Raw genomic sequence first — 60,948 nt, 5'->3', positions numbered from 1 at the left:
ACATGTAAACTTCATATTGCACTATAATATAACTTGTTTTGAAGTTTTCAGCGATCGTCTCCACTCTTCAGTGAATATTAGGGTTTGAGAAAAAAAAAAGGGAAAATAAATATAGGTGCGAGGTGCCTCACGGGTTAACATATTGGATTTAATCTCCAAATAAAATTGGGTTAATTATGGAGTTGGTCATCAGAATATCATATTAATTAATATTTTTAAGATACTTACAAATTGGTCACCAAAATTGATTTAAGAAGATTGGGTTAAACATAAATGAATGAACATAAACGAACATAACCGAACATAACTGAACGAACATAAACGAACATAACCGAACAAACATAACCGAACGTTCACGAACGTAAATGAACGAACGAGACCTATGTTCATGTTCGTTCATTTAATTAAACGAACAAAAAATATTGTTCATGTTCGTTCATTTAATAAATAAACGCACATAAATGAACTTCCCGCCGCACGGTTCATGAACGGTTCGTTGAACGTTCAGCTCATTTACAGGCCTACATGTACCGATCTGAGTAATCTGATAAGAAAGCCTACTACTAGGTCTACTGATCACGATCAGCGGCAACACTAGTTCCTACGAATCATAAAATCTATATCGAAATCCAAATATGAATAATAATAACCTCTAATTAAACAATTTACATAAAACCTACGAGTAACTCTCGAAGAACGTGAATAGAGCGAATCTAACGTATGCAAAACATCGGATCTAATCGACCCTCGATCGGGAGAAACACGAACATCTTAATAAAAATATATACTCGTATCAATTCCATAATCAAATCTCAAATAAATGAGCAAAAATGCTAAAATTACTAAGCACTTTCAGACTAACGGGCTCGATTATGGGCTTTCGGGTCAAAATTTGGAAAAACAGATCGTAAAATCTGACTCAGAATGTTGAAAAACGTCAAGATGGAAGTTTTCGAAAAAAGTCAACTGTCAACAGTCAGCGGCTAACCTATTCAGTTCGAGTTGGACCGTGTCGAGTCGTGTCAGATTGGTCGGGCAGGCTGGTCGGGTTGGGTCGACCCACTTTCTAGAAACCAACTAGGAGGTGGGACTTCCCCACGCGCAGTGGCGGCGCGTGGGGTGCGTACAGGGCCATTTTAGTACCTAGCAGTTTAACGACCACTGTACTTTTATGGACAAATTACATTATTTATCTCTCAACTATCTTTTCACTCTTATTTTGACACGAAAGTTTAAAAAAATTAATTTGACTACTCAATTTTTAAATTTCTCCTATTTTAATCACTCTAATTTATTTTATTAATAATTTTTATTACATGTCATTTTTATTAATATTTTATTAATATATAATTAAAAATAAAAATTAAATTTAAAAATTAAAGTGATTAAATTATGAGCAATTTGAAAGTTAAGTAATTAAATTAAAAAAATTAAAATTAGAGATTGAAATAAGAGTGAAATATAGTTGAATGATGCATTATGCAATTTATCCATAAAAGAGATACTACGTGCAAATTACCCTGCTTAAATATATAAAAAGGTGTCCAACGTATGTCCGTTTTTTCAGTTTACTGCCTAACATTTTTTTTGTTCCAATTTGGTGTCTAATGTTTCATTCCGTTACTCAAAATGGGTCACCCGTGACGGGCCGTTAGTTTTCTTGGTCAAGTGACACGTGTCATAACTGGTAATTTTAAAAATTATTTAAATTAAAAAAAATAAAATTATATATTGTTAAAAAAGAAAACACAAAAATTTAGAAATAACCTCAAAACTTTGAAAATCTTCATTTTAACCCCTAAGCCGTTCGATCGCCCCTCTTCCAAGCTCGTCTGCTTGGCGACGGTGGCTTACCAAATCAGTTGGGTTTTGTTCGGACAGGATCAACGAGCTCAGCTTCGGTGGCGGTGAGGCTGAAAGGCGACGGTTTCGGTCGGAAATCGCAAAAATCGAACGGTGATTGAGCTTTTCGTCGGACTTTCAAACGCCACTCCACCACGAACGACGACAACTAGAGGCGAGTGGATGATTGGACTATGACCGATTCGAGACGACGCTTCCACTGGGCTAGGCAATGATGACTTCCGAAGAGCGATGGTCGAGGTTGGAGGTAGGCGACCGAATGGTTTCCTTGCGACTAAGCTCGATGGTGATCGATTCGGGTGATTTGAGGGTCAAGTTTAGGTCGCCGATTATTGCTGAGTTCGGTGGGAGTGGCAATGTACACCACCGACGGTCAGAGAAGGGTGGTTCGGTGACGGGTTAAAGGTTAATGGGTTGAAATAAAGGTTTTTAAAGTTGTGGTTATTTCAAAATTTGTGTTTTCTTTTTTTAAAAAATATATAATTTTATTTTTTTAATTTTAAATAAAAAATTTTGAATTGTCATATTGTGACACTTGTCATTTAAAGGATAAAACTAACGGTCTGTCACAGCGTGACCCATTTTGAGTAACGAAAACATTAAATACCAAACTGGAACGAAAAAAATTAGACACTAACCTAAAAAAACAAACACATTGAACACCTTTTGGATATTTAAACCTTAAAATTTTAACTGTGAGGTGTTAATAAAATAAAATAAAACTAAATATTAAGTAATAATTTTAAAAAATTAAAAATTTAAATACTAAAATGAAATAAATTAAAATAAAATACTTTATCATAAAATAAAATACGGTAGATCGAATCATTTTTCAGATTCGAATTAAATGCAGACTTTAAATATGTTCATACATAGGATGCACTTAGTCTTGGTAGTATCGAGTAATAAATGAAGAAAGTTGAAAGCATATGAAGAAAAGTCCCGACCGCCCTTGACCCGACCCAGTGAACCCATTCCGCCGCCGTGTCTCCCGCCGCCGGTCCCATTTTTGCAATGCAAACTGCTCCGTCGGTATCTGGTACAGACTCAGAACAACCGTGGAAATACACAAGCCAAGCCTAGCATTTAATTTTTCTGTTTCCTTTAAACACCTACCTTTTCTAGTCTCATTTAACATTCCCATCTACTCCTTACTTAATTCAACCATGGTCCATACCCTTGTACCTGCACATGGAGTATTAGGGTTCCTTAGGGGAGTTCTGAATGATAAGTTTTTTTGTGCTATTTGGCTTTGGAGGTTAGTATATATTGTCCCTTGTTGATTGAATTACTTTAATTCTCTGCCTTATGTGCATAGCCTTTTCAAAGCATCTTCATTTCTTTCTTCTTTCCATAACCCAGATTTTTTTGCTATGTATAACGTCTTTGATATTTTTTGTGCGTTTAATTGTGAGCAATTCGTTGAAGCTTGATTGGTAAGGGACCAATTTGATAGTTTTGATATTTTTGTTTTGCCTGTTACTAGGATTAAAGAGAGTTTTGTGATGGCGGTAAAGCTTGTGCGTCTGCAATTCGTTCTCTTAGTTGCTTCTTTTGCTGTCCTGCTTGTGGCTTCCGACACTGTAAGATTGTACAATCTTATCATTTGCAAAAATGAAAATATATGCGAGTTGTAGAGTTTATTACCTGTATTCGAATATGAAGGTTCCGTTTTGGTTATCATTTTGGTGTTTCAGGACAATGGATCGGTTGCAGCATTTAATTCTTCTTCCAAGCATGAAGGTAATGAAGGTGCTGGATTTGCACATTTGCTTGTCGAATTCATTAATCTTTGCCGGTAAACATTGTCGTTTTTGTAGATTAAGCTGTTTTATTTCGTTGGGTCATGTAGCAGCAGGATGCCCTTCTGGTTGGGTTATTTCTCCCATTAGAAGTGTGTGCTTTGGATACGATGCAAGTTTCCGGTCATGGGATGAATCAGAGATCCACTGTAAACAATATCATGGACACTTAGCGGCCCTAACATCGAATGAAGAACTAAGCTTTGCACAACATCTGTGTGGCCAAATTGTTGATGGTTGCTGGGTTGGAGGAAGAGTTAGCAATTCGACGGTTGGTTCTGGTTGGAAATGGTCTGATAATACATTGCTCTGGAATGAATCAGCTCTTAGATTACCTGCACAATCAGTTTGCAACAAATCTTCATGCGATGTCAACAACTCATTTGACTTGTGTACATTGGTGAAGAATGGATCGGAACCTCTTGTGAGTGAGAGATGCAATGCTTCTCATGCTTTTCTGTGCATGGTTGATATTGGTAAAGATATATGGTTATTTTAGATTTTCCTGAGTAGTTGCTCGACTACGGTCTGTTCACCGAATTAAGTTGTTATATCGATCTTTCCTTTCTACTATACATATGACCTTTATTTGCCGTTATTGAGATTATATTTTTCGGATTGCAGGGGGGAAATGTCACTACATTCATTGCCATAAGGAATATCTCATTATCCTAGCCATTGTTAGCGGGTTGGTTCTCTGCACAACATTTGCTGTTGTTGTTTGGTTGCTTGCATATAAGCGGAGTAAGAGGCGTAGACGATCTAAGAAACTATCTAATCCTGCCACTTCTGCATTAGTTCCCCCCTCATGGAAAATCTTCACCAGTGATGAATTGAGGTCGATCACGAAAAATTTCAGTGAAGGAAATAGGCTTCACGGGGATGCGAAGACGGGTGGCACATACAGCGGCCTTCTACCTGATGGATCAAAGGTAGCAGTTAAGAGGTTGAAGAGATCTAATTTTCAGAGGAAAAAGGAGTTCTACTCCGAAATTGGTAGGGTCGCTCGACTTCATCATCCAAATTTAGTTGCGGTGAAGGATGCTGCTATGATCATGGCAACCGCTACATTGTGTACGAGTATATGGTAAATGGACCATTGGATAGATGGCTATACCACATGCCAAGGGGTGGTAGGAGCTTGGATTGGACCATGAGGATCAAAATTGCTACAACTCTTGCCCAGGGAATTGCGTGAGTATAAACATTAGATCTTTCTTCGGTTAAGGACTGTAATCGATACTTTCGGCATCTTTATTGCTGCTTTTGCTTATTGATTATTCTATTTTTACCTGGTACTAAATGTCTAACATGTTATATTTTGAAACAGGTTACTGCATGACAAGGTAAAGCCACATGTGGTGCACCGGGATATACGTGCGAGTAACGTACTACTCGATGAAGAGTTTGGAGCTCATCTGATGGGGGTTGGTCTTTCAAAGATTGTTCCACTAGAGGTAATGCATGAGAGGACTGTGATGGCCGGTGGAACCTATGGATACCTTGCCCCTGAGTTTGTTTATAGGAATGAGTTCACAACAAAGAGTGATGTGTATAGCTTCGGAGTGTTACTGCTTGAAATTGTTAGTGGGCGTAGGCCGGCTCAGCAAGTTGATTCAGTCGGTTGGCAGAGCATATTCGAATGGGCAACACCTTTAGTGCAGGCACATCGATATCCAGAGCTCTTGGATCCTCTCATATCTTCATCAACTTCTGATATCCCAGAAGCTGGCGATATTCAGAAGGTGGTGGACCTCATGTATGCTTGCACGCAAAACGTCCCTTCTATGCGGCCAAGAATGTCTCATGTTGTTCATCAATTGCAGCAGTTGGCTCAGCCAGCCGTCGCAAAGTAACTTAATTTTATTTCCAGCTCCGGGGCTTTTTGCCGGAGCTTAATTTTCTTAGGAATAGTTTAGAGCTACCTTAAGTAAAACTAATTCCAAGAGAAGACATGTATTTTGTGCTGTTGAAAATGGTTAAAGAAGATGTCAATGTTACAAACGATAATTGTTTCTGTATGGCATCTAATCTACTAGTTATGTATCAATCAACATAAATAAGAATTCATGTGCAAAACCCCTGATGCCATTAGAAACACTCACAAATCCCTCTTGTTTACTTAGTTGCCCAACTAACCTTGCTATGAAGGGTAAATTAAATCACCAAGCTTATTTTGGGGCTATCGGTCACATATTCTCCTTTGCTCCAACATCTTTTCATAAAAGATGGATGTGTCTAGTACCAGCAGTCTGCGACATCGTTCAGTTGTTGTAACTGCGGCGTAGCACTCGGGGGTCCTGATGTTTTAGGATATCCTTGAACCGGTCTTTTCCCGGTTTTGCTATTTCAACTATATCCTGCCATCAAATACCTGAAACATAAACCCATTATTAAAATCTAACTAGAAATACTGCCTGCAGATCAAAGTTATATAACTTAGTGAAATAAGAGTTGTAAACAGTGGTAAAATTAACAGTAAAAGAACCTTTTCATAAGTAAAGGAACCTTTTCATCATGTAAAGAGAACAAAATCTCTGTAATTATGCTTCACTCTAAGGGATGAGAGAAGGCAGGTGTAATCTACAAATAGTACTCCATATGTCTACTTTTATGAAAGAAAGAAAGAAAGAAAGAAGACAACATAAAACCTGTTGATCCATGTTCTCTATGGCAATCATAGCCTCATCCTGAGAAGTGTATTGAATAAATGCATATCCTTTTGATCTATTTGTGAATTCATCCTTGACAAGTAATGTTATTGATAGAAGTGCAGTGCAGTTATTAGACTTCGAAGCTCACACAAGATCGAAGATGAAACATATTATCCATTAATTCCATTAAACTATGAGAAATGTCCCAATCACCTTCAGCTATTTCGCCAAAATTGGCAAATTCCTTCTGCAAACGGCTTTCTTTGGTAGAATATGGCAAATCTGCAGCAAATACACCCAAAAGATGCCAGGACAAAAGAATACAACTCAAAAATACAAGAGCAAAGAATATCTGATTGAACTAATCTGTTTATCTTCTTGTAATAGCATCAAATTAATCTGATTCAACTGAAACGAAGCTAGGAATTGATGATTTTGTTTCGATTTTTCCTCTTAATAATGGATTCCATCATCACAAACAAATCCATACTAAGCTCTTTCCAGTTTTGGTTACATACATAGTGAAAATAATAGTAAAATCACAATATTCCCAACCATCTTTCTATTGCAAACCTGCATTCTTTATTGGCAAACTACTCTTAATTTGCATATACTTATATGAAAAGTTTCATGCAAGGAAAAAGAAGGATCTCCACTAGGCCGTAAATGAGCCGAATTGAGCTCGAGTATTGCTAAGATTGACTCAAAAGCTGGCGAGCTTAAAATTATCAAGCTCAACTCGAACTCGAAAAAAAAACTGAAGCTTGAAGAAACTTAAACTCGAAAGATTCTCAAACCTAACTCGATTAAAGCTCAAACTTGAGCTCGAACATAAACCTTAAGTACATGAAAATCTTATATTGTAATTTTTTTAAAAAAATAACATATAAATGTTAACATTATTAATAATATTAAAAAATAAAAATATAATATATATAATATTTTTTTGAGTTGGTTGCTAACTTTTCTAGTCGGATATTAAGTAGTCTGCTCTGACTAGCTAAGAATTCGAGTTGAGTTCATATTCAATTAACCGAACTTACACCAAGTTAAACTCGAGTAACTTATAATCCTCTCCTCTCATTTAACCCTAATATCCTCATCGAAGCCAATTCTCTTGCTTATCAAGGATGTATTCGTTTCTCCACAAAAACCGATTTCCGATAGTGCGAAATCAGCCTGTAGAGCTATTCTTATTCCTAAATTTTTGCCTAGATTTTATCATCAGAGGAACAAAAACAATCAATATTCATGATAATAGTGAAAAAGGTATATCCTGATGGCATATAATTAAAAGGAAAAGCTATTTGACAGGAATTACTAAATATGGGGAAAAGAACGTGAAAATTACAAGTAACAAAACAGTAATTGTAAACAAAGTGAGGGGGTTTACTCGTAACGAAGATTCTGCTTGCAAGAGGATAGTCAAAGAGTGATGCTCTTAGGCCGAGGTTGAAGCTTCTATGTGTTCGACGATTTGCCGAAATGGGAGAAGGGAAAGAGAGGGTTGGGTGTACCGCCCACATCGAATTGCACTTCGTGTCTTCGTCCAATTCAGATACTCGCAGGGAAGGCAAACTGGGAACGACGCCTGATAATCTGTCGAGTATAAAACGTTGCGTTTTCACACAACTCAGAATCTATTCTCGTTTAATAAATTAAAGGGTAAACAACAATAGTAGTCATAATATAAGATAGGTTATATTATTTTGACCATCGAACTATAAAATTTATCAATCAAATCACTAACACTAACAGAAATTATGACGTAAGAGTTTAAAGAAATGGTCTAATTGTATATTTAATTCTTATAACTTATTCATTCTATTAATTTTAGGGTAAATTATTCCATTAACCACTCAATTATATAGCCCTTTTACTTTTACCACTGATCTTTTAATTTTATCAATCAGATCACCTAACTATTTAATTTGTTCAATCAGATCACTTGCCGTTAAAAATGACTAAATGTCGACGTGACAGTTAAAAATGGCACAATTAAACATTTCCTTAATATTTATATATTCTATCAATTTAGTCCTAATTTAAATTTAATTTAATAAATTAATCATTCAATAAGAAACGACATGTGTTAATGTATTGAAAGTTTTATATGAATTTTGATTTTATTAATTAATGATTTTTCTATCCAATCAGGTGATGACACATGTCACCACACAAGATTAAAGTGAAAATAAAGAGACAACTTTGCACTCCAGAAGAATCAATTCAACGTTAAGGGCAGCAAGGAACAACTAAGCACCTTAACCACTGAGCCAAGGTTTCCAATGGTTTAGAATATGCAACAAATAATATTTGTGCTTTAAAGCTTGTTAATGATAAACAAGTAGAAAAATATAGAATTAGAACCTACACAAATTATAAAATAAAATATCACATAACTAATTAAACAAATCTAATGTTTATTTTTATAATTATTTTCATTTTTAAATTAAAATTTAAATAAATGTCACGTAATAATTAATAAATATATATTTTAAATTGTAATTGATGAAATATCTATTATAAAAATAAATTAAAATTGTTTAAATTCAATTTAAAATATAAAAAAATAAAAAAATTAGATTTGTTTAGTTATTTATGTGATATTTTATTTTAATTTGTAGGTTCTAATTCTATTTCTTTTATTTCTACTTGTTTTATCATTAACCTTTTAAATCGCAAATACTATTTGTTGCATATTCTAAAACATTGGGAACCTTTGGTCGAGTGGTTTAGGTGATTGAATAATTAATTTATAAAATTAAATTTAAATTATGACCAAATTTATAGAATATATAATATTAAGGACTAAATATTGAAGCATGCTAATTTTTTAAATGTCAGGTCGGCATTTCCATCAATTGTTAACAATAAGAGGTTTGATTGAACATAATTAAATAATTAAGTGGTATGATTGATAAAATTAAAAGATCGGTAGTAAATGTAAAAGGGATACATAGTTGAGTGATGAATGCTATAGTATATAAATATTAAGGACTAAATATGAAGCATGCTAATTTTTTAAATGTCAGGTCGGCATTTCCATCAATTGTTAACAATAAGAGGTTTGATTGAACATAATTAAATAATTAAGTGGTATGATTGATAAAATTAAAAGATCGGTAGTAAGTAAAAGGGATACATAGTTGAGTGATGAATGCTATAGTTTTGTCATTAATATTAGACGTAGAATATGATGTGATAATCAGTAGAATGGGATGTGATAATCAATAAAAATTGTATAATTACATATTTAGCTCTCATTACTTATACATATCACCATTGATTAAAAAAGGACTATATAATTATATTAATTTTATTAACTATCGTTAACTATTCTCTCAAAGGTTAATGACATATGATTCGATTAATATTATTAATTATTTAAATAATGTAATTGATTGAATTAAAAAATTAATGATTAGATTGACCTTTTATCATATTTAAGTGGTCATAGATGTAGTTTACCCAAAAGTATAATAATTCGTTGAAGCCCTAAAACTAAAACCCCTAAGCGATGGAACACTTCGATTCCAAAACCCCAAAGTGCTTCTCATCTTCTCCATTCTGCACTCATCACCACCGCAAACGCCCAACAGGAAGCCGTATTTACAGAACAACACAAAATAAAAAAAATAAAAAAACAAGTAAATAGGAATCCGATGAATACAACGAAAGGGGCTTTGCGAGCTCTCACGTATCTTGCTTCTCTCCACACTCCCGTAGTCCACAGCATCCACCGCCACCATCAGCAGCACCGCCAGCATCTTCTATTTGTTCGTTTTCTTTCAGCCCAATCCCAGAACGCGAATATGATTGCGATGACTCCCACCTCAACAACAGCTCCGATTCTGTCTTCGACAGTGCCCAATTCTCTATCCCGACTCGCCAAAAAGTACTCCCGAACAACCGACATGGGATGTCCAACATAGAAAACGAATAGAGCGTGAATTATTCAAAAAAGATCTCCAAGACCGCTACTTTAAAGTAGAGGACGAGGAAGAGGAGAGGAGAAGAAGGGTACTCGCTAAGGCTTTGCTCGAGGCAGCTTTGGAGGGACCGGACGAGGACGCCGAACAAGACAAAGAGGTCAACGAAGAGACCAGAAATCTCTCTCCGTTGGGATTATTGGCGCCCCTAATGCCGGGAAGTCGGCCCTTACTAATTTTATGGTTTGTTCATTAGCCCCATTTGTTTTAGAGATAGCTCATTAATTCATATTGGAACTAATTAAACGTCTGATGTATTTCCAAAAGGTTGGGATTAAGGTTGCTGCTGTGTCACGGAAAACAAACACAACTACTCATGAAGTGTTGGGGTCATGACCAAAGGGGATACCCAAATTGTATGTTTCTTTTTCATTTATTTCTATTAGTATGCTTTAGCTACTTTTTGGGGTTGATAAACCTCTAATCTTTACTTTATTAATTCAGTTTCCCTTACAAGTGTTTTCACTTCTCTGATTACTCATTTGTGACATACAATACACACTTTTTACTATAAGACAGAATAATATTTGTACAATTTGTTTACGTTTAAGAATTTTACAGGTTTCATATCTTGTTATTGAGACTTACTGATACTAAGTTTGGAATTAGATTTCAAAACTTGGATTGTGAGAATTCCCTGTTTACTTTTCTGGCCTCCTGGGAGTTCATGTGTGGGGAACCCATTATTGTTGTAATGCTCTTTAGGAATATCATTCTACTAATTTCAAGCATGCATTATGCAGTGCTTTTTTGACACCCCCGGACTGATGTTAGATAGCAGTGGACATCTTCACAAAAATATGAAGTTTCGTGTCGAGAGTGCCTGGAGTTCAGTTAATCTCTATGATGTACTCATAGTTATTTTTGATGTCAATAGGCATCTTACAAGGTTAGTGGTCCGATACACAGCTGATATTTTTCATCTGTATCTACTTTTATATTAAATTTTTGTTGTACACCTTATTGTTGATGTGATTCTGAATTGGTTTATCATTGATTATCTCTTTTATCGTTCAACATATATTTTTGTCTATTTAGCTTGATTCCAAGATTTCTTAGCTTCCCTTCTTCCATTTATTCCTCCTGCTTACTATGCTTCATCTGGAGTGGTTGCTGATTCTATTAACTCTTTAGTCTTCGGTGTGTCCTTTGAAGTCCACTGTAGTTCATAGCTTTTCTGTTACCATTTTGTCATCATTAAGTATTTTTTTCCTTGGGTTGGTGGGTGGGTGGACTTCAACTAGATCTGTCATCAGCCATTTGTTATCTGTAGACTATACAGGTTCTTACTTTGTGTGATTACTTTACTTCCTTCATGGGAGAGATTTTTTTGCTATCTTGTAACAAAACAGTAATAGCTGGTGATCTAACCTATTCCTAAAAGGAACAAGGTCTTCAAGGATGATACATTTGATGTTCTGACTGGAACTTGAGGCACTTAGAATGGATGATGAATAGTTGTGAACTAAGAATGCAGGCAGTCTTCATCTTGTATTACTGTGAACTGCAAATAAGTTTTTCTTGGGCCCTCACCTTATAATTATGTAAATAAGAAAGTCTGTCCTCCTGATAATATCATAATTTATTATTGTTATTTTTAGCATGATATTGCAACGGTTTTTAGTATTTTCTTTGAGTAATGCTTGGTTTCCATTTAATAATTTTAGCAATGAATTTTTTAACTGCACTCATTTTTATTCCTATAAAAAAAAAACTGCAATCATTTTTACTAAACCAACACATATCCTCGTGAGTAATATACTTCAGATGGACTTCACCCTCTTACTCACAAATGTATAATTTCTCCCCAATTTTCTAGCTTGTCAATTTTAATATAATGATCTCTTCCTGTATGCCTTTTATCATAAAAATTTGGGCATTTCAGGTGGGTGCTGGGTTGATGGTATGACACTGTCTTTATATTTTCTAAATACTTTTATGTATTCTGATATCTTTTTAAATTTCTTGTCTAATGCCGAGGTTGTTTCCTTCATCTTGATTGCTGATCATATATGTAAACTCATCCATACAGACCTGATTCAAGGGTGATAAAATTAATCAAACGTATGGGAGCAGAAGCAAGTCCCAAACAAGCACGGGTTTTATGCATGAATAAGGTAGACTTGGTAGAAAAAAAGAAGGATTTGTTGAAGGTTGCTGAGCAGTTCAAAGATCTTCCTGGCTATGAAAGGTAGGTTTTCATGCTACAAGGAGTAGTATCTCCTTTTAGGATATAAACCAAGCATGCTTAAGTTAGCTTCTGATAACTTCTATTTTATCTATTCTCCAGGACTTTCATGATCTCAGGATTGAAGGTTCTGGTGTAGAAGATCTTTCTCGATATCTCATGGAACAGGTTTTTTTTAACTTCTATTGAAAGTAATTAGATTCTGTTAGTCCTTGAACATGCAATTTATACTAATTATGCAAAGTATCTGGATTCTCTATTGTTTTTTGACATGGTATCGTGCAATATATTTCTAGTTTAACTAAGTTGTTCATAAATGTCTTCTCCCAAGATCATTATAGCATGTTGGTAAAGAAATTCAAATTATATGTTGCCTTTGGGCTCTTCTGAAGGTTCGGTTTTATGTTTCTATTACCAACTTTGTTTGTCAAAAGTCTATAATCTATATCTTTGTCCTCTGCTATGATTTCCTTATTCAACCTATTGTTTTCAAAAGGATTTATATGCATTTTTTTTTACATTGATTTGCTTTACTTGATGAATGGGTAAAGAATAACATAGCTGGTGGTCATTAGGTACTAGGATCTGTGTCATTGCTTCATTCATGCATTTTCCCACTTTTGGATTCATTTTTTTTTACTTAAGTGACAAGTCTGAATGGTAAAACATTACATATTCCATTAGTAACTTCGCCGGCATGCTTCTGTGGAATGGTGGAGCTTGCTTAAGTTTCTTCCTTCCTTTTCATGTCCTCTTTTTTCTATAAAGTAACACAAATTCAGGGTCAATGGCATTTTTTTCCCGTAGGCAGTTAAAAGGCCTTGGGATGAAGATCCGTTGCAATGAGTGAAGAAGTCATGAAGAATATTTCATTGGAAGTTGTCCGGGAAAGGTTACTAGATCATGTGCATCAGGTAAAACTTGCGTGCTCACCTATGACTTGGCTTTTGGTTCATACTCTCTCTCTCTCTCTCTCTCTCTCTCTCTCTAGGTTCTTTTTTCTCCTTTTCCTTCGAGGGTGGCTGGAGAGTTCTGTAATGCTCATTGCTCACAGATCACAAGAAGGACTAAAACTTTTCTTGATCCAGGAAATCCCATACGGTATTGAACACCGTTTGTTAGACTGGAAGGAGTTACGAGATGGGTCTATGAGGATTGAGCAGCACTTCATTACTGGCAAAATAAGCCAGCGAAAGATTCTCGTGGGGAAGAATGGATCAAAAATAGGGTAAGCTAGTTCTGTATCCAACTAATTTCTTCTCAACGTTCTACTGGCATTTTGATCGCGGGCAACAGCGTCTCTCTGAAATCTGAATGCAATCTCACCATTCAACTATTATTTGATATAAAACTCAGGAGAATTGGGATTGAAGCAAATGAGGAGCTAAGGTCTATCTTCAAAAGGGATGTGCATCTCATTCTTCAGGTTAGAGTTAAAACATAAGCGGCCAAAATTTCAACGAATGTCCAGTACCGCACACATCTGCAATACCATCTGATGTGAATATAGAAAGGGTAGGCAATGCAATTGTGCCATCTTTTTCCCTAGGGTCTTAGGTACAATTGGGGACCTTAACGTAAATTATCAAAAGATCCCAGCTTTTCTGTCCTTGTGCCCACTTGTTCTAAAATTTGCGTGTAATCCAAAGTGTTGTATTCATGTCTTGTTGCATGAAAGCTATAAGGTGAGGGCTTATTTAGTTAATTCATTTCCAACTTGAACGATTGTTGTTATTTTATTGTTCTAAATAACCCTCTTAAATGAAAGGGTAAATTATTCAAATAGTCATCTAACTTTTGTTTAGTCATCGTTGTTAGAGGACACTTTAGTCATTTCATTTCATTTCATTTTGTACCGTTAAATTTCTAACGCTTGATTTAGCATATTATCTTCAGAAATTTTCATTTCAATTCTGACGGTTAAATTTAAACGTTTGGTTCAACATTAAAAGAAATTAATATATATTTGAAGGAATAAATATAAACGATTTGTCCTTATCCCATTACATATGGGAAAAAAGGGTAGCTAAAAATATAAACGATTTGTGATGTTTTAATTGTACATAATACGTGTTCAATCGTAAATGGATAACTTTTTGAAATAAGATAATAACTAAAATTTTATATAATAAAAACTCGATTTAAATTTAATAAATACTCAATTTGAAAAAATATAATTATTTAATTTAAATAAAAAAATTCAAAAATACGTTAAATTCATCTCAAATTCTATAAGTACAGTTAAAAGGAATAAAATTTGAATTATAAAATAGGGTAAACTACATTTAGTATCAAACTATCAATTTTAGTCTATTTTAATACTTAAACTTTCATTTTTTTTAAATCAAACTTAACATTTAGTTTTTTTTTTCATTTTAGTACCCACCATTAAAAATTTAACACGTTTAGTACCTAAACTATCAATTTAATACATAAATTTTAATTTTTTCAAAACTTAACGTTAAATTTCGAACATGAATACTAAATGAAACAAAAAACTAAATTTTAGGTATAATTTTGAAAATTTAAAAGTTTAAGTATTAAAACGGACCAAAACTATAATTTACGTATTAAACGCATAATTTACTCTATAAATATTATTCACAATTTGATTAATGCAATTTGTTTACTCTTCGATTGAAGTACTCGCCTTTGTATCTGGCGTATGTGTGTGTAAGTATATACCTTTGGATGGCGAGAAAGCAGGAAGAGAACGCTTGGCAACAGAAAGGACAGACAAATTGAGTCTCAGAGAGATGATCGTCTCTTGGACTAATTAATAATTCAGGGAGAATAAATTCATTCAAATTAGATTACATTATTGGCCACAGTGAAGGGAAAAGCAATAACAAAAGCTTCATACATCAAAGCATGTTCAATACTAAACGGTACAACAGATGCTAATTGAAAAGACTAAAACTAGCTTTAAGATGATGAAAAGCAGTGTGAATCAACTAAGTAGACTAATAACAGGCGTAGCAAGCCTAGGCTCATAAGCCAAACCACGCAATTCAACATCTTCTTCACCATTATTATCATCACGACCAAGGTAAGGGCATGCCGGAATCCACTGCCACCTCTTCCTACAGATATCAAACAGCAGCCCCTTGTCGGTTCCACGAATAATTATCATGATGAATTCTCCATGTCCGACAGAATCAAAGCCATTGCCACCTTCAAGTTGAGCAAATTGCATGTAAAGTTGCAGTGGCATTCTCTCGATTTCCACCCATGTTGTTCCACAGTCTTGCAACCCCCAAAGCCTCAAACTTTTGGGCACATTGAGCTTGCTTTTCTCCACGGCGGCGACCAGGACCAGCTTTTCATGACTCTCCACAAGGCACGGTGACCGGAGAAATCTTCGCATGGGTGCTTGAATCTTGGACCACTTGTTTGCTGCTATGTCGTAAGCTAGGACGCTGAAGGGGCTGTAATTCATGCAGTAGAATTTACCCTCGACGTGAACCATTCTACCTGATTCGAGGCTACATAGGCGTGGTAAAGAAGAAGTGTCTCCCCATATGGAGTAAAACCCACAGGCATCGATGTGAAAGGTTTCAGTTGATAGATTCTTGACTGCGTAAGGAGAAATCATGTCATCTCCGGCTACCGTAACGTCGATCGATGTGGGACTGACTGTTAAACCTATTGAAGGGAAAAGTCTGGGCCTTAGCGTGGGGGGCAACTGGCTTAAAGAACCGAGTAAAGGGTTGAATAGCATGATATTTTTCGTGCCGGCTTCATCAGAACCCAGCAAACCAACCCACAGGAAGAAGCCGGATAGAATCCAGAAGGAACCGAGTTGAACGAAATGCGGTACCATGAAATACCGTAGGGATCAAAGAGATAACCTTCACAGTTACTTCTGTTGTCGTCTTCTTCACTGGCGGTACTTTTGGTTCTGTAGATGTAGCTTCTCAATGGCTTATGCTTTAAGAACAGAAACCAATGGTGGCGTGGCGATATCTGCATACAATTCAAGGAAGCTGCTGCAATAAAGGAGGCCGTACCATCTCTTGCAAACGCAGCGTGCTCGGAAAAAGGCCGGCGGTGGAAGAAACGCGATGACTCGATCGAGCAGCGTTTCTGGTAACTTACTCCATATCCGAACGTCCATTCGAGGACTCGTGTGGTGCTGCTGGTGGTCGAACTGCTGCTCGTGATGGTGAAGGTGTAGGAGAAAGGTAAGGCGTTGATGTGTTGAAAGCGTCCATGAAAACATAGAGAACGCTTTCGAGCAATGTTTTTGCTGGTTGAGTACTGGTTTTCAGAAGAAGAAAAAGTTTAGGACTTGATGGAGAGAGCTAAAAGACGACAACTTTCAAGTGTTTTGATTTGGTTGGGAGAGGCATCAGGTGTTTTTAAACTGTTGACGTAGGTGATTAATGGAGAATTATTAGATAAATTCTGCTCATTAAATCATGTGTTGTTGGAATTAATAATATTTGTTCATATCAATTTTTTAAAGATAAATTTTCATAGATAGTTATTTAGAAGTTATTCTAAAATTCGTGGATTTCATTAGCTGGGATTATGGAAATGTGGTGAGCCGGGTACATCAAATAATTTCTCTGATTAAAGAGTCCAGCAGTTTGTGAGCAGTTTGAACTCGACTTGATTAAAATTCGGTAAAAGTTTGATTCAAGTTAACTTAACTCAAATTCGAACTTGAATTGAGACTTTAACAAGTTGAGTTGAACAAAGTCCAACTCGACTCATAAGTTGGCGAACAATTTATAAATTTTTTATATACTTTTTAATAGTTATTTTAAAAAATCATTTCATTTAAAAATATTAATTTATTAACAAATAATAAAAAATAATAAATAATTAACCTATTAATTTTCTAATAAATAAAAAATAAAAAATTATTAATTAATATTTTACTATACTCAAAAATCAAATCCTATTTATTGTTTTAATGTATTTGTTAATTGTTACTTTGTAGGTTAGACTTTGAAATTGATGTATACACTCTTTAGATAATTTTTTAGTTAAATTTATTAATTTATGTTTATATTAAACTCTATATAATATTAGTAGATGCTATTTATATTTAACGAAATAAAGTAAAATTTTTGGTGAATTTAACGAACAACGAGTTGAGAAACAATTTTGGGTAAAGTGTGCATTTAGTACCTAAACTATCAATTTTGATTCATTTTCATACCTAAATTTTCAGTTTTTTCAAAATCATACCTAATATTTAGTTTTTGTTTCATTTTAGAACCACACTGTTAAAAGCTTAATGCGTTTAGTACCCAAACTATCAGTTTTAGTCCGTTTTAGTACTTAAACTTTCAAATTTTTCAAAAATTAACTTTAAATTTTGAACATGGGTACTATATGAAACAAAAACTAAACTTTAGGTACGGTTTTGAAAAAATTGGAAGTTTAAGTACTAAAACAAACAAAAATTGATAGTTTAGGTACTAACCAAGTTTACGAGTCAAGACGAGCAACAAAATATTTTAACGAGTATGAGTCGAGCAATAAAATATTTTAATGAGCACTAATCGAGTTGTAACACCTTAAACCCGAATGTGCCTAAAGTGTCACATTGGGCCATCGAGTCAACCCCTGATCTTCAAAACCTATTTATTTTCTTTTAAAACATGCTATATGGTATCAATGATAAACATAAATATCAGTTATAAAACATTTTATAAACTGGAGGTCCATAACACATAGTTTAAATCAAATAATACAAACTCTTTCTCATAAATCTGAATACATGAGTAAGGTTATATGAATACATATGCCCACTAACTACGGTACAATACTCTGAAGGAGATGTTGAAAGTCCTGCTACGACAGCTCCATGAACTGCTTAAGCTAATGACCTGCCAACGGAAACATCCGAAGGTTGAGCTTACAAAGTCGAGCAATATAATCGCTAATCTAGAGCATTAAGAGTTTCATAAACACATACATGTTGAAGAGATAGTACTAAGCAGGAGGTACATACATGATCTAGAACAAGTACCTACTTAAGGCTTGACTGCTTTATCACTGAGGAAGGATGTCTCACGTTTCCTTTAATCCTATTCTAGGGGCTTTGCCCTGAGTACATCTCTAATAGGTCATTAACCCTAATGATTATCTTTACTGCGCATTTTTCTAAATGCAATATTGATGCTCATGTGCACTCTAAATGTAATACTGACTCCACTGTGCATTATCTGAATGCAACACTGAACCTGATATGCCATATACTAGCCGAGGTAGACATCATGATGTGGCTGAAGGGTTGCATCTCGAAGCATACATCCCTCTAGCCTACCGCTAACACTACTATATGACATATCACAACAAACACACAAGTTGTTGGCGGGCGTCATGGTGCGTGAGGGATCTTGCATCTCGGAGCTCACGCATCCTTCTAGGCTGCCTGAATACCCCGAAGGTACTTTAGGGTGAGATCCAGAATTCTGCATCGGAAACGTGCACTCGGTCAACTTACTCTGTCTAGTCTTGAGTGTCATGCAAAGGCTAGTTTTATGACCTCTTAACTATTACTATTTCTAACTGTTGTGAGTTATTACTGATTTCGTTTACTAGTTTCCTAGCTGTTATCTTACATCGTTTCTCATCTAGAATGTTATGCAAAGGTTTATTAGTCTATTATTACTAATAATCTTCTCTAATATGGTAGTTCTGCTTAAGGACATTTTAGCCACTTCTTCAACTTTAGACAAGTCTCTACGCATTTCTTGACTTCGCAGTGACTATTGTATTTGCTGTTTACTAGCTGCGATACTGGTTGTCCTGATACCTGATTTGGGTTTATTTCTGGGTAGCGATACTCTATCACTCTAAACTAAGCTTCCCTCAACTCGCTTTCGAATTAAGGGACAAATGTACGTCCACCACTCTCTGTCGTCTTGCGGTACACGCTCGATTGTTTCATAATCTGATTATTCTGTTATACGCTTGCCGGTACACCCTATGCAATGGTCATTCATCCTTAGATACTCACTACCTGTCCAGCTAAATATTTCTAGGACGTTTTATGCCTGCTATGGTACTCTGGTTGTAATCCACTCCCACAAGTGTTTCTGGCCCTTTTGGCATTACGTCCCCCACGGACTATGTTCTACCATTATGGATCATCTTTAGCTCTTACAAATCTTAATCAGGTCAAAACTGATCAACTCGTTAGTAGTATCGATACCCTAGAGTCAAGTATCGATAACCCTATGAGCATCGGTACCAAAAATGCATTATGCTGCTGAAGTTGAGCCGGGTCTCGAGACCATCACCTTTGGTATCAAGACTGAAGGGGCATTATCGATACTCTCACAGTAGTATCGATACTTCCTGCCTGAAATCTCTAATTTTTTCCCCAATTAATCCAATATCGATACTTTTCATCCTTGTATCGATACTCGAACCCAGAAATGGTTTACTTAAGCTCGAGAAAATATCTAAAATCACTCCTAAGGCCATAGTTTGGTTTTTAATAGTGTGATGAAGCTTTAGGGGGCTAATTAGGATCATTAAGTGTCTTAAAAACACATGATTTACATTAAATTCATCATCTATAGCTTAAATGAAGTTTGAAACCTTAAAAGCTCAAATACTCAAGTCTTAGCAGATCATCATGTTTATGAAGGCCTTAAACACTCCAAAGGATTAGAAATATACTACCAGATGTTTAAATCCCAAAATGAAGTTCTTGCTTAGCCACACTCCTTCCCTTGTGATTTAGATGAAAAGTCCCATTTTCTCTTGCAAACAAGGAACCCAAGCTTTGATTCATTAAAATGATGTTGTTGAAGGGATTTAGAACAAAAATGAAGTATGAAAGAGGCAAGAAATGGCTCAAAAGACTTACCCTTGATTTATGGAGCTTGTAGAGAAAATGGAAGAAATAGAAATGAAAGGAAGAAGAAGAAATGAGAGATATGAAAGCTCTCATCCTCTAAAATGGGGTATTTGTGCTTTTGGTCATTTCTCAACTTTTTATCATTCAAAAACCTCATCTTATGATTAATTGTGGTCAATTTCAACTCAATTAAGCCTAATGACTTGAATTATAAATTTTATGAGGTCCAGTTACCTCTTGGGTAAACCCAAAACTACTAACTCAGAATTTAGGGCATTACACTAACACTATCCAACTCGCGATCGACTCGCTCGATACACTTCCCTAAAATCATGAAAGTTTTAATTACAATGTAGGATAATTGCACACAAGACACTTAATTAGTTAATTATCAGTTTAACAATAAATAACATTTCTTTTAAAGAAATATTACATATGTAATTTATTTTTTAGCTTTTATAGTATGTGGTTATTATAAGAGTGGTATTATTCATAATATTAGAGGTGTTCAAAAGGTTAATTCGGTCACCGACCAAATCAAATTTCCATTAACGAATTAATCAAACTTTTTCTTTAAGTGTTAGCCGAACCAAACTTTTTTTTTGAAAATATAACCGAACCGAACAAAGTTCGGTTATTTCTGCCGGTTAACCGAATTAAGCGGAAACTTTTAATAATTTTTTAATTAGATTAATTTGAATATAAATTTTTTTATTTGGGTTAAAATTTTTAATTAGATATTGATAATTTAATGAATTTAGTGTGGTTAAAAAATAATTGAGTTTTAATTCTTAATGAGTTTGAGCTTAAAATACGTATTTAATATATATAACATTTCATATTTAATAATTTCAGTTAATTATTGATTTCGAACTGAATTAACCGTTAACTGAATATTGAAAAAAATGTTAATCGTACCCTGACCGAACTAATTCGGTGGCCGACGAATTAACCGAACTAATTCGGTGGCCGGCCGAATTAACCGAACTAATTCGGTTCTGTCGGTTAATTCGATTAAAACCGAAAAAATGAACACCCCTAATAATATTTTAAATAATTGAAACGAATACAATCTTTCAGAGACAATTGCTCGTATAAGATCTCCAGGGAGAATAACATCTCCTTCAACCATTGAGATCACTTGATGGCTTCATAATTTTTAAATATATAATATTAGTTATTAATTTTTTAGTTAATACAACGCGCGCAAACCATGTAAATGTAGTTTCTTTAATTCACTACAACAAAACTGTTCTGTAGCGACGTTATTGCTTGAATGTTTTTATCCCACTGGTTTTCTCCCTTATAATTTGTTTTTTCGTTTGAACTTTGGATTAAAGAAAGTGAAAGTCGCATCAGGATGCTTCCTTCTTTCTGATGGATAAGGAATTTCCTTTAACATACTTTGTGCACGTACATACCTATTCATTGTAATTTTTTGTTATCTCTTGAGTAATGTTCTTGAAAATTAGTTCAAGGCTAAAATAATAAAAAGGATCCTCACTTTATGACTTTACCTAGATAACCTCATATACTTTTGTTGTTTCTTGTGATTAATTTTTTGGAGCTAGTCACCCTCCGGAACCTGTTGACACATATCTTATGAAAATTGTTTCTGGAGCTAGTGATTAATTTGCTTTATTTCTACGGCATGTGTGGCATGGTGAAGGAGTTATTGCTTAAGATATACTTCAGCAAGTATTTTCTGCTTCAAAAACTTGTGTAGTTTACTTTTTTGTGTCTAGAACTGGATTAGTTGAGTGACGAGGTTGCAAATGACAATTGCAGGAAGTTCGTGGTAGTGTTGTAGTATCGAAATCTGATATAGTTCAGGCATGTAGAAGTTGATGAACCGGAGCTAGGGGATTTATTTGGTGAAATGGATGAAGAGCTTCTCCATATATAATTTACACAGAGGAAAAAACTTAACGATGCTTCATAAAACAGGAAAACTATTTTTTACTTCATTTCCCCACGAAGAGCAATGAATACTAAATTCTAGAGAATAATGTCAAACTACATTACATTTAATTTTAATGTTTATAAATTTTAATTTTATTTTGTTGTTAAGTATTTTTGCATATTCTGTCTTAAAATTATGGTTGTTGTTAAATAGATAAAGCTACATGATATTAAATTTAACTGATGTAGAGCATAAATGAAATATGCAAAATCAATTAATCTTAACTAATGAAAGGTAATTAGAGGCGTTTGTATCAAAAAAATGTCGCTATAGATCATACCTTTTGTGGGATTTGTTCGAAAAACACCGCTATAGATCTGACCTTTTGCGGTGTTTGTTCGAAAAACACTACTATAGATCTCGACTTTTTGTGGCGTTTGTTCCAAAAACGCCACTATAGATCTGATCTTTTACAGCTTTGTTCCAAAAACGCCGCTATAGATCTCGATCTTTTGCGGCGTTTGTTCCAAAAATACCGCTATAGATCTCAACCTTTTGCGGCGTTTGTTCTAAAGCGCCGCTATAGATCTCGACCTTTTGCGACGTTTGTTCTAAAAGCGCCGCTCTAGATCTCGACCTTTTGCGGCGTTTTTGTTCTCAAACGCCACTAACTTTAGCGGTGTTGGAATGACCGGCGCTTCTTGCGGTATTTTTTCTATCGTCGCAAGTACTTTTAACAGCGCTTCAAAACGCCACTAAAACTCTGTTTTGCTGTAGGGATTTTAGTCTTATAAGAAGAACATCATTCACTCTTACCACTAAGGTTACTTAATAAATTCTATAAATATGTGGGGTTGTTCATTCGGTTAATTCGATGGCCGACCGAACCGAATTACCATTAACTGAATTAACCGAACTTTGTTTTCTTTAACCGTTAATCGAACTGAAATTTTTTTCAAAAATATTAACCGAACCGAATAAATTTCGGTTAATTCGATTAATTTTTGAATTAACCGAAATTTTTTAAATTTTTATAATTTATATAAAAAGTAAATATTTTTTAATTCAAAAAATAGTTTCTAATTAATTTAAATAATATATAATTATAAAATAAAAATGTTATATAAAAATTTTAATTAATTAATATTGATTTAGGTTTAAAAGTTATTGGATCTTAAATTATTAATTGGGTTTTAAATGGTTTGGGCTGAGCCCATATGTTATATATAATATAATATTTTTTAAATTTAAAAAAATAGTTTACAATTAATTTAAATAATATAAATTATAAATAAAAAAATATATAATTTTTTAATTAATTAATATTGATTTAGAAAAGTTATTGGATCTTAAATATTAATTGGGTTTTAAATTGTTTGGGCTGAACCCATATGTTATATAATATATTTAAAATTTAATTTCGGTTAATTAACCAATTTCGAACGAATTAACCGTTAATCGAATTCTAAAAAAAAATTTAACTGTTAACCGACCGAACTCATTCGGTGTCCGACCGAATAATTGGTGGTTGACTGAATTAACCGAACTAATTCAGTTCGGTCGGTTAACCGAATTAGTTCAAAAATTGAACACCCTAAAATATGTCACTTGAGATATTGGATAAGAAACTGACATGATTTAATATAATAATAATTTTAGTCTTAACTTATTATTTATCTATTTCGATTTAATTCAAAATAATTAATAAATCCAATATTCATATGTAGAAAATCATCATTTAATCTTTTTATTCCTATAAATATTATTTTCTTTATGTTACTTTCCTGTTATAATAGTTTAACAATAATTTGTTGTTACTTTACGACATAGTACAATTATTAATTTTTTTATAATGGTCTCACTTATTTTAAAAATATCTGAAAAAAGGACTAAATTAATAGAACTTCTAAATATAAAAGGTTAAATATATGAATTATTTTAAATTATGATTAAATTGTTAGATTGCAAAAGTTTAAAGGATTAAAATTATTAGGATTAACTACATGATTGATCCCTTATGTTTGTGTTTTTCTTTTATCATTGATTTCAAAATATATAATATATGATAACTTTCATTTTTATTTAATTAAAATATGGTCATATGGTTAACTGCAGTTAAATATTTTGGTAAAATTACACATTTGATCCATATTATTTATATAATCTATAAATTTAATCATATTTTAATAAATTAAATAAATGTAATCTTCAAATCAAATGAACCATGCGTCACGTGTTATTATTCGATTGAATAAATTAAAATGACTTAAAATAAACCTGAACCCTCCTATCGAACTTATAATTAAGTGACCTTGGGTTTAATTCACCCTATAATTGATGTGTGTTTGGAGTTTGTTGTTGGCTTTAGTGTGACAGTGGCAGTGAGTCTGATGGTTCCATCTATCTATTCAGTGTCACGTTTTGCCAAGGAAGGAAGGACATTACAGGCCAGATCAGATATTGTCAAAATAAGTGTCCTTTTGGTTTCCCCATTGGTTTTGATTGTCCAGAGTTAGGGTTCCTTTTCCAACTAATCAATGAACTGATAAGAGACCAGACCAGACCAGAAACAAAGTCCTTGTTTTTGTTTTTATACGTATTGTCTAATCTTATTTCTTCTGCTTCTACTATGTTGTCATTGATGCATCCTATAAATGGATAAAGTGAAGCTTATGGTTGAAACTTGAAGCCCTCTCTCTCTATTCCCTCCACCTTCTCCTCTCTTTTCCATGTTATTTAGTGTAGTCGAGTTAAATCGAGTAAGGACGAATATATAAATATTTTTTAAAGTCAACACTCATACGTGAATAACACAAAATTTTAATTGGTGTGTATAACGTGCACCCTCAAAATACAATGGATCCACCATTGAAGTCAGTTTTTAGTATATATACAAACCCGGCAACGGATGTATCTGCCCAAGTCAGGATGGATATATATGTCCATCCTGAAACTCGAATTTTTTTATGTTTGTGGTTTGTTTTACTTAAGGTGTTCATTTTGAAAAATATTTTTGAATCCGTCGCGTTCTAAACCCAACCCGAATATTACATCCTAAAATTAAAAGTATTGTAACCTTTACGTTATACACTTTTCAGTGAATGCTTGCAAGAACCATTTACTCTCAAACGTCATCTATCCCTAATAAAAGTTGTTATTAATAACCCTTCATTGAAGTTTCAGATCTCAAAACGCACAGAAAATTTGTTCAATGAATTTATTTTATGCATTCAAGTCAAGCATTCTACCTAGAATTGAATCTCTTTTAATAGGATTTCGAATGCGTAAATTTACCTAAAAAAATCATGGATATTAGAGAAATTTAGAGACGGACGTAATATTTTATATTAAAAATGAACTTAAATTTATTAATTTTAAAGGAAATTTAAATTTATAAAATTTTAAGATGTAAAAATAAATTTTAAATAAAAAATAAAATAGATGATAGTTTCTAAACTGGGTAAGGAGAAATCACGTCATCTCCGGTAAATGTAACGTCAATAGATATGGGGCTGACCGTTAAACCCTATTGAAGGGAATAGACGGGACCTTAGCGTGGGGGGAACTGGCTTAAAGAACCGAGTAAGTTTTTTGGGTAAATTATATTTTTAGTACCTCAATTAATATTTTGTTTTATTTTGTTCATTTATTTTTAAATCATACTAAACGTTATGTTTTGATTTTATTTTAGTTAATTACTATTATTGACGTGATATTTTTTTTATTTTTTAATGATGATGTGATGTTATCTTATTTTAACGCTTTAGCATTCTATTAATTTTTAATGAAAGATGATCAAAAGAAAATTAAAACTAAATATTACGTATAATTTTAAAAAATATTAGATGACTAAACAGGAAATAATAGTTAAAATACTAAATATATATTTATTTTTTAATTAATAAAAGTAATTATAAGATAATTTCCATTAAATTTTCTTAATTTATAACGATCTATACATCTTAAGTGTACATCTACCTAAATTCGAATCTTTTAAAAAAAAAAACATCATCTTTTAGATTCATTTATCACGTTGAATAAATTTTAAAGTAGAAGGTTGAATAGCTTGAGTATTTTGTTTTGCTGTATGTTGCTGCCTGTAGTGTGACAGCGGCAGTGACTCTGATGGTTCCATCTATCTATCTATCTATTCAGTGTCATGAAAGGCCAAAGGGAAGGAAGGAGAAACACACAAGTGCAGATCAGATTATATATATATATATATATATATATATATATATCTATATATATATCTATATATATATATATATATATTATATATAAATGGTTGTTCCTTGTTCCCATATTTAATGGGGTAAGAGGAGGTAAGATAGTAGTATGTCCCTAACACTAGGTTGAAAGCAGCTTCCGTAGAAGACCTCTAAATTATGAAATGTCTTCCATAAGACTCGATTCCACGACCTCAAGATTAAAAAGAAACCAGACCAGATGCAAATCCTTGTTTTTACGTATTGTCCAATCATGTTTTGTTCTTCTGTTTCCACGATGTTGTCATTGTTGCATCCAAAAATGGATGAAAGTTGAGTGATCAGATTTGGTAATCCTTGTTACTTCGAGAAAAGAAACCCTCTTTTCTTTGCTTCTTGCTCTCACTCTGCACCACTTTTTACATGCATTTATGGTTGAAACTTGAGAGCTTTCTCTTTTAGATTTTGTTGGATAGAACAGAAATAAATTTTAGAGAAAAGTTATACAGTGCGGCCCTTAATATATAACTAAAAAAAATGTTATTAGTTTTATTATTATTTAAATAATAAAATCAATAAAAAAATATTTAAAATATTATCATTTCTACATAAAACATCAATATTTTTTAACATTTTTTAACCCGTATATTAAAGCTGCATGAGTAATCATTTTCCAATTTTACATTTTTTCTCATTCATTGCTTGATGGAATTAAACAAAAATACTTTAAGTACATGAAAAAGATGATAACTTCAACTATTTATATTTGATAAAAGAATGTTTTAAATATTTAAATAAAAGATAATATATTTTAGATATTTATGATATGAACTAAAGGCATAGTATCAAAATTAGGTCCCAATATTTATTCCTAACATTTGACAGAATAATCATTTTATCCCTTATTCTTTTTTCTTATGGGGCATTTTAACCCTCAACGTTTCATTTTAAGTTACAAAAGTTATTATTTTAGAGCGTTAATCGTATGTAAACCAACAATTTTCATCCATAAAGAAAGATTTTTTTTATCTCAAAGTGAAACGTTGGGGGCAAAAAATATTCTCAAAAAAAAGAATAAAGACCAAAATAATCATTTTGATAAACGTTGAGGTGCTGTTTTTGACATTACGCCTAAACTAAAATAATAATGATAAAATAAGAAGAGTTATACAGGCTCTAAATCTTAATCTTATTACTCTAGGTTTTACTTAAAAAAACTCTCAATATGATTTCCATATGTAACAATTTAATATTATGATCAGGGACGGAGTCATGATTTTAGTTCAAGGGACAAAGTATAATTAACAATAAAAAATAGAAGATAAAATCAAAATAAATCAAAATTTGAAGGCCTAAATAAGTATTTTTCCCAATTTTTTAATGATAAAAAGAATTTGGAGGTACCATGTACCTTTGTCCCTGATGCGCCCTTTGTTTGATTTTTGTTATTGTAAACAAATCTAAAGTCTGAACGCAAACAACAACACTGAAGAACATAAATAAACCTGAGGTCTCAAATATTTAGGGCGTAATATATTATTATTAGGGTTTATTTATGGACTTTTTATTAGGGTTCCATTCCATTGCTCTCTCAAATATTTAGGGAAATAATATATTATTGAATAATATTTTATTACAGGCTTAAATGCTTCATTACCCTTGAAGTATGCCATTTGTATCGAGTTGTCTCTAAAAGTATTTTTCGAGATTTTTTCTCCTTGAAATTTAAATCGTTATCTCATTTTTCTCAAACCGTTAACTCAGTTAAAAACCGTAAGGATAAATTTTATTTTTAGCCACTCAATTGTTTCAAAGTTTCACTCTTGTCACCAAACTATTTTTTTTCTCAAAATCGTCACAGAACTTAAATTTTTGTTTCATTTTAATCACCAATTATTCACAAACATTTCTTTCGTTTTACGCTGAACTTCTGTATTATATTCACAGCACACTTGATCGAATATTTTCATCATCCATTACGAATAACAACCACCTTATATGATGTGTTGAATTTTTTCTTAAATAAAATCCTAGAACACCCAACCATTAATATTAACCCTACGGCACAAACACCTAAGCTATTATAAGAGATGAAAAACACTGGATATGGTGTATTTGGTATGAAGAACAAAGCCAACTATAATTACATGCTATACATATATATCATGAGGGCTGCACAAGATCGTAACAGTGAGAGTTAAGGGAGAAAAGGGATGGCTTCCTGCATTCAGAACGTTGTAACAATAAGAATGAACTGCAGACAACATTGTTGGAGTCTTTATAACTCGCAATGCCCTGCATTGAAAGGACATTTTTTAGTTGAACTTCGATACAAAGGACGCGACAACTAGCAAAAGATACTGTTTTGAGGTATTGACATATCAATACAAACATAGAGAAAAGTTGAACTGATGATGCAATCGAACCCATTAAAGCAAAGTTCATATCGGAGCCACCGGGAATCCATAAGATAAAGCAGGGTTCCATGCGATTATTGTCTGATAACCCAGAAATGATGGTAATGAAGATCGGAAAATGAAATCATCTGCCAAAGCGAAAGAAATGTTTGTGAATAATTGATGACTAAAATGAAACAAAAATTTTAGTTTACTGATGAATTTGAGAAAAAAAAATTAGTTAGGTGTTCGAAACAGAACCACAATAATAATTGAGTAACTAAATATGTAATTTATCCTTACTATTTTTAATGGAGTTAACGGTTTAGGACAAATGAGGTAACGATTTAAATTTCAGTGGGCAAAATATCTTGAAAAATACTTAAGGGACAACTCGATACAAATGACATACTTTAGGGGGTAATGGAGAATGTAAGCCTTTATTGTACATATTTTTATCTTACGTGACATACATGCTTAATATACGAGACAGGTGCACCACAGTGGTGTTGATCAGGACACCATGGGGTGCGGCAAAAGGCTTGAGGGTGCCCAGAGGCGCACGGCAGCTGAAGGCGTTGGTCGAGGAGTGTTGGAGCGCTGATCGGATCTGTAATGGCAACGGTCGATAGGCTTAGCAAAATGAAGGAGATCGAATGGTGACTGAAGGGTTCAATTTGAAATGATGTACGACACAGGCCGGAGCTAGTTTCACGATTTGTCAATGACAGGGTACGTTTTTATCCGCAAACTCAATATATGTAACTACTCGAACACAAGATCTTAATGGTATCGATTCAGGTAGTTATATAATTCCAATTTAGGAAATTTTTTAATTTTGAAAATAAAATTTATCTAATTTACAAGAGCAGGTGCAGCGTAATTAAAAGCCGAAAAGTAAATTCACATATACATTTTTTTGCAAAATTTGTGTGTGCTAAACCCTAAACCTAATTTTATGACCTAATTTCACATAATAATTGACAAGAGGTAGAAGGGATAATTTATCATAGTAATATTCCTTATTGAAGTGTACCATCAATGACGCATCTTATTGTATGAGATAGGACCAGACCTTGATACTGCAAACCTTGGCAGTGGACTGGGACCTGTACCTGTGCCTCCGGAGGCCGATCTTTCGGGGTGCTTGACTTTATGGCTTGAACTGTAATCCAAAGGCCCGGAGCGGCGAACGTTTCGGTGTTTGTATGCACTTGCATTTTCAGCATCATAGAGCTGCTCTTGGCTGTGTGATGATGAACCTTTAAAGTAACCAGAATCGTTGGCGCTGTACTGAGGAGTTGAATCTCCACGGGGTTGCCTCATGATAGGGGATGCATGGGCCAATGATACGGCAGGTGAATGGCGTGGTGAAGCGCTTAATAATGATATTGGCATCAAAGGAGAGTTTCCGTAGTACTGGCTATATATCGAACGGAGAATAGTGTAAGGAACGTGGGTCTCGAGAGAGCTTCTTGGAAGGTATGGTGAAATGTCACAGAGTTGGTCCAGAAAAACAAGCTTTGCCACAAGATGAGATCTGTACATACAATAAGAAAAATGGACACACTTTGCATTAGTATACACATGCAGATGAGATGTTTGGCCTAATAAAAAGAAAATCGGTCAAACGGTAATTATCATTTACCTGTTAGCTTCATCCCACGAATCTAGTACGATTCCTGCCGAGAATTTAATAAATAGCTGCATTGCTGATTTTATACTAGCTTCTGCTGACACAGGCATATCGGGATCCAAACAGTCGGCATTACCGGCATGACCGTTTGATAGCAACTGTCTCTGGTGATGTTCACGTGCCAATCTAACATGCTCACTTCCAGCAATAACAGCACTAATGCACCTGCCAAGTTAAAACAAAATAATGAGAACAACGCCCTCTTTTTACAACAATCAATACACGAGCAAAGCTTGAGCAGTAACGATAGTGTGTACTAGAAGGTTGTCTCCTCAGCGACTTCATCGAAAAGTGACGATTTTGACTAAAACAACCGAAGGTATTAAACGATAAACAATCCAATCAATATTTTTCTGGTTAGACATAGCAGCTACAAGGCATTCAATTTCTAATATAACATGCTTCGGTCTCCAGAACTCATGGTCGACCAAACAGTTTTTTTTCTTCTTTTTAAATTATAAGAAAACCAGAAAGGACACTCACCTTGCCAAACAATGGATATTGTTATTGAAACCCCCCGTGTCAACGTTGAATCCGGTTGTGTTCCAGATATTTGATGTCATGAAAGTGGCAAATAATATAGGCAACAAGCTCCAGGACCCATCATTAGCACCTCCAACTTCTTCCAAAATAGATCTAACCCACTCAGAGTCATGATCACCAGCAAGAGAAACACTGTTTGCGACCCCCCTCATTCTTCTTATTTCCCTCTTTTCGGGTATTTCTTCAGGTATATGCTTAACTACTCCGGCAAGCAATGAATAAATTAGAGGTGCACCTACTTTGAGCACAGCACCAGCAGCTTCAGCTAAAAGTTTATCAAAAGCCAAGGCCTGTCCTGCCTCAATGCAAAAACCGATTATTGTGTCCAAATCCACAATTTGCTTCAAACAAGCCTCCCTTTCTATTCTGTCACCAGAATGCATGCTGCTGGCAACTGCTTCTAACAATTCACGGTTTGACCGTAATGATGTGTCTACGCAATTCAACAGGGCAGCAGTGTGTTCTTTCATCATCCTATCTAGTCTATCAACTCCATAACAGCCAAAAATACGGACAAATGCCTGCAGTTCTCCAAGATCAGTGACTGACTCGGCAAAATATCCCCCAACTGGCCTCGTGCTTTTGAAGCATTTGTGCATAGGTGTAAACAGAATTCCAGCACCAGAAATATCCTTCACAATGTTTTCTATGTACCAGTTACAGACAGTTTCAGTGGCTGATCCAGTATGCTGCTCTACTTGTCTGTCAAATAATTGCAGAGAAGAAACTGGTCCAAAGAAGGACTCTGAGAGTAGAACTTCTCGGATTCCTTGTGTTAGATCCATGCTAATATGCTGTTCCGCTAGATGGACTATATTCATGTGTCTGCGGATCAGCGATTCTAGAATAGAAGGCCTTTGAAGATCATTATCAGTTTTCAGTACTGCAAGTAATCTCCTTCTGAAGTTCCCAAGGACGCATTCCCTCATGTACTGCACATATGATGAGAGTATTATAATTCTAAAACATGAAGAGCAAATGGCTTGTTTGGAATATTTGACCAAAAATGACCACATAAGTGGCTTAAAAAAATCACCCAATAAGTTAAAAAAACAATTTACCAAGTTAGCAGAATATAAATATGCAAATTGGAACCTATCGGTGGAATTCTAAACATATTCAAGGAAACTAACAGGCCGGGCTTCTCATCTAAGTACCGCTACATAAAAGGGCATGAGGCAGATTCAGCATGACTCACCTCCCTCAAAACGAAGACATGGTTCAGAACGCATATAGGTTCCATATCATTCAAAACTGAACACAAATTGGTCAGCCTCTGCATTGCAGCCTCCAACCTAGAACAAAAAATAAGTTATTGATAGTGTTAACTTATTGATTCAGATGATCAACAGTTCAGGCAAGTGCCTTACATTTTGATTGAATTATTATTCTCCGGATAACTCTCCTGGCCTGGCAAAGGATAAGCAACTGGTCCTTTTGGGGATTTTGCTGAAGGAATTGAAACTCTAGATGCATTATTCAAATAAAATGCTGCTTGTTCTGGAAGAAGCTGAGAATACTTGAAAAGTTAGGTTTACAAAATGTTAATCATCTTTGGTTAAGTTATACTGAAACAAGAAATAGATAACAACCTGCATCTCCAAAGCCCCAAATCCACCTTCAGAATCAAGGATGTTAATTAGACCTTCCAATCCTCCCATGATTGATTCAATGAGAGACTCAACATATAGCACTGCATCTCGCCCAATTTTTGTAACCTTGATAATTGTGGTAAATATAAAGCAACCATCAACTTTTCAACTTTAATATTTCCTTCTAATGATATTGTGGGGGGGGGGGGGCTAGAGACTAAGCGTTACTACTCCCAAAACAATATTGGGTAATAAGTCCCAACTTGTCAGGATGATAAGTGTACCAATGTCTAGAGTTTGTTTAATCATGTCGACAATAGTGGATAAAGGCTGAAATTTTGGGGTATTTCATGCTGCTAGTTTAAGTCATTACCTCCTCTGGAACAATTGAAGATGCACACTCTGGAAAACTACTAGCAACACCAAGCCATGCACAACAATGCTGTGGACGCCCCTCTGGTCCAAACATAGTGTTTCTAAAGACCTATTACAACAGGTATACAAAAGTCAGCATTGCATGCAGGGTTTTTCAAAAGAAAGAACATTAAAAGAGTTTCAAAGCATACTGCTGTAAGGTGCTGGTGATAGAAGTATAGCTTTTTGAGACTACCATGCTTTGATAATTGAGACTCTAGTTCATCAACACATCTGCATTAAAACAGATCAATACATTTTATAACCGATTATTCATGCATAACAATAACAAACAAAACTATATGAATTTGTTTAGCAAGTGTTAGAACTTAGATTGATAGGCCTTTAATTCTGAAGAATAATAGATGTAGGTTTATCTTGAACTCCATCAATTTCACCATCCATGAAAACCTTTAAATATGAATTATTCGATGTAAGATACACTAAATGTGAACTGGGATGTTGAAGTATTATCATTTTCAACATCTTTTAACCCATGTCACACCAGCTATGCCAAAACAAAATAATTTTTCCAGTATATAGAACACACATGAAAAACTACTGTATAATTCCACTTTTCTTTAGTAAAACTGTTCTCTAGAAATGAAATGAAAATTTAATTTGTCACATCATGAAACATATTGATTGCAGCAAATGTATTTGGGTGAGCTATCAAATAGAAGCTAAGACTCAAGAATTATGTGAATCGAAGTCAGCGCACCTGGACCAATTGTATGCTGCATTTCCTTCTGATAGTAACCCCTCTTTTCCGGTAGAGACAGTAGCTTTCTCCAAATGTCTTATGTTTATAGACGATCGAGCAGACGTAACAATCATCAATATAGACAACCAATCTTTGCGGAAGTCCTGGTTAAGAATCACAAATTATTTTAGATTAGGCATAGAATCATAAACAAGATAATTCATGATGCGTTTTGCTAATGGCAAAGTGATAACAGAGGCATAAATAAAAAACTAAGAGGACAAATTTAATAAAAAGGGTGAAGAAGTTATCAAGCAAATATATACCAAAGGTATTATATATGCAGAGAATAAGTTCATCTTCCAAGGTTCCTCACAATCAGAGAGGAAACAGTGTAAGAGAATATATTTTGCAAACTTAACAAACAGATGCAGTAAAAATGGAGCACAGATACACAAAACATAACATTCATGTGTGTGTGTGTGTGCGTCTAGATAGATAACATATACATATAAACTTTCCCTTGTGGCTTCATACATCATTAGCTATAACCAAAAGGCTATGCAACTAAGAGATCACATTAGCTAATACAAGGCAGTAGAGATTACTCCAAACTCATTCCTATTTTCATTTGGTACAGATTTATGGCTGTGTTTGAAAGGGAAAAGTTATAGGCTTCTTACAGACAGGTCACACGTGATCGCAGAAATATTTTCACCCTGTGGCTTGGGTATATTTTCAAGATGATTAACAATCTGCTGAAATAGTGTTTTTAAGGTTGCATCAAGATCAAGGGCCACCATTCCAGGAGTTCCAAGCAAAAACCGGATTCTACCAGCACACGAAGAGAGATATGATAATGCATACCCTCGAATAGCTGCATTGAAAGATATAAAATATTTAAATACAAATCAGATATTGTGAAGTTTTTCTTGCAGTAATAGATCACCATAGTGTAATATAAGCAGTAAAAAGCATGTGACTAATATTTATAGCAGTGACAGAAACAGAGTTATATGTTTAACTGCATCATTAGCATGGCATCAGTGCATACAGACACTATGTTTAACAGATTTTATCCCAGTGACAGGGAGTAGAGCTGCTTCGGCCTAGATTTTTGCTTAATATATCCCTGGTGGATTTATGATACCATGGAATAGTCTGCATCCATGTTCCAATTTTTTGAGGCAATGCTTTTGCATTCTCTCTTTAGAAGGTGCATTTACCGTTCTTATGCCTTTAACACAAGAAATGCCAGCATCTTGACAGTTACACATTTTGACGCACACTCATAGATCTATTTATATTTGTCAAATGCATCTTCTAGATGATAAGTAAACTTCATTTAATTTCCTTCAATATACCTGCAATATACTTGCGTACTAGACAGCATAGATGGTCCATTCCATCCAACAAGAACCCAGTAGTTGGATCATTTGGATCCTGCAACAAAAACATTTCTGGCCAAGTTAAGCACCAGATTATGTTACCTTAATCACAAAGATTGATTTAGCAATAGCATAGTATAATTTGCTCATTCATTTAAATGAAGCAGTACAAATCAATAAAAGACCACCAACATCAAATATTAAAACAAGCAGAACCAAGGACAAGAAAAAGATACAAAAAAGACTGGCAAAATATCTTCAAGGAAAAGGTTTATTAATATAAGGACAAAAATACTGCACTTACTATGTCAACTGGAACCATTCGAGCACCTTTTGATCTTGATGATGCAATTCCTACGTGTTGAAAATACCAGATAACCTCACATTGCGCCAATGCCAAGGCAGAAAAAACCATCTGTGAGGAAGCAGAAAATTATTAGACAATGTCAAAAAAATGAATAATCCTCTCTTTGTAAGTTATTCGAGTTCATTTCTTAGTTTTAGGCCAACAAAGTTAAGATGGTCGTGAGAGTAAAGTGTTAGATATCATCTTCATTGGGTAAATAAATTACAAAAAGTACCGATAGAAGTTGCAAGGCACGTTGCCCCACAGATAAACACTTTGGATAATGGTTGTTAACAGCATTATTGTCCCAACCAGTCAAAAATTAAGGTACAAGAACCATTGCTTTCAACTCCAGAGCTTAGTTGAAAGGAGAACAATTTAAGTATGTGCAAATGAAGAATGCTTTACAAGGAAAGAAGCAAAGAAGAAAACTTTATCTAGGAAGGAGTTCGTAAAAGAGTCTGGTACCAATCGTACCTGAATGTTTGGAGCCAATAAACTAGGTTGATCAGTGAAAAAGATAACCATCCTACCAATTTCTTGCTTCAGTAGTATTCTCCTCTCATGGTGTATAGCATCACATGATATTAATGCTTGCTCGTGTACTTCACTGAAACCAAAAACCAGTTTACAATTTAATATTAAAGCTGAAGATGACATCTAGACCAGAAAATAAAGGAAACAACAGCTTTTAAAAAATCATGGAAATCTTATAAAATATTTGTTAAATGTGTAAAGAAAAAGAAAGATAAGAATGTCTTGAAATTCTTAGAATTGATTTGTTCTATGGATTAACACAATTCAATCCTCTCAGTGAACATATATAGTCAAGTCTTCTATACTTCTCTGTTTTTCTTTGGCACACACCTCCGTATTGCCATCCCCCGTTTATGTTTCCTCTATTCTTCCACTGCCAATGTATATCAACTTTATGTGAACTTGCAATGTGATTTTAAACATCGCATTATCATGAAGTTTATTTCAGTTCGCCCTAAGAACTTGATCTTTAACCAAGTACACATTTATATGGCATTCTTAAGAACTTGACTTCTGTGTCCCTCTCACATCCAGAAGAGGGGCTGCTATAATGGTAAATAGCAAGGCCCATTTAGTCATATTTGCACCTAAATTCAAAGTTTAACAAAATTATCCGAAATACATACTGAAGGTTAGAATTAGAAGTTTCTGATTAAAAGATATAGCCACAAAATTATGGTGTCACTGGGAATAAAGAAAACCAATAGAATCAGAAGTTCTCTCATCTGCAATTTCTAATCACAGCTCATAAAAATAAAATGAGAACATAGTTCATATCCTGGCATGAATCATACCCTATCATTTTCTCGACTTGTTTGGCCACACTATATTCCAAATCAGCTTCTTTTTGTTTGGTCCGCCCCAATTTTGCCATCTTCTTTGACTCCAGTATCCGAGGCAAAACATATAACTGATAATCCTCATGCAATAGTACATACTGCATGCCCAAAATTACAGGAAGTGTAAGCCATTAAAAATGAGAAAAATAGTTTCAGCATCAGAAATTAAAACCAACCTCATCCCTGAATAATGTAAGCACTAAATTTTCTTTCAGTACAACCTGAAAACCATTAGGAAAAAATAAGCAAACAGAAAGACGCAACAAACAATAATGATATAAAAAATAAGTTCTTTGAAAAAGGAAAAAAGTCACAAATAATAATAACCAATAACTTTCAAGCACACACAATGATCCAAACCCAAAAGGAATGCAACTGGTTGACCTAGATTTCAACAACTCTAAATCTGGCCTTCTCATTATGGCCTTCTCATTAATGATAGCCATAATCATTGCTTATATATACCCAGGAAAAGTTATATTCAACTAATAATTACTTAACGCAACCAAATTACATATGGTATAGTGTCCAGAGAGCTGCAAGTGGCTGCCCTACTTGTAACTTGTGTTATGGAAAAATACTATTGTTATTTGGTTTAGTGAAGAGAGGTAAAGAAAAACCAATGATCAAAGTGGTTGAGGTGCCCTTTCTTGGGAAATAGTTTAGTTTATTTCACAGAACACATTGTTGATCTGGTATGTAGATAAAAGGCAATTTTTATAAGATCATGTTGTGAAAAAAAAAAGCTTGAAAAAAAAAAGCTCATTAGCAAGAATATTTGACATTACCAATCTAAAGTGCAAAATTGTTAAAGCTAAGGAATTATCAGGGAGTTACCAGAGCAATATCAATGCTAGTGACACGAAGCAGCTCATCAGGACAAACTAGATATCCAAGTAATATCCACTCCCTGTAAGCAGTAACATTAGCCAGATCTTGGGCTCTCTGCAGTATGGAAAATGATGTCAGAAATGCAGTTGCAGAAAACACTATTTGATAGGAAAAGAAAGTTCAAAATTGTTAAAAAGACTAGAACAGAAATGACTTGGAGAGTACAAACGTCTTATAGTATCCAAAGATCTTTTCAAGTAACAGCACTTACCATTGGATGAGCAGAATTTGTAAGAATATCTGGATATCGAGGATGATATGGACTTAAAAATCCCTCGTTTCTCAGCTTCCTTGTGTCTGTGGATAGGAAAATAATAGGACCCACAGCCTCTAGAACCTGGAAATACAGAACAAAAAATCAGTGTAACAATCTTCAACAATGAAGTATTCAACTCTTGGATTTAAAGCCATTGAAAGCTAAGGTTCTGGAACAATCATTCAACTTAATAAATAAGAACCATTGTACCACATAAAATTGGACAAAAGCATTCTAATGAGAATTATATATGTAGTAGAACTTTATAAAAGGAGGATGCTATATAAGAAATTTGTCCCCAATCACAAAACTAACAAGCACAATATCAGGAAGGGCTAATATTTTTTTTTATTTCCTTTTTCCTTTGGCAAATTAATTTTAAAAGGATAAATGATCTTTTCTTCCAGAAATTTCATAAGATTGTTGACTAAGCCTTTCATCATTTCCAAAAGACAGAGGGTATTGACCAGACGAAAGAAATAGGTAGGAGCTTCATAAGAGGAAAATCAACACAGATAGCAACAAGGTAAGCTAGGTTTCCTCATTACATGGGCAGGGGTACTTCTACAAACCAGCCCAGCATCTAATCTTTTCTGAAACTAAAAAGAAACTTTCTGGCTAAAAGACAAGGATACTACAAAGCATATACTTGGACAAAAAATGGAGCAGAAACAATAACAGACAACGATTATCTTGTATATAAAGAATATATGTACAAGAAAATAAGGAACTTTACAAAAATCATGTTTCATAAGATAAAGAATGAAAATGACCTCTCCAATACGTGGGCTGACAAAATTGAGATCTTCTTGTAATCCTTTCAATGGTGGATCATAAGAATCAATGAATTGAATCAACCTGAAATTCAGAGAAAGAAAATTACTCATATTACTTGCAAGTTTGCAGATACGTTGGAATACGAATCATATGGTAATGTGTTTTTAAAGAAGATTTAAGTTAAAGCAGTATCAACCATATTATAAGCATGAATTCTTAGCATAAAAGAGGGGAGGGGGTTTGGTTTATATCCTAAAGAATATGATTTTTCCCTCATAGTAAATATCATGGGCTAAACAAGCAAATTAACTAACCATCATTAAGGCATTATACTAAGTAGTAAATTTTTATGTTCATGCCATTTATACAGAATTTTGTTCATGCGCCAGACTTCTAATCATAGCAGCAAAATAAATAAAGACAACAGTATACTTTAAGATCAAAATTAGTGATGTAGTAATTCCATTCAAGTTTCCTCAAACAAAGGTAAATCCCTAGAGGCCTAGACCATTTAAATATATAGCAGCCAGAAATCAAGTAAACGTATTGCAACATACGTAGAATCAAACTGCAAGATTAAAAAGTAGTGAGTGAATCCATACCGATGATAAAAATCACAATCTCGGTCGTTTCTTGACATAGCATGCAAAAGATTGTAAACTTGCAGCATCATTTTCCTTGGTAACTGTTATTAAGGCATCAAATCCATTAACGAACTGACAACACCTCTTTTAAGGCACAAATACTTGTTTAAGGAAACATATATAAGTTCTCCAGAGTAAAAGTGATTCTGTCTCTCAGATACAAAATCAATGCATAGTAGTGCATGTGTGCAAGGAGATATAATCATGGCAGAATTACCTTCTCAGAAAAAATATTGACATGAACGAAAGAACAGAAGAGATCCATAAAACCATGTAGTATAAGCGAATTTTGATGAGGCTGCAAAAAGATTGTAACAAGTTAACGGAAATAATGCAGAAAACTAGTCACCATTTTATTCAACATCACCCAGACAACAAAAATTTCAAGATTCTTTCAAGCAAATTAAGAAAGATACCAAAAAAAAGGTCAGGACCTATTTTGATTAGGTACATTTTGTGCCACACATCACTTTCTTTCATATCTCTCATATAGTCATACACCAAAATGCAGGGGAATCAAGTTGTTGCTTTTAAAAAGCAGCATAAAACTTGCTACATAGAGGAGCGAAGTCACACTTACCAACAAGGTGATAACAGTACTGCTAAGGTCCAATATGAGTCTCAAAGCTTGTTCTCGAAATGCCATCAAATCGAGAAGTAACTAATCCACGGAAAAGAATCAATTACTATTAGAAAATACAAAAAAGGACAATTTTCATAAACTAATTATACATAAGAAAGAAATTAACAATAGAATTGAAAACCAAGAAAGGTAAGGTTATCCAGCCTATATAGCAACTAAAATGCCTGCAAGGCATTATGTAACTTAAATCATGCAGCGATAGGTACAACACCGACAATGACACTAAATCCTAGAATTTAAAGTCTTAAGCTTGGAAGAAGGTGAAATTATGATAGGTCTTAAATCCCTTTTTGATAATTTATACTTTTGCAGGGCAATTAACCTCTCACCTGAACCCATGGTTCCAAACTCTGCAAATGAACTTCTGCATTACCACTCAAAGCATCCAAAGCAGCCTTATCAACCTGCAGCATTATTTATCAATTGGCAATATAACATTTTGATACTCACTACTAGGAAAAGGGTAAAAAATTTCCACCTATAACAACATGTAAAATGCAGTTCTTACCCGCTCAAGCTGCAGTTTGCTGAAGTGCTCAGGAAACTTTTTCGAGAGCAATATACAAATCCTTGGATGGTTGGGGAAAACACCTGCTTTCCAAAATGCTTCTGAAAATGCATGACCTATAGGATCTGGGTAGTCCAAGATTTGGTTCAATCTATACATTTTGGCCATAAGGCCGTCTGCAACTTCAACAAGTTGTGCTACCCACTGCATGTTCAAGCCCTTGTTTGATCCAACACCCAAACTCTGCACCTGACCATCAGAATTCATGTGCCTAGAGCTTCTAGTCGTGAAAGGAGAAGTCGTGTCAGGACCCAAATACTCAGTCCACCTCGATGGACCATCCCAATCCCTTGATCTCCCACCCCTAGGTGATAAAGATGAATCTTGTGAAGATGAATAATGTTGCCGTGATTTCGCCATGGATGAATCAATTCACTCAAAAGATTCTACAAATGAAAGTTCAATAAAGACCATAATTATATATAGTCCCACAAATTGCACTGTAAAGAGCTTCTTTTCTCCTACGTTTTCCCCTTTTCAGTTCACTCTAATTCAAAGAGAAAGAATCCAATGACCTCAAAATCTTGGAAAAGAAAAAAGCAAAAAAAGAAGAAGAAAAAAAAGTAAAATACTAGTAGTACTTGCTTTTAGTCTTCCAATTGACCTAATTACCCATTTTACCAACCATTTGGATGTATTATCAACTTTCATTTTACTTTCGACGAATATGCTTAACAGATAAAATTAAACTAAATTTACAAACATTTCAAATTCAAAGTAAACAACCCAACATTGTTAGCTTCCCGTTGAGCAATTCAATTATAAACCAAAATTAACTAAAAAAACCCCACAACCAGAAACCAAAAAAGAAACGATAATGAAATAAATCCAAAATTAGAAACTGAAGAAGTTGAACTGATTTTACCAGAGCTCAGCTTTACCACATCTTTGTGAAGAAGCAAATACAGAGACAGTGACAGAGAATCTGTCGTTGACAATGCAAGAAAAAGGGAACGAAGGTTCGGTTTTAGAAGTTTAGATTCGAAAACAGACGGGTTTTTCTTCTTCTTCTTGTTTGTAGAGCATCGAGTCCAGATCTGAGAGAAATTAAAAAAAAAAAAACAGAGCTGGAATCGTCAAAGCTAAACTAAGTGAGGGCTTATTTATAAATGAAATTGTAAATCTGGATAATTTTACAAATTTTCATTTTTTTTGTCTCGTCTCGTGTATTTTGTTTTTTATTTAATAATGAGAAAATAGCGCGTACATTGGAATAGTTGGACAAAATTTGCCGTTAGTCGTAATCTTGTAATAGATTTTTGGATTTTTTTTATTTTGATTAGCAAATTTAAAAAATAATGTTTTGATTATCCATATTATTGATTTATTATTATTTTAATTATTAAATTATTTTTGAATAATTTATTAAATTATTATTTATAATTAGATAAAAATAAATTATTTTCTGAATAATTATTTTTATCTTTTGGTCAAATTATGTACTTAAACTATTATATTTTATTATTTTAAGTTTTATTATTTTTCAGTTAAAAAATTATTCTTTGACCAATAATATATTGACACATCATACAAAATTATGTACTTATTTTCATAAATAATCAGTGGTTTAATAATTTAAGGACTTATTTTGATAAAAAAATAGTTGAGATATTTAAAGTGATTACATATAATAGTTTAAGATTACATATAATAGTTTAAGTACCTAGTTTGACAAAAAAAATAATTTAATTACCTAAAGCAAAAAATAGCATAATTGAGGTACCTTTTTAGATTAATCAATTTGATATTTTATTTAAAATTTAATGATCAAATTGAAATTTAATTGTTTTTATTAATGTTTCACACCATCAATCGAATAGGAATTAAAGATTCAATCGTCAAAATATAACACATCAATAGCAAAAATAACTGAAATATTAGTTTTCAAAATTTGATGACCAAAATGAAAAAGAAGAAAATTCAAGCAAAAGTTACATCAGTAATTTACCCAATAATTAATGTCAAGAATAAAATTCGCTGCTAATTTGTTACAGTTTTATCAGCATCATCCGTATCAATTATTCTCAATTTTTAAGGTAAATTATATAATACGAATATACTTTATAATTACTAACCTAATTTAACGAAATAATTATATTTTTTAAAATTTAATCAAAACTGTGATCGGTATTTTTTTAAACCAATTTATTCGAATCATTTGGAAAACATTTTTTATTTATTTTTAGTCACTCATTATTTTTCACTTAACCCTAAATTTCATATCTTAAAAATTGGTGTGTATGAATATTTTTAAAAGTGATATAATTTAAAGGGAGAATAACAGTGACATCGAGGTGTTTGACGATTTAAAGGGCTTTGGTGTTTGGCAAACGATGATAACAGTGAGAGCGATGACGATAGATGGGCGATTAGTCAGTGGTGGCAACAGTAAAAAAAATAAGGATTAGAATTAAGGATTTGAGAATGATATCGGGGATTTGAGTTTTTTTATTATCATTTTTAGACAAATTAGGGTTTTTATAATAAATACAATAATATTTTAAAGTTTTTAGAATTTATTTTTTTTAAAAATTGTAAAGGCGACACATGTATTTTAACAATATAATTTAACAGTCGTTATGCCCCTGACACCTAAAATAATAACTCTATAACGTTAGACACCGAAATGAATCGAAAAATATTATAGTTTAGACACTTACATTATAATTAAGCCTATAAATTAAAGTATAAGAAAAGGAGGGGGATTAGGTGATATTTGGTTTGGTTTTATGACTTAGGAGGACCACATTAAGCCACCACCAATCCATCATTCCTCTATTTTCTCTTTCTTTTTTTACTCTTAAAATATAAGAATGAATAATTAACTTATCATCCATAACCATCATCACAAAATCCATTAACTTTATACATATATAAATAAATAAATAAATATATAATATAGGTATCGGCATAGGACCCGAACCGATTTGATCCGGAAAAAAATTCGGGGTCGGGTCGGGTTTGGATTTAGGGTGAAAAATATTGACTCGACCCGACCCAACCCGACCCAAAAAATATACAATTGTTTCTTATATATTTAGAAATAATTACAATAATACCCCTCTACATATTATTTTTTTCAATTAAGTCACTGTTTTTATTGAATGAAAATAATATTTTATTATTATTTTTGGTCGGGTCGAGTCGGGTCGGGTTTTTAAGTTGTATATCGGGTAGGGTTCGGGGCGGGTGAAATTTTGTTTTGGTCGGGTCGAGTTGGGTCGTGGTGGAGGATTTCTTGTTCTCGGGTCGGGTCGGGTGGACCAAAAACCAGACCCCACCCGACCCATGCCCATCCCTATATATATATAAGAAGCGAATACCATGACATTAGATAATAATCATTAACAATAACATTTGAGTTGTAATGTTTATAAATGGATACTCCTTCTGATTTAAATAAAAAAAAAGTAGAGTTTGTAATTTATGGTGGAATTGCAAACGATCATAACATTCTAATTAATAGTACTCAAGAAATCTGAAGAAGAATAGTGTTGGTGTTAATCATAGATAATGATGACTATTCGTAGCTGATAATCTGAAACAGATCTAACTATCAATAACAGATTGTGTTCTGATAGATCGCATAAACCTACCAGAAATCATGTTAAGAGATTATCTATTTTTCGTGGGTATAATATTTCGAAGACTTCTAGAAGCCAAATTCAAGTTTCCAGGAGTGGTTAGTGTTGAACCGGTCTAACTCTAGAATGAAAATTGAAGGGTTCTGATCCGATCACAATCTGGCATGTGATTTTTCAACGCATTAGTGGAAAGAAGAGAGCTCACCAAATGGTAGGTACGAGGTTCTTTTACAAACGCAACCTTAACAACAACAAAAAATTAACATCTTATTACATTAATTAAATCTTCTTAGTCCTTTGGTCTTGTTGATGTCACTCAAAGTCAGCATTGACGTCATAAATGGTGAATCATGAGTTCATCATATCACAACATCAGTGGTGCCATTGATGAAACTAACTAAATGAAATGAGAACCAGTGTTAATCATGCGATATCGATACATGTTTCGTCTTCGAACCGTCGTTTATATGTACCGAGACCGGTAATGGTTTGATGTATCGTTTCACCGTTAGTCCGATTCCGTGTTGTCTTCCCTGGTACTTGTATAATCGTTATTGAATTAGACGATGAAATCACTTCTGTTGCATGAAATCATTATTCATTCATCTAAGCTAAAGAGAAAACATGACACCAAACCCGAAATCCGACGTAGAAACATCAACATGACAACAACCTTCCCCAACTAGTTGACTTCACATAGCATCTCCGCCGGAAAAATGCCTCGATATCGAACATGCCAAACACATCTGGTCAGTGCTTTGAATCTTCTTCCTCGCAGAACTTAGAGTATACTTCCGAGTCCATCAGGTTTTTCAACTCCCCGGAATCATTCATCTCAACCTTAATAATCCATCCATCCTCATATGGACTTGAGTTAACCTAAATCACGATGAACAAAGATTGTAGAAACAACACAAGCAAAAGTGACTGTAAAATGAAAAATTGACATTAAAACATCCAAATTTTCCTTCATGACCATGGCTCATATTCGGAAGACACGAGCACGAGCGCGTATGCACACATGCGGAAGGCATGGTTACGCAATCAGTATAATTGAACCCAGAAACCATACAAAAATTGGAAGGGTAAGAGTGCTAACCAGAGCAGGAGTGTTGCTGAGCTTTTCATTAACTTCAACCACTTTTCCCGAAACAGGAGAATTAACATCGCTAGTAGCCTTGACGCTTTCGACCGCTCCAAAACTGTCACCCTGCTTCACGGCAGCTCCCACTTCAGGTAATTCAACATACACAACATCACCTAAATGATCTTGAGCATGATCGGTTATACCAATCGTGGCAGCCTTACCATTGACCTTCACCCACTCGTGAGAATCGGCATATTTCAGATCCTTTAAAACTGCAGGAATAGAATAGAGGTGTTTAAAACAACCAACCAGCTATAACACATAATATAATAGATAAAGAAGCCGATCATGTGATCCAAGGAATCGAATATCCTTTTCATACACAGGCATCACAGGTAGTACAACACCTAAAATAAATATCACAATAACATTTCATCATGTATCATGGAGGTAATTTGCTCTAAGGCGCTGCTTCGACGAACAACGAACTTCCGCAAGGAGCAAAGTTTGAAGTTATATAATGGTTAACTCAGTCTAATACTGCCAAGACATTTTAATTCCAAATAATAGAGCTCAACTATACAAATAAAATGCTCACCACAAGTTGAGGACAACATACCAGTACTAAAAAGAAATCAGAGTCATTTCAGTTTCCGCAATTTTCTATATCACTTTTTTAACTTATATATACACACACACACAGGCAAATATCCGAGCTTGACTCGGATTAGCAAAAGATCGCACCTAATAGCAATGACAATGCATAACATTATGAATCATTATCAATCTAAATAAGGGAACAATCAGACGAAATTCTAAAGTCATTATTTTCACGAGCAACACAACCATTATTGCTTCAAACACCTGCACCAATACTCGGCAGTTGCCCAGGTGCAACTGTCCCCTTCCTCAACTGAAGGTATAAACCAGAGACGGACGCAAGATTTTATGTTAAGGGATGCAGACTTAAGAAGTTAGATTAAAAATTTAGGGAATGAAAAATTACAAAATTTCAGAGTGCAAAATTAGATCATAAAAAAAATTACATAAACAATACGGGGATTTGATATTTTTAGGGGTGCGGCCGCACCGGAACACACCCTCGGTCCATCCTTGGTCTCAAGTTCAACTGCACCGATTGAATCACAGCCAGATTACCATCACTTTTAATGCTATAGTGTCTAGTATTAACCACGTCTCTAGCTATACAAAAGCTGTGTATACAGTGATGGATCAAAGGGAGCAGTCGTTCCCCATTAAATTTCAAATTCACATATATTTTATATATATTCTATTAATAATCTATGTTAGTCTCCTTAAACTTTATAAGTTCACCCTGTATCATAAAATATATATCAGTTCCAACTGTATTACATAGAAGGTGAAAGGCTTTAGGCTCCTTTGATGGTTCTGAATTGATCATAAACGAAAAGCCATTATTACAGACATTTGGAACTTTTATATCCACAAACGAAACATAATTCCTAAAACTCTAAAGCTATGCATTAGCACTCGGCATTACATAAAAAAACCCAATCACATAAATCGAAATCTAATCTTTTTTTCTACTAAAAGGTAAGATCTTGGATCAAAATAAAAAAAATGATATCCCAAAAACGAAATCAACACCCAAAACCATGGAAATGAAAAGTTATAGAAAATATAATGAATTACCAGTGGAAAAGCCTCTATGGAAGACGGAGATCCGAAGGCAAGAAGCCGCCCTAGAAGCCCACATCATTGTTGAAGCCGTTTCTAATGTAAATATCGACAACCGACGAAGTGCAGTGACTGCCAGGTTCTTGTTTTTGTTTATATATAGTAGTATATTGTTTGGGGTTGGTCGAGGGTGTGTGACCGGGTGAGCGTACCTTTATTTTCAAGGTTAAATTACGCTTTTAGTAACTAAACTATTAGCTTTGATCCATTTTAATATTTTAATATTTTATTTTTTTCAAAATCTACCTAAAGTTTAATTTTTATTTCATTTTAGTACCTCACTGTTAAAAATTTCAATTTTTATTTCATTTTAGTATCCCATTCAAATTTTAACGTTAAATTTTGAAAAGATTGAAAGTTTTTGTATTAAAACGGGCCAAAACTGGTAGTTTAGGTATTAAACATGTTAAATTTTTAACGGCAGTGTACTAAAATAAAATAAAAACTAAACATAATATATAATTTTAAAAAATTTAAAAATTTAAGTACTTAAACGGACTAAAACTGATAGTTAAAGTACTAAGCGTAGTTTATCCTGTTTTTAATGTGGATAGTGACGAAAAATTGAATTGCTAAAACATGTGCATAGAGGATTAAAAAATATATTTTATAATTTTTAATAAAAATATCAGATAAAGACTGAATATGATAAGTTAAAAGTTTTAGGGGCCAGAAATTTATATATAAGCAAAAGGAGCATAAATTGTTGGTGGTGGATCCGTGTCAGCAAACCCACTTGTTAATGACCGGAAAACGCCGTAGTGGTGGTTGGTGAGAATGAGATCGAGCTCCAGTTTTTCTCAAATGAAATGGGAATCACGTCCATTACGCTTCATCTAAGCTTAGGAAAAAACATGACACCAAATCCAAATAGGAACATCAACATGAAAGCAACATTTCTCAACCGGTTGGCTTCATGGAAACAGCCGTTGTTTCTCTCTAGGCACGGCCTCTCCTTGGTGAAATGCATCGACATCGAACATGCCCAGCGCATCTGGTCGGTGCTGTGGATATTCTTCCTCACAGAACTTCGAGTATTTTTCCGGGTCCGTCAGGCTTTTCAACTCCCCGGCATCGTTCATCTCAACCTTAATAATCCATCCATCCTCGTATGGACTCGAGTTAACCTATATTGTGACGAACAAAGATTGTATAAGCAAAATTGAACATAAAAAATTACTAAAAACATCCAATTTTCCCGAAACCATACAAAATTTGGAAGGGTAAGAGTGCTAACCAGAGCAGGAGAGCTGCTGAGCTCTTCATTAACTTCAACCACTTTTCCCGAAACAGGAGAATAAACATCACTAGTAGCCTTGACGCTTTCAACCGCTCCAACTTCAGGTAATTCGACATACACAACATCACCTAAATGATCTTGAGCATGATCGGTTATACCGATTGTGGCAGCATTACCATTAACCTTCACCCACTCGTGTGAATCGGCATATTTCAGATCCTTCAAAACTGCAGGAATAGAAGAGAGGTATATAATAGATAATGTAGCTGTAACTCTAGACAGAAATAAATTTGTAGCGGATTCTGTGATCAAACGAATCGAATATCCTTTCCATACACAGTCTCGAGTCATCATAGGTAGTAGAACACCAAGATAAATTCGCAATACATCCATCACATACAATGGATGCATTTTACTATACGGTGCTTCTTCAAGGAACGATGAACTTATATAGAGAGCAGAATTTGAAGCTATATCATGGTTAACACTGTCTAATACTGCTAAGACATTTTTATTCCAAATTCATAGAGCTCAACTATACTAATATGCCACAACTGAACTCTAAGATAAGATAATGTTACGAGCCAAATCTAGGTTAGGAAAGGCTGTTAATTCGGGTTATCTATATTAAGGCTTAGGTTAAGCTCTTATTTGTTTACTTAACAGTGCAATAATAAAACTCTAAGCAGAATTTATACCAAAAACACTAAAAGATCTTAATCTCCCTATAACAAGTCCTAAGGTTCCAGTCTTCCTTCGACTAGCTGAATCATCATCAATACCAAACACATGATCATAATAGATAAACATGCTCACCACAAGTTGAGGTCAGCATAAGTTTAGGGCTTTTTCAGTTTCTGCAAATTTCTATAGCGCTTTCTCAATTTATAGTACATAACAATATATATATATATATACACACAAATACACACACACCAGATTAGCAACAGACTGCACCTAATGCGTAGCATGATGATTCATAATGAATGCGAGGGATTCATAAGCAATATGTACAAATTCCGTATCCATTTATTCAGTTGCATTAAATTGGTAATCAGGACTTCGATGAGGGCAGTGTTATTAGAATAGGGCACAAAGCATGCATCTAAGGTTTCAGTTGGCATGAACTGTTGACCTGTTGTTTACTGTTTTCTTGAAAATTTTGTTCTTGTTTTCTAAATCCAAATAACCTGGACAATCAGGGTAAACACTTAAGTTTTCCTTTTTTTCAAGAGCAAGGCAACCATTATTGCTTCAAACACCTGCACCGATACTCGGCAGTTGCCCTGGGCAACTATCCCTTGCCTCGACTAACACCCCAACCACACCGATCGAATCACAACCAGGTTACCCTTTTGTTGATGAGACGATGTGGGTTGCGACAACTATGGACGGTTCACTGTTTCTGATTTGGACAGAGAGATGCAGCTCGTTGTTTTTAGAAGAAAAAAAATTAGTTACTTGTGTTTTCGTCTGTTGAAAATTAAAAATTACCGCATATTTTAGATTTTTTATGTGTTTTTATTGAAAATCTGTTTTCATTCCCTTGAATTTTATAAATTAGTTCATTCTTAAAATTTTAGAAATTCACCTTATAACATAAAATTTTGTGTTCATCACAGGTCTCTATAATATTCAATTATTTGAATTTAAATCTTGTTAATTTTAGTCTTAGCAATTTAGTCCCTCTATTGTTTTAATTTACAATTGAAGTCCACTTTATTTTACATCTTAGGGTGTGTTTGGATCATGGAATGTAAGATTACCGAAATGTAACATTACTCTGGGAATGTTTTATTACTTTGTTTGGTTTGCTTAGCAGGAATGTAAGATTACAATGTTTGGTTGGAAAAATATAAGATTATCTGAATGCATATTTTACCAAATTATCCTTGTGATATATATATATATTAACAAGTAAAATTTTAATATTAAATTATAAATATTTAAATAAAAATTTCTAAAAAAATATTGTAATTATTATACTATCTAATTTTAAAGAAAAAATACATTTAACATATAATTAATATAATTAGTATATTAAACTTATAATTTCAAATAATGTTCATAAGTATCATATTTATTTATATAAAATATAATATAATATGAAAAATAATGTTATGATCTCGAATAGACAAATATATTATCTTTTTAATGTATAAGATCTATTTTTAATAACTCAAAATTAAATATTATTTTAAATAATTATATTATTTTCCATAACAATATTTTCACCTCATAAAATTATAAAGTAATTAATATACTAAATATTAAAAATATAAAATAATTTTAACTACATAAATTTATCAATATTTTACTAAATTAAACTCTTTGTATATTATTATTATTAAGTTTAAAATTTTGAGTAAAACACAAAGAATAAGAATCGAGAAAGATCTATATAAAAAATTTATTGTTTCAAAGATATATATATATATCCAAACCGGTGGAATTGTTCATTACCTAAGAATTTAAAGGTAATGACATTCCCACCATTTTAATCTAAAAATATTACTATTAATAATAATTTATTACCTAATAATAATCTTTGACGTGAACTAAACATGAGAATATAATTCTGGAAACGAACCAAACACCGGTAGGGTGAAGGTTGTTGTGCATTGCTTACTAGTTTTCATGCAACTTTAAATTAGTCAAGTGAATAGTTTTTCATTATAAATAAGATACATGATTTAATTCTAGATATTATAAACTAAAAATTATTTTTATTAGAAATCTTTATAATACCTAATTTAAATTAATTAAATAAATTATTATATAAAAGTTGTTATAGAAAAAAAACAGCATAATGTGTCATCGTCGGTAGTGGGTCAGTGTCCAAAAACCATTTGTCAGGGAAGGCTGAGATAGTAGGTGGTGAGCATGACATTTCAGCGTGATGTTAATATCAGTTTTAATATACGATTAAAAAATATATTATCGAAAATATTAATATATTTTAATAATATTATTTTTTCTATCGAAAATATTAATATCGGACGTTATTTAAAATGTTTAATATTCTCGTTAAAGAGCTACCTAAAATATTATTTTTTAACGAAAATGTTAATATTGAGCGTTACTTAAAATATTATTTTTTCTACCGAAAATTAGGTAGCGAAATTATTATTTTCGGTAAAAAAATAATATTTTAGGCAACGTTTTACCGAAAATGTTAAAAAAATATTAACATTTCTGATAACACATCTTCTTAACCATATATTAAGACGGTCTTACATCAAACTATCCCATTTCAGCTCAAGTTTAATCTAAATGTTTTTTTATTAATTGAATTAGTGTTAACTGTGAATTCGGTTGTAAAATATTGAATTTTCCTTTTTATGAATGAAAAAAATTGAAATCTTTTTCAAATATTAATAAAAAAATATTATAATAATAATAATTTTTTATCTTTTTTGTTTTTATATAATTTTTGAACAAAACTGATAAAAACATTCATTTAAGGATCAAATCCATACCCAAAATGATTTATATATTATATTTTACCATTAATTTGAAATCCTTTTTGGATCAAAAATAATTTTTATATAAACCACTCACAATAATAATATGATAAAATCCAACGATATTAGACCAATGTAAAGCTATTTTGATTTACACTTTTATGAACTTTATGTAAGCTTAATGTTTTAAGAATTCTATTGTTAAATTTATTTATATAAAATTAAATCTATTGTTTAATTTTTTTTCGAGTCGAGTTTATTAAATTTGAATTAAGTTGTTTGAGTTTCTATACTAATTTTATTATAATTATTTATAGTATTATGGTGTGAAATGATTCTAATTTTTCGACTTTCTCTATCCATATAAGATGTATATTTCATATACTTTTTCACATTATGATGTTATTTAATGTATTAAATACAATTTAAAATTATAAAATATATTCACAATATTATATATTTTTTATTTTTGAGGGTAAAATATTTATGAGAGTATAAAAGAATCAAAGAATTGATAAGAACAAAGAATTTGTAAAAAATACAAAATAAGAATTGAAGTTACATATGTATTATTTAGTATAATTTTATAATCCGTTAAATTTTATAATTTTATACTCCTTAAATCTCTAGTATAATTTCTTAAATCTCACATAAAATATTTTTTATATATTTTTTAGAGTTTTTATATTTTTTAATTATCATGGTTTGATTCCTATCCTATAAAATTAAAACTCCAAATATTATATTAACATATCATATGATTTTAGCTAAAATCTTTATAATTGTCTGATTTTTTAATGTCAAATGTATTGTACATGATCTAATATGATTATATTTTAAATATTCATTAAAAAAATATATATGATTAAATGAGAATTAGTATATAACTATACTAGCCTTTGAGGTTGGTATAGTTTTAATTCATAATGCACGTATTGATCCTAAATTATTATTAAGGTTTTTTATACATAATTTTTTTAATGATTTTAAGTTATTTATCAACTAAATTATTAGCCAACTAATATGTTATATCAACTCAAATAAAATTATATATATATATATAATTTTTTTTAAAAATAGATCATAAATCAAAGATTGGCATAAATTGGGTCAATTTTTTTCCTATTAAAACTAGTTTCTAATTTTATAACCTTCATCTATCACTTGATCCGATTTAAGTTTATAGAGAGGTTTCACCCGACTCAAAATCTAATCCGATTTTTTTTTGGATAAAAGTTATACTCAACCTTAACTTTACCTAATTTTGAGGTAAAAATTTACACTCGATCTGGCTAGAACAAATATATATATATATATATATATATATATATATATATCATTTTCATTTAGTAAAATAAAGATCTAATTGAAAAAATATATAAATAAAGAAGTATTATTACAACTATATCTAAATATGTAAGGGATTATTAAAATAGTATCTCGAATTCGATTGATTCAAATATTTTTCACTCTAAAAATCGAATCCAACTCGACTTTGACTCGTCTTAAATATGAATTTACACATATAAAATAAAATCAAAACTCATTGAGTCTAGATCCTTATATCCACTGCTATTCATATTCCTATTTATTATAATAATGCAACGGAATTGGCAATGTAATAATGATAACTTACGTGTTTAGTACATAAACTATCAGTTTTATGTTATTTTAATATTTAAACTCTTAATTCATACTTAACATTTAATTTTTGCTTCGATTTAGTACCTCACCGTTAAAAACTTAAGAGGTGATTTGCACGTGACACATTTTTATGAGTAAATTACATCATATCATTCAAATATTTTCTCACTCCTATTTCTTAATATTTAAACTCTTAATTCATACTTAACATTTAATTTTTGTTTCGTTTTAGTACCTCACCGTTAAAAACTTAAGAGATGATTTGCACGTGACACATTTTTATGAGTAAATTACATCATATCATTCAAATATTTTCTCACTCCTATTTTGGTCACTAAAGTTTAAATTTTTAAATTTAATTACTTAACTTTCAAATTACTCTTAATTTAATCACTCTAACTTTCGAATTTATTTTTTATTTTTAATTATATATTAATAAAATAAAATAAAAGGTCATGTCACAAAAATCATTAATAAAATAAATTAGAGTGATTAAAATAGGAGCAATTTGGAAGTTATGTAGTTAAATTAAAAAATTAAACTTTAGTACCAAAACAAGAGTGGGAAGATAGTTGAGTGATTAATGATATAATTTACCCATAAAAAATGAAGCGCCGCTAATTTTTTAACGACAATGTACTAAAATGAAACAAAAATTAAATGATGAGTATGATTTTAAAAACTTAAAAGTTTAAGTACCATAACGGATTAAAATTAATAGTTTAGATACTAAATATGTAGTTTACTCTAAAAACAAAACACCAACCCTAACGATGTATACATATTGCGTAGCATTCAAGTCGCAGATAGACAACTTAGGAAGACGACTATGTTTCAATGGTAGGTTAAAGGGAAGAACATGTCCCTTATAAATCAACATCATGACCTATTGACCTACGTTTGAAAACAAATGCACATAATTAAGACCTTTAGATGATAAAAGAAATTAAAACTCGAAAGAAAACATAATTTGTTATTTCTTGAAACTACGTAAGGGCATTAAGTTATTATAATTTCGAAATCATAATTTGTTGTTATTTCTTGAGGTCTCGGGTTCGAATACCAGGAATATTATGTGTGTGAGCGTTTAATGTCAAATGATTGAAAATTATCTTTAAACAATATTCCTTTGTGCTTACCCTAAATTAATAAGAAATTTTTTTTTGAAGGAAATCAAATGCTGAAATTAGTTCATTGTTTTTCTTTTCAATGAATATGTTTTTATTTTTTTCTGTTAATTTCAGTCTTTGATTTCTCTAATTTAATTGTTATAAAAAGGCATAAAATTAAAAGTTCTACATTGGTTGTAAACGGATCATACCCCATATATATATATATATATATAGTAAAAAAATTCTTAATTAGCAAGTTTGAAACCGATGAAGGGTAATGGCGCCGCTGTAGGGTACACCAAATCCAGAATGAAAAGAGTGGACGAAGAAAAGTTACAAAGTGGAAATACATGTGACATTAGGATTTTAAAATGTGCCCTTTGCAAGTGCAGGCTTTGGGGTCCTTTCGACCAAGTGGATATATATAGATATCCTTTTTGTTCGTGCCAAGTGGACGTTATATATATATATATACACACACGATGGCTCAAAACTTTAAAATCTCTTATTAATACAATCGAATACTAAATTCTTTTATGGTATTTTCCCATCGTTTTCTTTAAGAAATCAATCACCAAGATTTTGTGGGTAGTTGTGAGTCTCTCTCTCTCTCTCAGCTCACCGACTTTGACGAGAATATTCAGTGCCTTCTTTTCTCACTTCTCCGCTTCTCATTTCTCACGTTCTTTGAAACATTCATGTTGTTATATGGTTTGTTTTTTCCTTTCTTTTCTTACAATTCATGTATCTTTTATTTTGTTTTACCCTTTAAAATATTAACCTTTTCATATTTGTGATTATCCTTTTTAGTGATATTATCTGTAATGTTTAAACATTAATTCTCTCTTTAAATCATACTATATTATATACAATCTTTTGTTGATGTTTGTCTTGTTTATTTTAAGGGTAAATTATACGTTTAATACCTAAACTATTAGTTTAGGTCCATTTTAATACTTAAACTATCAATTTAGGTCTGTTTTAGTACCTAAACTTTTAATTTTTCTGAAACTATACATAAAGTTTAGTTTTTGTTTCATTTTAGTATATCGTTCAAAATTTAACGTTAAATTTTGAAATTTTTTAAAAATTTAGGTACTAAAACAGAATAAAATTGATAGTTTAGGTACTAAACGTGTTAAATTTTTAACAGTGGGATATTGAAATGAAACAAAAACTAAACTTTAAGTATGATTTTGAAAAAATTGAAAGTTTAGGTATTAAATATAACACCTTTTCAAAACATAGGCTTTAATCCATGTCACCCATAACGAACCAGCTTTAACAAGGATAATCCATAAACAATGTATCATACAAGCTCTGTTCCAAACCAAAACAATCTTCAATCCAAACCCTTCCAAAGAAAGGAACTGCAAAGCCTCTTAATCTCTTTAATAACTTTGGAAGGCAACAAATCACCCTACTCCAAAAGTTTTGTATGCTAAATATTACTACATGGATAAGCTGCAATCTACCTGCAAATGATAGGCATTTGGTAGGCCAACTCCTAATCCTCTCGACAATTTTCCCAACCAAGCTATCACAATCCGCAATATTGAGATTCCTAGAAACTAGAGGACCCCCCAAATACCTTACTGGAAGAGCACTAATACGAAAACCCGTTTGCTCCACAATCAACTGCACCTCAGTATAATCAATCATAGCACAATAGATCTCACTATTAGCATCATTCATCGATAAACCAGACATATGATAAAAGACTTGCATAACCCTCTTCACACCCAACAAAGCCTCCACATTCCCTTTAGTAAACACTAGAAGATCATCCGCAAAGCAGACGTGAGTGAGACCAATCCTTTTACACTTAGGATGAAAATCAAATACACCATGCCTGCCAATAAGGTTTAACAACCTAGACAATACATTCATAACCAATATAAAGATATAAGGGAATAAATGTTCCCCTGTCGGACACCCTTGGCCCCTAAAAATAATCAACAAGACCACTATTTAAATAAACAAAAAACTTAGAGTTTGTAATACAGGTCTAAATCCACCCCCTAAACTGAGAGGAAAATCCCAAAACTCTAAGAATCTAAAAAATAAACTACTAATCTAATGAACCGAAAGCCTTCCTAAGATCCATTTTAAGGGCACATCGAGCTGACAGATGTCTTCTCCCATAACCCTTCACTTACTCCTGCGCAAGAAACACATTTTCCACCAAATCCCTCTCTGCTAGAAACACACTTTGATTTGGCAAAATTATCCTAGGCAACCACACTTTAACCTATTCACCAAAATCTTAGTAATGTACTTATAAACAACAGTGCAACAAAAGATTGACCTAAAATCAGAGGCCAACCTAGGAGCAGTCACCTTGGGAACCAGAGTAATAATAGTGAAATTAAAACCCGCAGGCAAAGAAAAACTCAAAAAAATACTTTATTGTTTTTACAAAATCTTCACCAACAGCACTCCAAGGATGTAGAAAAAACAACGTTGAGAAACCATCAGGGCCAGGAGCTTTGTTCCCACTCATAGCAAACACCAGATTTCCTTAGAAATCACCGGGGCAACAAGACTATCATGCATCTCTATAGATAACTAAGCCCCTAAAATTTCCTTAAGTACAATATCATGAATAACATCTACATTTGAATCCACAACCTCCAAATAATCAAAAAAATATTGAACCAGTTCAGTAGAGATATCATTAAATAATTCAAACTTTCAACCTTGAGAGACACAAAGAGAATTGTGTTAAACCTTTGTCTAGCAGTAACATGCCTGAAATATAAAATTGTATTATGATCACCTTTTTTAATAAATTGCACTCTAGATTTCTGCCTTAAAATTTTCTCCTCAGCCCTTAGCAGCTCATCTAATTCACGAGCAACCCATTTTCACAACTAATATTCTCAGCAGAGGGGCAGTTCATCATAAGCCTTTGAACACGATTAAGCTTATTTCGAACCTCATTGACCCTACTAGGAAGGTCCCTAAAGTGCCCCTATATAAGTTCCTAAGAAGAACCTTCAACCTCTTAAACTTAGAACAAACCCTACAACGGAATACCATAAACCGACAACTTTCAAGAATCCCTTACAACATTCAGGAATTTAGGATGATCTGCCCAAAATAGGAAAAATTTAAATGACCTAGGCAGTAAGAAGTTGGGGCCTTGGTCTCTAACCAACTAGGGCAGTGATCAAAACAATCAGGAGCAAGAAACTCCACTTTCGTCTTATGAAACTATTGCATCCATCTCTGATTCAAAAAAACCCTATCAAACTTCCTTGAAAGATGTTGAGTTAATCGATTGACGGAATCGGCCAAGAGGGGGGTGAATTGGAAATTAAAAAATTTCGGTGGAAGCTTTTGCAGAAAATTGAAAAGATTTGCACAGCGATTTAGAGTGGTTTGACTTTCTCAATCAAAGTCTACGTCTACTACCTTAGCTATCCACACTAAGGATCTTCCACAAATTCACTAATTTGTCTTTCTTTTGAGGACAAAGAGTAACCTTACAATCCCTCAAGAATTATACCCCAAATTCTTGAGAACACTCTCTCCCAAAGAGAACAATACAAATTTTACAAACTTACAAGGAAATCCTCACAAGGTAGATTGTTTGCACAATTCTAGAACAAAGAAAAGAACACTAAAAGATGAATAAAATTGAGCACAAAAAGTGTTCTTGAAAGCAAAATGAATATTGAATGAAAATAGGCTTGAAATGCTCAAACTTGAGGTTTGATGCTTTCTCTTTGATTCTCTCTTGATTCTAGTTGCTTGATGTTTCTTATTTTGATCAATGGCTTCTAAGCTTGCTTAAATACACCTTGAATCACTTCTGAACGTTGTAAATGATTAGTGAAGATGATATAGCCGTTTAAGTGTGAAAGCAATTAATTTTTCTAGGTGGAGCGTCTCATGCATCGATGCATGATCAAGGATGCATCGGTGCATTCGTGTAAAATTCAAATATTTTGACCGTTAGGACACTTAGTGCATCGGTGCACTAAGGATGCATCGATGCATAAAATGCATTCGATGTTTGAAAAATAGCCTGATGCATCGATGCATGGAGAATGCATCGGTGCATGCCTTTGAAAAACTGATTTAAGGCTTGATTTTGGTTCAAAATACTTTGTGAAAATTGTTTCAAAAATAGTTTAAGTACAAATCACAATTTTACACATTTAGTAAGGATTAAAATTGATCTTGAAAAACTTGGAGTAATAATTTGATATTCGATTAATTGAATCGAATATAATTTGTAAAATCATTTGTAAAATCTTAAAATTCATTTAACTTAATTTGTTATATCGAAATATCAAAAAAATGTTTTCAACAATCTCCCCCTTTTTGATATAACAAAACATTTGAGTAATTTTAAGATTTGTTTAAGAAATTATTTTTGAAATTGATTTTGAAAAACTTACTCCCCCTTACTATAACACATCTTAAATTTTCTCCCCCTTTTTGTTAAATCAAAAAGACTCTATAAAACGTTAGCCAATTGATTTATTAATAATAAGCTGCTAAGATCACAATCAAAAGAGAGATTAGCCATTAGTTTTCATAAACAATATTCATAATAAAATGTGAAATGGCATAATTTGGTCATAAATTTCTAATGATGCAAAATTAATAAACAAAAAGCGTTAAAATGTCAAACCAAATATATATAATAAGTTCAAGCATCCTCAAACAAACATCCAACAACTAATCAAGTTCAAAGTACCAAACAAAGCACAAAAATCAAAATCAATCCAAGTTTTAAAAACAAGAAAACATGACAAGTAAGTCTACTCCATCGGAGGATCGGGAGGAGGAGGATAATGAGCTCGAACTTCAAGAGTCAGAGCATCCATACGATCACGCATCTCCCTCTGAAACTCAGAAATCATAGACTCAATGGAGGAAAAACATAGATCAAACGACTCTAGAAAAGATCGAAAATAAGGTGGCGTTTGATCATCTTGCCGAGCTGGTACTTCCTCGTCAATATCTCTCATAAGCCTTTGAAGCTCTGGATCATCATCAGCGTCAGGAGCTGGAGGAGGAGGAGGAGCAAGAGAAGAACTAGGAGCAGCTCGTGAAGAACTAGCTCCCGGGGTTTGCTTACCGGGTCGAAAAGACCATAGTCCGGTGTTCTCATCCAATTTCCAATCCGATTTCTTTAAGGATGTGATATTGATTGGGTTTTGGAGCGGGATAGGATTGTCAAGGGAGACATCTAGGCCGAGTTTGATAAACAAATTGCTTAGTAGACAACCATAAGGTAGGGTTTCTACATGCTTTGAGGGAATGATGTTTATGATATTGACAAGCGTGCTAAAGACAATATGTGGAAAATTGATTTTCTTTTTGTTCTTTATACAGTGCATCCACCATAAGTTTGTAGTACGTAGTGTGGAGTACCGACCTGCGGATGGTCTAAACCACCAAGAGATCATTAAGTGAAGAAATCGATCGTGGTGAGACCTAAAGGTACTGACACTAGCATTAGGGAGATATGGATATTCCACATCTTCCTTCTCATTAAATAAACCCTCGTCATCTAAACCAAAATGAGATACGATAGATTCAGAAGTAATAGTGATATATTGTCCTAAAAGATAGGATCTAATCGCTATAGTACCGCACTGAGTTGTGTTCTGAATACAAACCGCATTGGAATAAAAGATGCGGACAAGTTGGTGAAAGACGATGGGTTGAAGAGAAAAGAGTTTATCAAACTTCCATCGGCGAAGAATTGAGAGGTATTCAAATTCAAGTTTTATCATAGCTTGTAGAGAAGGAATACGCTCTTCCCTAATACGATAGGATTGGAAGGAGTTCATGTACCTAGAGTACAATTCATCCCTACGGTTTTCAGGCATGTTAAAACAAGTACTAATGAGGGATGAAGGAATATTGGATGGATTTTGAGGTCTAAGAGCGGGAGGACGGTTTTGGTGAGACCGACTCGAGGATGACCTAGGGCGTTTGGGATTAGACATGGTTAGGGAAATCGGAAAAGAAATATCACCTGCAATTTAAAAACACATGTATGCACAAAAATCAATCCCAAAACTCAAATGAGTCCTCAATAATTCAAGGTTCTCTAACATAATCCTAATGAGAAAAGTTTTGAAAACTATTTTAAAATAATATCATAATATGTATAGTTTTCATGAAAACAACACAATTAAATCAAAACTATCACTTAATTTTAATTTTTTTTTAAATTCGAAATTTTAATTTTGAAAAATTATGTGTTTTTGATGAAATTCGTTGTAGAAACTAGTTTAGAATCATCATATAACCAATGCCCAATAATTATTTCAAACTAGAACTAATCTAAACGAGTCCTAAGTTCAAAAATTAATAAAATAGAGTTTTTGAAAAATTACCTTGAAAAATTCGGATTGAGGGGAATGTGGAGATGTTTTGAGTGATTTAATGATTGTAGCAG

The 60,948-nt window shown here is 33.1% G+C and overlaps 2 protein-coding genes, 1 long non-coding RNA gene and 3 pseudogenes across 5 annotated transcripts; 2 read left to right on the top strand and 4 right to left on the bottom strand.

The window, feature by feature from the left end:
* Nucleotides 1–2,726: 2,726 nt before the first annotated feature.
* LOC120149419 lies at nucleotides 2,727–5,661 on the top strand (annotated as a pseudogene).
* LOC120149420 lies at nucleotides 5,661–6,415 on the bottom strand. Its single transcript, XR_005518474.1, has 2 exons — nucleotides 6,317–6,415; nucleotides 5,661–6,039 (listed from the first exon to the last, which is right to left on the bottom strand). It is a non-coding gene; the product is annotated as an uncharacterized LOC120149420 (long non-coding RNA).
* Nucleotides 6,416–9,289: 2,874 nt separating this feature from the next.
* LOC120149527 lies at nucleotides 9,290–14,264 on the top strand (annotated as a pseudogene).
* A 1,185-nt stretch (nucleotides 14,265–15,449) lies between these two features.
* LOC120149525 lies at nucleotides 15,450–16,713 on the bottom strand (annotated as a pseudogene).
* Nucleotides 16,714–29,714: 13,001 nt separating this feature from the next.
* On the bottom strand, nucleotides 29,715–41,670 carry LOC120149464 (protein NAP1-like). Of its 3 annotated transcripts, none has more exons than XM_039162236.1 (24): nucleotides 41,537–41,670; nucleotides 40,612–41,057; nucleotides 40,433–40,507; nucleotides 40,041–40,121; nucleotides 39,678–39,758; nucleotides 39,419–39,501; nucleotides 38,813–38,897; nucleotides 37,995–38,120; nucleotides 37,730–37,837; nucleotides 37,069–37,113; nucleotides 36,848–36,990; nucleotides 35,994–36,126; nucleotides 35,475–35,585; nucleotides 35,147–35,225; nucleotides 34,466–34,659; nucleotides 33,801–33,946; nucleotides 33,232–33,313; nucleotides 33,039–33,149; nucleotides 32,666–32,791; nucleotides 32,444–32,592; nucleotides 32,272–32,368; nucleotides 31,014–32,005; nucleotides 30,483–30,695; nucleotides 29,715–30,374 (listed from the first exon to the last, which is right to left on the bottom strand). In XM_039162236.1, the coding sequence occupies exons 2-24, from the start codon at nucleotides 41,029–41,031 to the stop codon at nucleotides 29,873–29,875; spliced, it is 4,182 nt and encodes a 1,393-aa protein (XP_039018167.1). In that variant the 5' UTR covers nucleotides 41,032–41,057; nucleotides 41,537–41,670; the 3' UTR covers nucleotides 29,715–29,872. The 3 variants fall into 3 exon arrangements, with proteins under 3 accessions (XP_039018167.1, XP_039018169.1, XP_039018168.1); XM_039162237.1 differs by having other exon boundaries at nucleotides 29,717–30,374; nucleotides 32,444–32,583; nucleotides 41,537–41,663; XM_039162238.1 differs by lacking the exons at nucleotides 39,419–39,501; nucleotides 40,612–41,057; nucleotides 41,537–41,670 and having other exon boundaries at nucleotides 40,433–40,486.
* A 3,166-nt stretch (nucleotides 41,671–44,836) lies between these two features.
* Nucleotides 44,837–47,887, bottom strand: LOC120149524 (glycine cleavage system H protein 2, mitochondrial-like). Its single transcript, XM_039162282.1, has 4 exons — nucleotides 47,817–47,887; nucleotides 47,017–47,213; nucleotides 45,355–45,614; nucleotides 44,837–45,134 (listed from the first exon to the last, which is right to left on the bottom strand). The coding sequence occupies exons 1-4, from the start codon at nucleotides 47,885–47,887 to the stop codon at nucleotides 45,006–45,008; spliced, it is 657 nt and encodes a 218-aa protein (XP_039018213.1). The 3' UTR covers nucleotides 44,837–45,005.
* Between the last annotated feature and the right edge of the window lie 13,061 nt (nucleotides 47,888–60,948).

The sequence above is a fragment of the Hibiscus syriacus genome, unplaced genomic scaffold (genome assembly GCF_006381635.1).
Source record: "Hibiscus syriacus cultivar Baekdansim isolate YM2019G1 unplaced genomic scaffold, ASM638163v2 tig00111005_pilon, whole genome shotgun sequence".
NCBI lineage: Eukaryota > Viridiplantae > Streptophyta > Magnoliopsida > Malvales > Malvaceae > Hibiscus > Hibiscus syriacus.
The sequence above is the reverse complement of the archived record's forward strand: the minus strand, read 5'-3'. Positions and strand labels throughout refer to the sequence as shown.

Excerpts from the sequence above, each read along its gene's own strand:
- LOC120149464 (XM_039162236.1), bottom strand. The coding sequence starts at position 41,031 with ATGGCGAAATCACGGCAACATTATTCATCTTCACAAGATTCATCTTTA. Across the intron at positions 38,121-38,812 it reads TCAGCCCACGTATTGGAGAG|GTTCTAGAGGCTGTGGGTCC; the intron begins GTCATTTTCATT and ends CTGTATTTCCAG. Across the intron at positions 32,006-32,271 it reads ATGTCTTCGTTTTGAGGGAG|TACATGAGGGAATGCGTCCT; the intron begins GTGAGTCATGCT and ends TCATATGTGCAG.
- LOC120149524 (XM_039162282.1), bottom strand. The coding sequence starts at position 47,887 with ATGGACGTGATTCCCATTTCATTTGAGAAAAACTGGAGCTCGATCTCA. Across the intron at positions 45,615-47,016 it reads CCATAGAGGCTTTTCCACTG|TTTTAAAGGATCTGAAATAT; the intron begins GTAATTCATTAT and ends CTATTCCTGCAG. Across the intron at positions 45,135-45,354 it reads TCAGCAACACTCCTGCTCTG|GTTAACTCAAGTCCATATGA; the intron begins GTTAGCACTCTT and ends ATCGTGATTTAG.